This window comes from Dama dama, chromosome 15 (genome assembly GCF_033118175.1).
Source record: "Dama dama isolate Ldn47 chromosome 15, ASM3311817v1, whole genome shotgun sequence".
Lineage (NCBI taxonomy): Eukaryota > Metazoa > Chordata > Mammalia > Artiodactyla > Cervidae > Dama > Dama dama.
Genome location: NC_083695.1, coordinates 85,225,824 through 85,296,569, shown reverse-complemented (window position 1 = coordinate 85,296,569; position 70,746 = coordinate 85,225,824). Strand labels below are relative to the sequence as shown.

Here is a 70,746-nt window from a genome sequence, read left to right as displayed (position 1 = left end):
TGATTTGTGTATAAATGTGTAGATGATTTTTTATTTGTGTTTGCTCAAGTTTTTTTTTCTTTCTTTCTTTCTTCCAAGTCAATCACCTTCAGCTGCTTGGATGGGTGGATTTGGTGCTCAGCCTCCCCAAGGACAAGCCCCTCCCCCTGTAATACCTCCTCCCAACCAAGCTGGATATGGCATGGCCAGTTACCAAACACAGTGAGCGGGGACTCTAAACAAAATGTAATTCATGATAGCTTCAATTTCCTTGTGACACTCTGAAGACATGAAAGTAGACATCGGAAAATGAAAATATTTATTTTAAAAATTGAAATGTTTGGAACCTTTAGCACAGCTTTGCTTTGGTGAAGGACACATGTCTTCTAGTTCTGCCTTTTTAAGTTTTTGTTCATGATGGATATGAACATGATTTTTCTTTGTGTATAAAAACTAAAATAAAGTGAATAAAAAATTCTGACTACAAATTTTGATATAATAGGAGAAATGGGTAATACATTTTGATTCTTAGATACTATTCCATTTTTATCTTGCTGTTCAGTATTTTAACTCACTGTGTTTTTAAAAGAGCAAAAAAGGGAGGATCGTGAAAAACTGGGAATCATATATAAGTTCATCCTGAATTTTGATACTCCCCTCCCCTCCCCCGAGGTGGACCACATTCGAAGTCAGCAGGAAAAAACAGTGATATTGAGAAGAAATGCATGATTTTGGAGTCGCTTTGGAGGAAATACTTTCTCTGTGCCTAAAGAAACTGAAACCAGACTGATAAAAGAAATTTTGTAACCTAAATAAGGAACAGCATTGTCTGACTTACTTGAGCAAATGTTGGTGGTCCACATTAAGACATATTTTTAAAACTTTAAAAAGTGTTCATAATTAAAACTGTAGTAAACTACATTTCATTTTGGGGGGAAAATCCCAAATATGGTGTTTGTATTAAAGTCAGACAGTCATACCTATGCTTTTACATGAAGTTTAAATGATATACATTGTAAATATTGAATACAGTGTTTTAAAAGCATGCTTCAACATAGAAGTAGCAACAATGTAATTATTTGAAGTAACACTTAACACACTCCACTGCATTGAATGCAATGGATGAATAAGAATGTTTAAGACTGACATTTCCAAGGTTGGCTACTATGTAAGATTAAAATTCTACAAATGACAGAAAAAGCCTTAATTTTAATTTCATACAAATCTGATGCATTAGTACATTTTAAAATGTCATTGGAAATTAGATTTTTTTTTTCTTTTTTCTGTTTTTGCTTTACATCATCTGGTATGTAAATACCTTGATTAAAACCTTGTAAGCCTATTTCAAGGTTCCTATAAGTTGTATAGTACAAGCGTTTTTAAAAAATCTTGGGGTGTTTTTTAAAATTAGATATATTTTGCCCAAGAATTTTTTTAACAAGATTGTTAAAACATCTTATTTAGACAGTTTGATGTACCAATTTATAATTGGATATTCAGCTTAAATAGTACACAGAGTTGTGACTTTTATTTTTAATTAATTTTTTCCTTGTGGGTAGTGTGCATGGGATGACAAGTCTGAACAGCGGCTGAGCTGTATGAGTGCAGAGTTTGTAAATGATTCGATTGGGTAAGATTAACACTTGATTCTGAGGTATTTTTCAGGCCATGTGCATACAATCTGCCTCAAATTTCTATCATAACAGGAATGTAAAAGAGATAAAAATTCTATCTATTTGAATTTTGACAGCTAGGGGGTGCAAATGTTTAGGCAGTGTATTTGAAATGTTTTGAAGTCTGGAAACCAAAATGAAAAAAACTCTTTACAGTTACACTATAAGATACAGTTAGCACCCACAAATTACTGGTTCTTAAACTTTTGAAGTCTTACAATTAGCTTTAAAATAATGGTTTTGTAAATTGGTCTCCACAGTGATTTTGGTATTTTCCTTCTTCCCCCATTTAGAACTTTATTAAATATGAAAATTTGCAGAGTCCTAAGTTGTTCGTCTTCAGGCCAAATTTTTTATGGCACTTTAGTTTTAACCACAGTACTCATTTATTACATTCATCTATTATAAAATTTACCCTTATTTCTTTTGTTCATGGTTAGTATCTTTGGGGGATGTTTTGGAAATTTTACTTTATAAGGAGAACACTCAAATTATATCAATTATGCCTCCTAGTTAAAATTTTCTTAAATATATGTGAAACTTGAACTAAACTCTCAGTTTGCCTTTTTTGGTCTGCCAGTAAATTAAGTAGCTTGTTGCAACACCAGACTAGTTAATACTGCATAGGAAACGTATGACTGAAATCTTTTCATCTTAATCTGAAAGAACAAGATTACGTGCTCAGTTCAGTTAATGGAAATTATTAATATTTCTTATTAAATGGTTTTTAAAATATAAAGCTACTTATCCAAATGAAATGTACCATTTTAAAATACAACTATCAAGCTAACACAGACTCAAGAACTATTTTATAACCCAGAGTGAAGTCAGTGCTATCTTGATCCAATTTAAGCCTAAGAATCGTTGCCTTTTCCATGTTCATTAAAAACAGCAGCAGAGATTCTTTGGCAAGCAAGAAAATGTTTATTTCATAATCACTTTGAGATTTATTTTTGGTGATGTGTTTCTGCCTACCACCTTCTTTGCTCTGATCTCTCTACTAGTATTTCCCCTCATGCCATTCCCACTTGATTTTCATGTCTGCTGGCAGTGAGAGGCTGAAATGACTGGCCAACTTAAGCCAAAGCTGTAAACCACAGTTGAAGTAAGTCTTTCAATAAAGACTAGACTATATGATGAGTGACTTTTTCTTATTGTCGTTTATTACATAATTATCCTTCCAGGCTGCCATGATATAGGCAATTCCATTTTGTTTTACATTATTAGTGAAGGTATATGAAGTTTACATATATTTAGGACCTATTTCTGTGTTCTGTATAAGTGATAAACATCCATTTGCTTTGCTGGATTAAAATTTTATTTCTGGATATGGACGAGTAGAAATTTGCATCCTTCTAAAAACGTATGTTCTGTTGAATGTTCAGTTCAGTCGCTCAGTCGTGTCCAACTCTTTGTGACCCCATGGACTGCAGCACGCCAGGCTTCCCTATCCATCACCAACTCCTGGAGCTTGCTCAAACTCATTTCCATCGAGTTGGTGATGCCATCCAACCATCTCTGTTGGTTATTAATATAGTAAAATCTCATTATAGAGTCCACAAGTAATGGGGACCATAAGTTTACCATTTCTGGATTGATCTTTGGTAGTGTTATGAGTAAAGATTATGCTCAATAAACAGAAAAAGCAGAAAAAGAATTTAATAAATTGTCTAAACACCTTTGTAACAGGTGTGCCCAAATTATATCTTACCTATTCATTGAAAAATCAGCATTTGGGCTTCTACTGAATACATTATAAACATTGAATTTGCATTTTTAGTGTGTATTGAAAAGATACAGAAATGATTTAGACATTTACTATTTATATAAAGCCTTCAGAGGTTCAAATGAGTGGGTTTTGTTTAATAAGCATTCTGTGTATAGTAATAAATTGTCCTACTTAATATGTTCAGATAGATCACTACAGATTGTATTACCATCTTTTCCACTTTCAAATAAGGAAATTATGTGAATAATTATGACATTTTAAAAATGTGTCATTCCAAGTTGTGGTTAATTAGTGTGGTATTTAAATGCCATATGAAACCTAGGCCTGTGCCTACCTCATTTGGGTCTATTTTGGGAGGGGGGCTATTTTTAAATATCTGCAGATAAACTAGAAACTATAATTCACAAGGTACTTTGTATAAATATCTCTTTGAGGGGCACGAATAATTTAATTTTAGAATTGCCCAAATGTGAAGAAGATTCAGTTTATATCTAGAAAATAGAGGAAGGGGAATTATATGTATTTGTCTTAGAAAAAGGGGGTGTTAATAGTCACCCTTTTGTTAAATTAGACTTTTGTTTGAAGGAATAGATTAATTCACGTAACAAACATAAATTTGGCTTTTGAACAATGTCAATTAGGGTAACAGGTGATGAAAGGTACATGTGCAATAAATGAATCCCTTAGTGTTCCAACTCAGTTCTAATACATAATGCTGAATTTTCACTTTTCTAGATGGTTGCATTTTTCAAAATCCAGTAACCATTGTGTCTTTGAGATATTCCTCTGAGAAAGTGATTCACATCTAATATTTTGAAGTCAGCTTGAAAAGTTAACCAGACATGACTAAAACTGAACTGCAATTGGATAGCTGTCAGAAGAAAGCCAGGATGGTTTTACACTGAAAAGTAATCTCTTGGGGTCAAGCCGTCCAGTTGTTGATTTTGCAACTGGGCTTAGTTTGCCCGTGGACCTCCTGTTTTGACTCTGAGTCACCCTTGTGAACTGACACGAGTTTGCAAACAGCCTGTTATCAGGTGGTTCTGCAGAACTGTTTTTTTGAGGTAAACCAGGTTTTCCTATGTATAACTAGTATCCTAACTTTCCCGACCGTGATGTTTTTTTCCCTTTTGTTCCTGTATCTTTCTTCCTTGGGTTTCAATACACCAGTGCAGAGAAGTCCACAAAACCATCTGGACGAAATGGGCATGAAAGGTATAGCCATATGCAACTGTGCCTGTTCTGAAAATTGATACTAATACCATATAAATTTCAGATTTTCACAGTTCACTTTACTGGCTAAGAGTTGTGAGTTGAGTTGTTCCATACGTGGAGTATATGATTGCTTTTGCTCATGAAAAGAAAGCCAATTCACAGGTCGTAGCTAAACAAAACATTTAATAACTTTAGTCTTTTTTGAAGAGGACTAGGAAGAACATTCTTAACTAAATTGGATAGGTTATATTAATATTTTGGTATAGGGCCCCATTCATCCTTGGTTATCTGTTTAATGAGATTGGGAAAGGAATGGTGGCTAGAGTAATAAAGATGGGAGAGGCCCTTGATTCTGAAGAGTGTTAACGGGAATAAGACAGTCCTGGGCAGGTGTAGTAAGCCATGCATGATGTCAGCACTTGGGTGCTGACACTTAATATGGTAGCATACACTCTGCACATTTTGTCAAGAAGACTGAACCAGGTTATTGAAAATAAAATACTACCAACTTATTTGTCTTATTTACTGGCCTTGATCATTTCAGCTTCCCTTAATGTGTATTTTTATTTTTGTACCTGTGTGTGTATTAGAATGTTGGGCACTTGGTGCTGTTTTATTAATGTATTTTAAAAATAATTATTTATTTTTATTTGTTTGGCTGCACCAGGTCTTCTTTGCAGCATGTGGGACCTAGTTCCCCGACTGGGGATTGAACCCAGGTCCCCTGCATTGGGAGCTTGATGTCTTATCCACTGGACTACCAGGAAGTCCTGCTGCTGTTTTAAAATATTGCCTTTGAGCATTTTCAGTAAAATGGGATTAAGATATCCTTCAAAATCCATATTTAGTTTGTCATAACCAGAAATCTTTTGATGGATAACCTTGTTCCCAGGTTGCCTCACTATTTTTCTATCTTTGGATACTTCAGTTTCCCTCCATTAGAATGTAAGCTGCATGGGGGCAAGGACCTTCTGATAGCCACACAAATCCTAGGACTTAAATAACAATATTTGGCACATGGAGGATAGTCAGTAGATGTTCATTGCATGAATGTGATTGAGGAAGTAAAAGCAAATGAGTATTTTAGTCTCCCTCTTAGAACACTGTATAAGTAGACCTTGATCAGAATCAACCAAGTGCTTGATAAAATGCAGACTATTTTAGAGTGCATGATTACTATGATTGTTACCCAATATAGTGTTACGCATCTTTCAAAGGTGACTAGAATGTACACCTTATGGTAATGTTACCAGTAGGGACCATAACTACTCTTCAAGAATGTGAGTGATACCAGGCCATGGTATCAGGTTGGGGAACATTTTCTCAGAAGAGGGGCTACCAGCAAGGCAGAATTGGGTTCCTAGGCAGGCAGTATCTGAGTATAGTAGACTACTTGGAAATGACCATAGGAAGTGACACAGCTGAGATTCTTGAAGTAGCAATTATTTATATGTATATAATTGCTATATATATATCATAGACATCTAAAGTCTGTGTGCTTCAGCAATACTGATAAACAAGGACATTTCTTAAATTGCTTAAGTGAAAATTAGTTTGTAAAATATTTGTAGGAAAACGAGGTAATTTTAAAAGTTGATTTTTCATGGTATCACCTGTGCGTGTACATTTAAAATACTGTGTTGCTTTAAAATTTGATCTGCCCCCTATCACAAAGGGTAATGCCTTATAGTCTATATTTACAGTTTGATTAGGTATTGAAACTGAAACTGCTAGTCACTCAGTCTATAGTCCGCCAGGCTCCTCTGTCCATGGAATTCTCCAGGCAAGGCATTCCCTCCTCCAGGGGATCTTCCTGACCCAGGGATCAAACCCACGTCTCCTGCTCTTCAGGCGGATTCTTTACTATCTGAGCCACCAGGGAAGCCTCAAGCAAGCCCTTCAGTTGGTCGGGTCTTAAATGTGCCCTGACAAGGTATGGGACTATCTAGAAAATCTATAAAGCATAATATCATAATGGATAGAAGGTTTAAAATAAAAAAAGTGCCCTGAATCTAGTGCTGTCAAACACAAAGCTTTTAAATTCTAATATGTCTGGAAATTACTTGTGTTTACTCCCAGGAATTTACAGCTGTACTGAAATTTACTACCTCTTTCAAGCAAATCTGCCTGCAATGTGTCTGGGTTGGGAAGATCCCTTGGAGAAAGAAATGGCAATCCATACCAATATTCTTGCCTAGAGAATTCCATGGACAGAGGAACCTGGTGGGCTCCAGTCCACGGGGTTGCAAAGAGTCAGATACGACTGAGCAACTAAACTTTTCAAGCAAATACGTTGTCTTGACATTCAATTTACTGGTGCTTTTATTAGACCTACAGAGACGAGACAAAATGCAAAAGCAGAAAGAAAAAAAAATACATCTCAGTTTATAAATTTTGTCTTCACTTGCTCTCTATTCTTAAGCCAAGTTTGACCTACCATCTTTTTTCATCTGGAATACTACAGCTTCCTACCTGGAATATATCCTTTAAAAAGTTAGGACATAGAAAGGTACACATATATGCACAACTCTGAGTTTTGAGCATACACATTCATGTAGTGCCACTAAGATTGGGAAAGAGGCATTCACAGCACCCCAGAAGCCTTCATGCTTTTTTTATCTGGTCTCTAACCTCCACTTTTCCCCATAAGATAACCACTAGCCTAATTTGTATGATCTTAAATAGTTTGTTTTTACCCTCTATGACACCTGCTCCTTGGAAGAAAAGCTATCTACCTGCTGTCTTTCAAGCTAGACAGCATATTAAAAAGCAGAGACATTACTTTGCCAACAAAGGTCCGTCTAGTCAAAGCTGTGGTTTTTTCAGTGGTCATGTACGGATGTGAGAGTTGGACCATAAAGAAAGCTGAGCACCAAAGTATTCATGCTTTTGAACTGTGGTGTTGGAGAAGACTCTTGATAGTCTTGGACTGCAAGGAAATCGAACCAGTCAATCTGGAAAGAAATCAGTCTTGAATATTCATTAAAAGGACTGCTGCTGAAGCTGAAATTCCAATACTTTGGTCACCTGATTTGAAGAGCCAACTCAATGGAAAAGACCCTGATGCTGAGAAAGATTGAGGGCAGGAGGAGAAGGGGGTGACAGGATGAGATGATTGGATGGCATCACTGATTCAATGGACATGAATTTGAGCAAACTCCAGGAGATAGTGGAGAACAGAGGAGCCTGGCCTGCTGCAGTCCATGGGGTCGCAAAGAGTGGGACACAACTTAGCAGCTGAATAACAACAATGGCAGATAATGATGGTAAAGTAGGGACAGAAGAGAAATAGGGGCATGGTGTACAAAACTGGAGCAGCGGTCTGGTTAGATCTATTAATAAGGGAAATACATTGCTTTGGGAAGCAATATGGGTCATTCTTTTATTCAAGGCACAGTTGCTGACCTCTCACCTTGTCACTGCCAAAGTCAGGTGGGCCCTTGAGAGCTTCATCTGGGTGGTCTAGGTAGCTACTGCTGGTGGTGGGAGCCTCAGTTTTCAGCTGTTTGGGGAACAGGCAAGTCAGCTTCTTTTCAAGAGCTCCTGTTGGTGTTCATGAACATGCTTGTGGCAGTGATTGGAAAGGAAATCTTCAAGAGGGAAGCCAATCTACGTGCAAATCTAAATCTTCCCTTCTCCACTCCTGTCATGTCCCCCTCGTCCCTGTCTCACACTGGCAGCTGTTCCTATGTTCACAGTTGAATGAACCCTTAGTCATCTTTTCCTTGATCGATCAGAATAAGGACGGGGTGTTCAAAAGAAAAAGTAAATATCTAAATAATTTGGAGTTAAATTTTTAAGTTCTGGGAGCAATGATCTAGTTGACTATATACATTTAAAAATTTTGAAAAGTTTTAGACAATTATTTCCTTTTTTTTTACCCAACTTTTATTCTTACCTTAAGCTGAAAACTTCACTATAGATGTAAAACGTATATCTGCTTGCTGCTGCTGCTTCTAAGTCACTTCAGTCGTGTCCAACTCTGTGGGACCCCAAAGATGGCAGCCAACCAGGCTCCACCGTCCCTGGGATTCTCCAGGCAAGAACACTGGAGTGGGTTGCCATTTCCGTCTCCAATGCATGAAAGTGAAAAGTGAAAGTGAAGTCGCTCAGTCGGGTCTGACTCTTCGGGACCCCATGGACTGCAGCCTACCAGGCTCCTCCATTCATGGGATTTTCCAGGCAAGAGTACTGAGCACCAAAGTATTCATGCTTTGAGTGGGTTGCCATTGCCTTCTCCAGTATATGTGCTTAGTCGTGTCCAACTCTTTTCGACCTCATGGACTGTAGCTAGCCTGCCAGACTCCTCTGTCCATGGGAAGTCTCCAGGCAAGAATACTGGAGTGGGTTGCCGTACCCTCTAGGGGATCTTCCCGACCCAGGAATCGAGCCCAGGTCTCCTGCATCGCAGGCAGATTCTTTACTGTCTGAGCCACCAAGGAAACCCAAAAGCATATTTGGTTCTGTTTTTAAATCCAAAAGAAAAAAAGCAAACCAGAAAGTAACAAATATTGATAAGGATGTGGGGCAATTGAAACACTTGTACACTGTTGGTGGGAACATGAAATGGTGTGACCGCTATGAAAAGCAGTCTGGAGAGTCCTCAAAAAATTAAAAAATAGAATTTATCATATGACCTAGTAATCCCATTTCCAGATATATATCCAAAAAAATTGGAAACAGATTCTCAAATAGATATTTGTGCACCCATGTTTATAGCAGCATTATCCACAAAGCTAAGAGATGGAAGCAACTCAGGTGTCCATTGATGGATGAATGGATTATGCAAAATGTATATACATACCATGGAATATTACTCAGCCTTTTAAAAGGAGGGAAATTCTGAAGCACGCTACAACCTGGATAAAGCTTGAAGGTGTTGTGCTAAGTGAAATAAGCCAGTCACAAAAAGAAAAATACTGTGTAATTTTGTAATTCCTCTTATGTGAGACATCTAATGTAGTCAAATTGATGGAGACAGAAAGGAAAATGAAAGTTACCAGGAGCTGAAGGGAAGAGGGAAAGGGGAAATGTTTTATGGGGATAGTTTCGTATTTGCAGGATGAAAATGTTCTGGAGGTTTGTTTCTCAACAATGTGACCCTGCTGAACTGTACAGTTAAAACTGGCTAAGATGGAAAATTTTACGTTGTGTATTTTCAACACAATAAAGTATATAACTTTTGAATTTTATGGATCACACTAAAAAATAATGATAAACAAGAGAAAGATTATGGTTTGGGCCTAGCCACTATTTTCCTTTCAAATTTGTCAATGCTCTCCGACATATTCTCATTTTCTCTCTGACAGAATTAGATCCTCTGTGTAAATTTACTCTTTTCTTCCTGTTAGGTGACTGTCCTTAGATACTTCTCCTCCTGAGAAATAGTACTCTTCCATTGTTTTTGCTTGCTCAGGTCTATATTTGATGTAACTGAACTTAGTTATTTAAGACGTTAGGTGAGTTAAGATCTCAGCAAGTCGTCGGCTTATTGGTGAATTTCCTCTTGACTTAAACTACCTTAAGCTGATTTTAGTCTACTGGCATTTCTTAGCCAGTGGCATAAAAATATTAGACGTGAAGAAATTAAGTTAGGCCACCAACCTCAACAATACTAGGAGGACAATGTGTGCAAAATGTAGCAGATAGCAGTCTGATCCTCAGTTGCTGCATATCCATTTAGCCTATAAAGTCAAGAATGGTATGTTTGCCCTCGGAGAATTTACTGCTGTTTATGTTAAGGGTGAAAAAAACCTGGTGACCCTGACTTATAAAGGTTGAGGGTAGTGGTGGCTGAGAACAGACATGGTCTCAGCTGGCAAGATTGTTTGAGGTTGCAAATAGTGCCTGGCAACAAATTTCACCTGTATCTATAAAGCCCTTCAAAACATGGACCCCAATCCAAAGTGTCACTTGATAGCCCATTTTATAAATGTGTGGGATTAACAGTTTATTAAAGAAAGTATTTTGGTATTTATGACTGGAAGCATGTAAAAATAAGTACTGTTAGTAGATTCTCCTGTCTTTATCAGTAGAGATCACCTAACAAGACTGATAACCAGAAATTTGTGGTATTTGCCTCCCTATAAAAGTAACTCCTTTTTATAGGCTTAAAACTTTGGGTCTGTCTGACGATTGCCAGATATCTGTGTGGAACTACTGCCTACTCTTGAGAAGGGTAGTGCAGACTAAGGTGCATTTATCCAGCTGCTGGGCCAACAATCCTCACTGCTCTCAGCTTGCTTACAAACTCATTTAAGTGTGCATATGTAGATACAAGTTAATTTGTGTATGGTGGCAGTGGTTTAGTCTTTAAGTCGTGTCTGTCTCTTGTGACCCCATGGACTGTAGCCCGCCAGGTTCCTCTGTCCGTGGGTTTTCCCAGGCAAGAATACTGGAGTGAGTTGCCATTCACTTCTCCAGGGGATCTTCTGACGCAGGGATCGAACCTGGGTCTCCTGCATTGCAGGCAGATTCTTTACTGATTGAGCCACCAGGGAATCACCCTCATTTGTGTATACACACGTGTATTTTTCTACCCCAAGTATCTTCAAGATCTGAGTTTTGACTTTGTATATTACTTCAGCATTTTTTTTTTTTTTTGGTTTAGGGTACAAAAACAAACATGTAATGTTTAGTTTTTAATTTTTATTGGATTACAGGTGAGTTACAGTGTTGTGTTAGTTTCAGATGTACATCCAAGTGAATCAGTTATACATACATCCACTCTTTTTTAGATTCTATTCCCATATAGATCATTACAGAGTACTGAGTAGACCTCCCTGTGCTATATGGTAGGTTCTTATTAGTGCTTTTATATAGTAGTGTGTATATGTCCCTCCCAATCTCCCAATTTATCCCCCCCCCCCCACCTTGGTAACCATAAGTTTTTCTACATTTAATGTTCCTTCAATATCTGATAAAAATATGAAACTGGTGAGCCAAAGTACACTTTCTGAGAACTTGGTCAATGAATATCTAAGAAGCAGTGATTCAGAAAAGTTTCTGACTAAAATTTAAGCAAGAACAACATGATCTACAGTCCCTGTATTTTGTCAGATGAATTTCTTACGTGTTTACCACCATTTTTAAACATCTCAACAACATACAGAACAGCTATAAAATAACTTTTAGGTGAAACTTGATGGCTGATCAAATGGTACTTGGAAATGGTAAATGGGAACGTCTTGATAGATAATCTATCTTTTGAAGATTGCTAACTTTCTTGGTTGGGTTTCATAATTTTTAAAAGCATTCTGGAGATTAGTTTATATGTGTAGAGGAATAATCAGAAGGCGTTTAATTGAAATCATTAAAACTTTTGTATTTTTCAATATCAATTAGGCTTGGGTTAAAAAATGATTTTGTAAATGTTTTTCATTGAATTCTAAGTCGACTGAGTAGTTTACAAAATGTCCATTGTTTTTACTAAGTACCAAGGAACATTTGTATGTTATATGATGGCCATGAACTTCAGTAATGTAACTTTTTGCTTTCATAAAGTGAATTTCTTTTAATCGTGCCAGATTTTATATATCCAAAATGGGAAGAATATGCTCATCTTAAAAACTAGTCACCCATAATCCTCTTCCCAAATGTGGATTCTTATGAAGTCATTTTCAAGAGTAAATTGGCCCAGCTATTTTAGAGCTGTGTCTCACCACTAGCATTTCACTACTGTATCACCCTACTCATTCTTCCACTTTTCATCAAATAGCTTTTAGCGATTTTCTAAAACTAATTACGTCCACACTCTTTGCTGTTAGATATATCCAAGAAGAGGTTTCTCAAAAGGTCTGAGCAGTGGTGGCACGCAGTTGTCTCAGGAGAACGTCTGCAGGACCACACTGAAGGGACCACACTTAGTGGGGCATGGGTTGCGGTACAATTGTTCAAAAAACCCAGTATTATTCTGTTAGTAGCTCAGTCGTGTCTGACGTTTTGCAATCCCATGGACGGTAGTCCGCCCGGCTCATCTGTCCATGGGATTTCCCAGGCAAGAATACTGGAGTGGGTAGCCATTCCCTTCTCCAGGGGATCTTCCTCACCCAGGGATAGAACCCTTGTCTCCTGCATTTCAGGCAGATTCTTTACCGTGGTCATGCCTCATGTGAGCATGTGTGAGTTTGTGTGCACTAATGCACTTCCGTTCACCTTTTCTTTTCCTTTTTGGCCTTTCAGAGAGCATTTTTCGAGTGAATTTTAAGGGTTTAAAGGTTTACCCCTTAATTTTAAGGGTTTGGAAATGCCAAACCCTTTTTTAATATTTAAAAATAAGATGAAGACACAGTGTTACAAAGTAGACACTAGGGATAGCAATTTTAAAAATCATTTTTTCATAAGTTCATTTCAGTTCAGTTGCTCAGTCGTGTCCGACTCTGCAACCCCATGGACTGCTGCACACCAGGTCTCCCTGTCCATCACCAACTCCCAGAGCCTACTCAAACTCATGTCCATCACATCAGTGACGCCATTGAACCATCTCATCCTCTGTCTTCCTCTTCTCCTCCTGCCTTCAATCTTTCCTAGCATCAGGGTCTTTTCCAATGAGTCAGTTCTTCGAATCAGGTGGCCAAAGTATTGGAGTTTCAGCTTCAGCAGCAGTCCTTCCAAGGAATATTCAGGACTGATTTCCTTTAGGATAGACTGGTTGGATCTCCTTGCTATCCAATGGTTAAACTCTCACATCCATAAATGACTACTGGAAAAACCATATCTTTGACTAGACGGACTTTTGTTGGTAAAGTAATGTCTCTGCTTTTTAATATGCTAAGTTGGTCATAGCTTTTCTTCCAATGAGCAAACACCTTTTAATTTCATGGCTGCAGTCACCATCTGCAGTGATTTTGGAGCCCCCCAAAATAAAATCTTTCACGGTTTCTATTGTTTCCCCATCTATTTGCCATGAAGTGATGGGACCGGATGCCATGATTTTAATTTTCTGAATGTTGAGTTTTAAACCAGCTTTTTCACTCTCCTCTTTCACTTTCATCAAGAGGCTCTTTATTTCTTCTTTGCTTTCTGCCATAAGGGTGGTGTCATCTGCATATCTGAGGTTATTGATATTTCTCCTGGCAATCTTGATTCCAGCCCAGCATTTCTCATGATGTACTAATATGAGGCACATGTAGAAGAGCACCAGGAGCCTGAAGACCTTCATTCCAGTCCTATTTTTTCAGTTTTTTATTTACTTCCATATAACAAGAACGATATACAATCCTGTTGTCTCTTAAGGCAACCATATTAGAAAGCCTTACCACTCTGTCCAGCATCTCTACAGGCACTTTGCGTGTCTTCGGGGTTGGGTTCCCTGTTCCCAGAAGCCTGTGTTTTCCTTTCTTTTTGCATTTCCTCATATTATAGGGGCTTCCCGGGTGGCTCAGATGGTAAAGAATCTGCCTGCAATGCAGGAGACCTGAGTTCTATCCCTGGGTCAGGAAGATCCCCTGGAGAAGGGAATGGCAGCCCACTCCAGTATTCTTGCCTGGAGAATTTCATGGACAGAGAAGCCTGGCCAGCTACAGTCCATGGGCTCACAAAGAGTCAGACATGACTGAATGACTTTCACTTCACTTCATATTGTTGTAGAATATCCTCCAGTAGTTTTCCAAGAAGTTCAATGACAATTTGATTTCTTCTTCTTTTTTTTAACATTTATTTATTTGGCTTTGCTGGGTCTTCATTGTGCCTTGTGCAATCTTTAGTTGTGACCTGCAAACTCTTAGTTGCTGCATGGAGGATCCAGTTTCCTGACCAGGGATAAAACCCAGGCCCCCTGCATTGACAGCGTGGAGTCTTAGCCACTGGACCACCAGGGAAATCCCAACAATTTGATTTCTGAAAATTTGTATGTGAGCTGGTTTTGATCTTTTTTAAAAAATTATGTATTTGTTTATTTTTGGCTGCATCTGGTCTTAGTTGCGAAACACAGGATCTTTCACTGTGGCATGATGGCTCTTTCTTGCAATGTGGGGGCTCCGGAATCCGAGGGCTCAGTAGTTGCAGCTTGAGGGGTTAGTTACAGTGCAGCTTGTGGGATCTGAGTTCTTCAGCCAGGGATTGAACCTGTCTCCCCTGCATTGGAAGGTGGATTCTTAACCACTGAACTGCCAGGGAAGTCCCCTGATCTTTGCAATTAAAAAACCCAACAATTTTGTTGAGATAAAATGTAAACCATAGAGTTCACCTATTTAGAGCATAAAATTACATGACTTTTAGTATATTTACAGAGCTGTGCCGCCATCACCATAACCTAATTTTAGGACTTTTTCATCATCCACCAAAGAAAGTTTGTACCTATCAACAACAGTTAATTAACCCCATCTACTCTCTGGGGCTTCCTTGGTGACTCGAGTAAAAAATCCACTTGCCAATACGGGAGATGTGGGTTTGATCTCAGGGTTGGGAAGATCCCCTGGAGAAGGAAATGGCAACCCAATCCATTATTCATGCCTGGGACATCCCATGGACCGAGGAACCTGGTGGGCTACAGTCCATGGGGTTTCGAGGAATTGGCACAACTTAGTGACTCAGCAATAACAATAATCTACTTTCCATCTCTACAGGTTTGTCTATTTTGAAATTTATCTAAATGTGATCATACAACATGTGGTTTTCTGTGATGATTCTTTCACCTAGTGTAATATTTTTTTAGGTTCCTGCATGTAGTATATGTCAAGGCTTTACTCCTTTTTATTGTTGAATAATAGTCTATTGCATGGTTATCTGTGTATCCACTCAACAGCTGATAGACACTTGGGTGGTTTCCAGTTTCAGGATATTACAAAGCTGCTGTGACTATTCATGTATAAGTCTGTTATAGTCTGTTATAAGTCTTTTATTTTTCTTGATTTAATGCTGAGAAGTGGAATATTTGAATTATACGGCCTATATATGTTTGACTTTTTAAAAAATTTGCATATTCTCACCAGCAGTACACTTTTCATAAGCTTTTTGGAAAGAGCTGTTTTGAAATTTCATGCTGGTGTACTTTGTTGTAGGTATATCATTATGCCCACTTTGTGGGCTCTTTCAGTTTGGCGATGAGTTTTCTTCCGTCTAGACAATTTTGTGGAATTCTATCTTTCATTTCCTCTCTATTTTCTCTGCAACGTCTTTCTAGAACTCCTATTGCTTGGGCTGATTCCTCACTAGTTTTCTTTCCTGTTACACATTGTTTCATTTGTTCTGATATTTAGGAGATTTCTTTGACCTTTTCCTCCACCCTCCTTTAAAAAATAATTGTTTTTATATTTATATTCTAAGCTCTGTTTCTTTTATGGATGCAATAGCTTCTCTCTCTCTCAGGTAATTACAGTTTTTAAAAAAGATTTATTCTACTGTCTTTATTGTCTTTCCTCTGAATTCTTCTGTTTGTTCTGGTTTCTCTCTCAGGCTGGAGGCATTCTTTGAATGTCTGTGATCCTCGCATACCCCTCATATTTGAGAGGGAGATGTCAAAAGCTCTCAGAAGCTGCATGTGGATGGTGTTATTTCTCTATGATTGGTTAGATGTGATATCTTTGGGAAATCCCTAAATATTAATATCTATTGTGCTTTGTTTGATATTTATTTGGAGGGAGATATTAAATGTATCCAGGGCTCCCAACTGCTGGCTTTCTGGGTGCAGCGAGGGGAAGGGGCCACCCAATTTAGGATGCAGAACTTCACTTCACCCTCAAAGAGCCCAGAATCCCACTTGCACATCAGCTCGGCCCCTGGTCCCTAAGTCCACAGCCTCCATGCCTCCATGTTTCCCACAGTCATTTCTGGTTTCCTGGGCTGGAGTAGGAGGGAGCCTGAGGCCTCCTTGGAGATTGATCCAAAACCCATTTCCAGCCCTTGCATGTCCTGTAGTTGGTGGCCCTGTGCCTTTTGGTTCACAGCTCATGGGTGGCTCTGCAGGGTCACTGGCCTTCTGCCAACACCCAGCTGCCCGCACTGGGTGGAAACTCCTTTTCTCTTGTTGAAGCAGTTTCTGCTGCTCCATCGGCTTTCAGATTGGCCGGCATTTTATAATATTGTAAATCAACTACACTTTAATTTAAAAAAAAAAAGAAGCAGAAATCTCTCTTCCATCATTGCCTCCTTTCTTGTACACCTCGTCTAGGCAGGTTTGTACTTAAAAAACTTTTTTTGAATTATTTGGCTGTACTGGATCTTCGTTGGAGTGTGCAGGCTTTCTCTAGGTGTGGAGAGCGGAGGCTTCTCTCTAGTCGCGTTGTGATGGCCTCTCGCTGCGGTGGCTTCTCTTGTTGCGGAGCTTGGGCTCCAGGGTGTGCGGGCTCAGTAGTTAAAGCTCCCGGGCTCCAGAGCACAGGCTCAGTGGTGGTGCCTGGGCTTAGTCGCTCCATGGAGTGTGGGACCTTACTGGACCAGGGATGGAACCCGTATTCCCTGCATTAGCAGGTGGATTCTTAACCACTAGACTACCAGGGAAGCCCAGGTGTGTACCTTATTATCGAATACACCTTATTTTAATGTCTTTTCTGTCAGCTTAGTGGAGTTTGGGGAGAGAGGGGATCAGTACTTCTCCTCTGGATTCGTCAGCGCATTGGTGGTCCCTGTGTGACAGGCACTCCGCCGGGTGTTGGGACGGCAGCTGACATTCTAGGGAGAATGGAGACTAGGGTGTGTGTAAGGACTCCATGGAGAGCAGACATACACAGTCAGTAGGTAAGTTCCAGTGTGTTAGAAGGTGTACGTGCTACAGACAGGGCAGGGATGGAGGAAAACGGAGTGTGGACGTTCAGGGGTGAGGTTGCCATTTGAAACAATGAGGAGGTAACATTTGGATAAAGACCCGAAGAAATTGTGGGCATGCACCACGTATACCCTGGGCAGACTGCTCAGGACAGAGGGAAGCGCCCCAGCAAAGGTCATGAGGTGGGATTGTTGGGGTGGCAGGGTGAGGGGTAAGGAGGATTTGCTGGAGCAGACGAGTGAGGGGAAAGAACAGGAAAGGGGAAAGAACAAGAGCGGGGCAGAGGTCCCAGTCACGTGGGGCCTTGTCAGTCTCTATAAGGTCTTGGGCTTTCTCTGGGGGCCACATGGGGAGCCACTGTCGTTTTGAGAACGTTGCTATGGTGACACGTCCCTTATTTTGAAAGGCTCACTCTGGTTGCTGGGTTCAGAACAGACCAGGGCAATTGGAAGCAGGGTGACCTGTCAGGAGGCTGCTGCAGTGAACCAGAGCAGTGGATGGTGGCTTGGATGGGAGTGATGTGGAGATTGAGATGGAGAATGGGCTTCTGGATTTATTTTGAAAGTAGAACCTGCAGAGTTCCTTGGACTCTGATGTGAGGTGTGAGAAAAAGGATGATCAGAAATGATTCCAAGATAATTGGCCTGAGCAAGGGTGGAGCTGTCTTTAGTCGCGATGAGACGGCTGCGGGTGGGTGGAGCGGGTGTGGATGGGAAGAGGAGGTTCCGTTCCAGACACACTTGGTTTGCGATGTCTTGGCTTCCAAGAGGAGATGTCAAACAGGCAAGACCAGGCTGGAGATGGAAACATGGGAGTCCCGTGGTCTAAGAACGGCATTGCACGTGGGCTTAGGTGAAACTGATGTGTCGATGCAGGTTCGATTGCTTTTAACAAATGAACCACCCTGAGGGAGAAGACTGATGGTGGGGGAGGTTGTAGGGGTGGGTGAAGAGTAGCTGGGAACTCTGAACTTTCTGTTTAGTTGTGCCGTGGGACCAAAATTCTTCTGAAAAACAAAGTCTATTTGTTTATGAGACTTAATGGGATGGACAAGGGAGTAAGCGTGCAAGACAAGAGATCCAAAAAACTTGCAGTGCCCTCCTACAGGAGGAAGGAGAGGTGGCGGTAGGGACAGCAAATGTGGCAGAAAGAAAGAAGAGTAGGAAAGCATAGTGTCTTGGAAGTCAAAGGAAGAAAGTGGTTTGGGGTTGGCGGGGGGCAGGATCCACAGGGTCAGATGCTGACAGTGGGTCAAGTAAGACAGAGATGGAGCTGACTGTTAGAATTCCCAAGGGGGATGCCAGTGTGACTTTGCAAGAGCAGTTGCGTGGGATTGTGGAGATGCAAGCAGACTGGAGAGGCTTGCAGGAGGGTGAGAGGAGACAGTGAGTACAGGCAACTCGTTGAGGCACTTTGCTGAGAAGTGCTGCGGTGAAATAGAGCAACAGAGGAAAAAAAATTTTTTTTTTTTGCTTTGAGTTTGGAGAAATACAAGTATGACCGCATGGTGCTATAATTAACCTGCCTTTATTTAGCAGGAATCCCAACTTGAATTTTAGACATATAGAAAGCCCTTCCTTTTTTTAGGTACATCTTCATGGATGCAGCATGGTACCAGACAGAGAATGCTGAACCAGGAAGACCACCTTCCAGTGACTCAGGAAAGCAAGCATCACTCCTTGGTAAAGTCATCTGGGTCTCAGTTTCCTGATCTGCAGCATAAGATGCTGATCTCCAAGGATCCAGCTATGATATGGCATGAATGGGTAACTTGAAAAGCAAGGGAGATCAAAGCTGGGACAGGCAGTCAATGTCTGCTTGCTTCTTCCATGGGAAATTAAGAGTTCAAAGAAAGCACAACTAATGTAAAGTTGTGGGCTTAAGTATTCGTAGATTAATGCTAGTAGAGATTTTGATCAGTTTCCAACTACTGAACCCATCCCCTCATTGAAAAGCATATTCACCGCAGAAATTTTATACAATATGAAAATAAAATAATGAACGTTAAAATCACCCATTATCCCAACATCTAGAGATAAATGATAGTAACACTGTGGAATCATTTCCTTCAAGCTTTCTATCCATAAACATAATACCATATTTCCTCTCTTCCCCCAATGAAAAATGCCTCTATAATTGTATCCTGTTTTTTTCAATGACAGCTTCACAAGCATGTTCCCTGCATCACCACATATTCTTCACTAGTTCTTACAGCTGTCCAATACTCCATCCTAGGAATACACTGTAACTTAGCCGTTCTACGAATGGGCATTTATAGCTACCATAAATAGCGCTGATGAAAGAAGTGTTAGGATGTTCAACTTTGCCCGTAAATCTTTGCCGGTTCAAGTCCATGGTCCAGGAAGACCTCACATGCCTGGGGGCAACTAAGCCCCTGTGCCACAACTGCTGAGCCCGTGCTCCAGAGTCCCATGCTCCACGAGAGAAGCTGTGGCGATGGGAAGCCCACTCACCGCAACTGGAGGGCAGCCCCCACTGGCCACAACTAGAGAAGGGCAGCGCACAGCAACGAAGACCCAGCACAGCCAGGAAGGTTTAAAAATGAATAAATAAATCAATCTTTGCATATCTTATTCTTTCTTTGGCATAAGCAACCAGTTGTAGGATTATTCACTGATTCGATGGATGAAAACATCCCCAAGGCTCTTAGGCATATTGCCAAAAACCACCTTAACACATCTGCCTCTCCTACCTTCCAGAGAGGTTGTAACAATTTACTTCCCTGCCTTCACCCTGTGTGTTGGTTGTATCATGCTGTTACAAACCCTGCCTACTTCCTATGATTTCTTTTTAAAAGTCCCCTTTCACTGCATATAAGCCAAAGTTTATTACTTATTAAAACAGCATTGTAGGGGAAGTGATTCAGATACCAGTATATTTTTGTGTGCCTACATGCTCTGGGCACTGTGCCGGATGCTTTCTTGTTTATTCTTGTTTACTGTGAACACCACACCCTTAGAATGTAGGTGGCATCCTTTCCTTGTCCAATCCTAGGAGTCTGTGTTGAAAGACACACAGCTGGGGAATTCCCTGGCAGTCCAGTCATTAGGATTCTGCACGCCTACTGCCAAGGACACAGGTTTGATCTTTGCTAAGGGAAATAAGTTCCTGAAAACTGTGAGATGCCACCAAAAAAACCCAAAAGACACACAGTTGGTCTGCTGTATGGTCATGATCGGTACCCAGGGCTCTTGACTCCAAGCTGGCCACTTTGGTATTTACTTATTTTACTATACCTCACCTGCTTCAAATGGCTGAGAATAATCTTTATGACTCTAAGCTATATTCCATTTTATTGTGCATGCTCAGGCCCTCAGTCCGACTCTCTGTGACCCCATGGACTGTAGCCCAGCCAGGCTCCTCCGTCCACGGAATTTTCCAGGCAAGAATACTGGAGTGGGTTGTCATTTCCTCCTCCAGGGGATCTTCCCAACCCAGGGATTGAACCCACGTCTCCTGTGTCTTGTGTTGGCAGGCAGAGTCTTTACCACTGCACCACTTGGAATCAATTTTATTATAAAAGACTATAAGGTATTCACAGCTTACCAGTTTTTTTAAGGTTTTGGGAATAAAAAATATATCAAATTCTAGAGTCAATGATAATTCTGAAATTCTGCTTTACTAGGAGACATCCTAGTCCCCTGCTCCTTGCCTGGTCAGAGTGAAAGTGGTTCAACAAAAGCTGAGACCAACGGGCTAGGAAGGGGCCAAGCCGCTTGTCCTCTTCTTTCCTAGGTTGGTTACCAGTGTTTGTAGAGGTCTGAGATGAGCTACAGAAAGTGAGTGATGCCATTTGGATGGAGAGTATCTTCAGGTACTGCAAACCACAGGCAGAACTTGAATCATGTGGGAGGGGTATGAGTGCATGTATTCTTTTGGCAAGCCTTAGGAACCATGAGGCTATATACTTCTATACTTGGTCTTCTGCACAGCACACATTGAAAACTGGCCGTTGGATCTTCAGACACTTGAGACAAGTATTTATAGCAATTTCATGAGGACAAGTCTTTTCATGCCCCCAAACAAATTTTAAACTGTGAACGTTGACCCATGGGTCTTTGTTTCTGTACTCACTATCTGATGTGATAACAGGACAGTAAAAGTGAATTGAAGTGAATTGAAGCTGTTCTATTTTCCCTTCATTTCAAAAAGGCCTGGCCACAGTCTTTAGCTCAGAACAGCTTAATATGGATGTCCTAGGCCACGCCAGTTTTTTTTCCAGGACACAGCGAGGGTGGACTTGGAAACTGGCATAACATTGAGCTGTGCCTAACTTTCAACCATTGCCATTCTCCCTATTTCCTGTGTTAGGATGACTTGTAATCTCTTCTGAGGAGCTTTTGGGGGGAGGTTCTGCACAATTCCCTGGTTCTTGCTATGATAATACAGCATTATTTAAATGCTGGACTCTGCAGACTATAAAAGTCCTGCTCTTACAATGGCTGAACCTGCTGCCTATTTAGGCAGGATATTTAAGCACCATGGTTCAATCCTGTTACAACCGAGAGGAAAGAGGAGGCCCAGAGCAGGCTGACAGCAGGAGAGGGTTCAAAAAAACCAGGGCTTCTCAGATGGTTCTCACTCTGTTCCTGGTCATGGTGGTTAGAATGTCTCCTAGAATTGCAGCTGAAAACTCCTGTAACTTTCACGAGCTAGAAAAGCTTCTTTCCAACAGTAAAGGGGCAGGGTGATTAGAAATACTCTGAGGAAAATACTTTGAGAGGGGAAGGGATGGGAAGGACAGAAATGAGAAGCAGCCATAGAAGGCCAGAGACCGGGTGGGACTGGGACCAAAACGGTGGGTGGAGGGAGGGAGGAAAAATTAGCAGAATGGGAAGCTCAGAACAGAAGGTATAAAAGAAACTGCCAACTAGTGAAAATCTTGAGAAAGGATGGGTGGAGGGGGAACCGACGACTGGGGAGCAGTTGAGAAAAATAGCAATTAGTACAGCTAAAAATAAAGACCAATTTAGAGACAAAGCCAGATACACAGGAGGAAAATAGGACTCGCCAGAAAGACAATTCCTCGTAAACCAAATCCTCAAGGAAGTGGGGCTAATGACACCCCTTCTTGGGCTGTTTTGCAGAAGAAATGAGATAATAGGTTCGAGTGGAGCTGGCGGTGCGGGCTGGTGACCGGCGACGGGAAAGGAGGAATCAGAAGCGGAGCTCAGTGCGGCCTGAGTGATCTCCAGGGTTGATCGTCAAGGCCCTGCCGACAGGTGCACCACGTGAGTGGCGCCCAAAGTCAGGCTCTCCTGCCAGCCGGCGTGCCGGACAGAGGCATCTTTCCGCGCTGAAACTGGAGGGGGCCCTACGGAATTCCCCCGAGGTTGGCCCTTGGAGCCTCAAGACCAAGAGCAGGAGGCGCCCAAGTGTCGGTGCCCGCGCAGCGCGGCCCGGGAGAGGGCGCCCACCCGCGCGGGCTCGGCTCGCTCCGCCCGCGGACATCGCGGCCCGGGGCCAGGCGACGCCCCCGCTGGCTTTCGCGGCCGTAGGAAGGCCCAGCGCCAACGGCGTCGGGCCGGCCGGGGAGCGCAGCGATCCTGGAACCCGAGGGCAAGAGGGCGAAGGCCGTGGGCTGCACTTGGGCTTTGCAGAACCACGAGATCTCGGCTTTCCGGTCTCGGAACCAGGAGGTGACCCTCACCTGCCGCCCAGCCAAAGCGCTTGGAATCACGAAGCGCACTGCGCCGGAGGATCTGCGCCCGTTTCTCCGGGCTGCAGGGAGAGGCCGGGAGGCCGGGATGGGCGCTGGAGCTGGGAGCAGGGCAGGGCTGGGCGGGGCTCGGGCGGCATCTCTGGAGAACCCCGCCAGGCGGCTAGGGATCCCCGGGACGCGCGAACAGCCAGGGCAAGGCTCCTAAGTCTCGGGCGGCGCGGGCCACTTCCGAGCGAGTGCGCGCCTTGTTGGGCTCTTAGCCGGGCTCTTGGACTCCCGGCGTTTGGGAGTCACCCGGGTGCGCCCTGCCCGCCCAGGCACCCCGGGGCGGGACCGCCGGGCCCCCACGGGGGCGGGCCGGTAGGGCGCACGGATCGCGCCACGCGGCGCTTGGCGGGGAAGAGGGCGGCAGGGTGGGGGCCGCGCGCTCCGGGGCGGTGCTGAGCCAGCTCCTCCTCCTCCTCTGGCCTCCTCCTCCTCGCCTTCCTCCGGCTCAGCCGCCGCGCAGCCCGGCTGCTCCTCCTTCCTCCCCGGGGTGCTCGCGGCGATGTTTAACCGCGCAGTGAGTCGACTGAGCAGGAAGCGGCCGCCGTCAGGTAAGCGGCTCCCAGGGCTCCGCGGGCTGGGGATTGGGGCGCCCCCAGGGGCCCCGATGAGCCGCCCGGGCCGGTGCTGCCCACCCCCCCGGGCATCCTTCCCTCCTGCCCGGGGTCGGGCGCGGCTCCGCGATGCCCCGGGCAGGACGCGCCACTTCTCCCTGCTCTGTCCGGCGTCCCCGCAGTCCCAGCCGCAGCGGGAGCGCTGAGTCCCGAGACGCGCGCTGGGGAGGAAGTTTGTCTGAAAGGAGGAACAACAGCCGTTTTCTTTTTAGTGATGGTCTGGGAGAAAAAGGAGATCCAAAACATCCAAACTTTGGAGGTAGTATGGGCTCTAGATTCCGAAAGCAGAACGGAGTTCTGGAGGTCTCCGCCTCCGCTGCGGGCGTTGGTGCGAAAGACGCCAGCGCGGAGCCCGCGGAAGGCACTCCGGGACCCGGGGCATCCGACTGGGCGGCCCGGCCTGGGCTGCTGGGCGTCTTCGGTTTTGCGCCGAGGAGCCGAAATGTAGGGCGGGGAAGGAGGGTGAATACCAGGTGAAGGGCGCATCTGCAGTTCGCGCCAGGAAACAACAGACCTTACAAAGGATTCAGCTTGGCTGTCACTCTGGACCAGCCTGTCACTCTGGACCAACCACAGTTCTTCGGAGCGATTCGATAGGACGAAGAGCTCCTGGTGAAGATGAAACCATGCCCCTGATTCCAACCATCTCACCCTTTTTGTTCCTTTCATCTTAGCCCCTGTGAGCGCTCCAAGTGGGACCCAGTACGTGTTCTGTGAATTCTCTCTTCACCCTTAGGGCAACCCATTGAAATAGGCATTGTCCTCGGCCCTTGCCACCAGGGAGCTGTTAGGTAACTTGCTCCGAGTCACACTTAGGTGATGGAGAATCTTTCAAACCCAGCTCAGCCTGACTCTGGGTTCAGAGGCTTTTCTGCCACTTCCCACTCCAAGAGTCGCTTCTGCTGGTACCAGGAGAGCCTGTACATGTTGGCCCCTATCTTTTTTTCACCTGTGTCTTATTTTATGTGGGACACTGTGGTTAAGAGGATGAGTTGAAAGTAGATTGACTGAGTCTAAGTCCCACCTCCACTACTAGGTGCACTGCTGCTGCTAAATCGCTTCAATCCGGGCCGACTCTGTGAGACCCCATCGACTGCAGCCCACCAGGCACCCCCGTCCCCGGGCAAGAATACTGGAGTGGGTTGCCATTTCCTTCTCCAATGCATGCATGCATGCTAAGTTGCTTCAGTCATGTCCGACTCTGTGCGACCCCATGGACAGCAGCCCACCAGGCTCCTCTGTCCACGGGATGCTCCAGGCAAGAATACTGGAGTGGTTCCCCATTTCCTTCTCTAACTAGGTGCGCTATCTCTGTGCAGACAAGGACCTGCAGGATGGCAATAAAATACCCCTCCTTAAATGCTGAATTGAAACTGCTTTCCCATCCATCATATTTTGCAAATTGTTCCCTCAAATATTGAGAGCAACTCAAAGTAGGACTCCATAGAGTTACTGTAAATTGCTTATATTAGTGTTAGTATTAGGGGTCATGTAAACCTTTCTGTGTTGCCTGTGAGTCAAAGGATTTCTCTGTTGTTGTTCACTTTGAAAGTGATAGTCACTCAGTTGTGTCTGACTCTTTGCGACCCCATGGACTGTAGCCCACCAGGCTTCTCTGTCCATGGAATTCTCCAGGCAAGAATGCTGGACTGGGTAGTCATTTCTTTCTCCAAGGGATCTTCCCGACCCAGGGATCAAACCCAGGTCTCCTGCATTGCAAGCAGATTTTTTACTGTCTGAGCCATTCGATTTAGCCATTCCCTATTGTTGGATGTTCACAGGCCAAAGGAGTGGTGGTCAGAGCCTGGACTCTGAAGTTACTTACATCCCTTGTTCCTACCCTGACTCTAGCATTCAGCTGCCTTGAGCAAGTTACTTGACCTCAGAGTCCATTGCTAAATGGGAAATTTGGGACCTGGTTGCTAAACCACAGGTAGCTTGAAATTGGCTATTAGTGGCCATTTCCGCCATGGAAATCAGCAGATGTTAAAAATCAAGTTGTTGTTGTTTTTTTTCCTAGGAGAGCTGGTTTACCAGCATACTTATGTGTCCATTTTCCCATCTGTACAGTGGATTTCATAGAGTTGTGGAACTAAATATACAAAAGCATATATATAAAATAAAATATTATATTATATATATATGTGTATAAATATATATAAAGTCCCCAGTACAGTGCCTGGCATAACTGAGTATAATGGTTAGCTGTTATCTTTTCCACCTTTTTCCTATTATAAATAGAGCTGCTTTGAACATCCCTACACAGGTCACTTTTGGGGTGAGGTCTTCCAAATAGAACAGATTATGGATCACACATGGTTTTAGGGTGCTGTTGCATATGTGCAGACTGTACCCCAGAAAGACTGGGATACCAGTTTTAGGGATACCGGTGGAGTGTACCTCTTTCAGAGTAACACACTTTAAGGCTGATGAAATGTGGTTAGGTCGCTGATAGAAAGATCAATAGCTAAAAATCATGGATTGGTGTTAAATGTCTGGCTTCCAGGAGCCTGATTTCTTTATGATTTTTAGGGTTAACGTCTGTCTCTGGATAGGAAAGGACAAATGAGCCTCTGCCAGTTTGGTCATCACCACCCAGCAGTGAGAAAAGGGGAATGTGGGCCCCGAGGCAAAGGCACTGGGAAGCCAGCCAAGTGATCCAGGGGACCCTGGACTGAACTTTTTTTTTTTCTTTTTTGGTGATTCTGAATTATTTTCCTAAAGTGGCTGTCCAAATTGTATAAGCATCTGGCCCCTCAAAAACTCGATCCATCCCTGCTGGACCGTGACTCGGACCTGGCTGCAGTCCTGCCTCCCAGCTCCTTTTACTCCAAACCTTTTCCATTTTTCCACAAAATCTCATTGGAGACCATGTCTTTAAACTGAGGTTTGGCACTCCCAACCCTTAATTCCAAGTTTCGAAGTGTGATTCAAAGTGTGAATGTTCTCCTTTCTGAGGTTTCTCAAAGTGTGTTCATGAACCACAAGGGGGTGGGGGTGGTCTGATAAAATGCAGCTTTCCAGGCCATGACCCAGACCCCTCCTCTCTCTGATTCTGTCTTGGGCACCCAAGGTGGGAGGGAGTGTTGGCTGCATTTTTGACAAGCGCTCAGTTGATTCTTAGGCTACTGAAGTGTGAGGAACCCTGGACGATTCCCTGCACCCACCCTGCCCCCCACAATGACTTGTGATGTTGATGGTACCTGGGATGCTCCTCACTTGAAAACAAAAGCCAAAGCCATAGCCTTCCACCGCCCCGTGTGACCAGACCAGGACTGAACGACCGGGGGAATTCCCCCACCCAGCCCGGAGCCTGTTATACATTATCCCATTAAACCTCTGGGACCAGCTGCAGATTTATTGCTGGGCTTAAGTTTTTATTTAAAGATGACAGTTGACATAACAATTTAATGTCTTTGTTATAACAACCCGACAGCAGGACTGGCTTGGCTGCTGGGGGAAATTTTCCCTGCAGAACATCACTGGGCTGGCCTGTGGGTTCAGAGAGAAGGAAGGAGGCAGAGAGGATGGGCTGGGAGAGCGGCATCGTTTATACACGCGTGTTCCATGCTGGCTGAGTCCTCCGTGCCAACTCTGAACACGGGCACGGGCAGCTTGCGGACTGGTGGGTGCCAGGTGCTCGGGGTGCTTTACTTGTCTTCACAGACTTTGTATTGGAACCGATGTGTTTTTTTTTCCCCTCACTGTTAGAAATTGTGGAAACTAGGCAGGTGCTGGGCAGGGCCATGTCCTCCGGTTTCCTGGGTGAACTGAGTCACTTCCCTCCCTGGGGTTGAGTAATCCCCTTGGGCTCCTGCTGCTGGGCTTTGGGAACTTGCTGTTTAAATTGCACTAAATTTACTCCCACCCATTTCTTCTGCTTCCCCCAGATAGCTCTCCAGGGCAGCAACCCCGGGGGTGGCAGCAGGGGGCAGAGGGGCCCGCGTGGGCGACAGCAGCGGCTCCCCGATAAGAGCTGTCAGGAGCGTCCACTGGGGCGAAACAGTGCCTTGCAGGCTTCCGGGGACTGGTTTCCCTCCCAAGCAAGTACCCTGCTCTCGAGGGCCCTGCCCAGGGCCTGTGCTTTGGTGCTGCTGCCCCTCATCGGGGGTGTGCTCAGGGACTGAGCCTACCTTCTGGCCTACCTTCTCTCCTGGCCCCCCCTCCTCTCTCCTGTGTCCTCCCAGAAGGCCAGGAGACCCGCTTTCCCAGACCTCCTGCCTCCCTCCGTCTCAGCACCGGAGACACACCCTCTTGTCTCTGCTTGGATCGTGCAGAGACTTCCAAGGGACAGGGACAGTCTGGAGCCGCCTATCTGAGAAGGACTCAGAGCTCTGACCCGAGCCCAGAGCTGCTGGTGTGACCTCACGCAGTATCCATTTTGTCCTCTTAGCTCACCTGTGTTAACATTGAGAGTGAGTGTGACGTGCTGGCTTTTCTTTTCCCTTCCCTGCCTCCCTGTTGCCTTGCTTCACCTCCTTCCTTCCTTTTTTCCTTCTTTCTCTCCCTCTCCAATCAGAACATTAAAAGCCAACAACACCATCGTCAACCATCTTTCAGTTTAGTTCAGTTGGTCAGTCGTGTCCAACTCTCTGCGACCCCATGAACCGCAGCACGCCAGGCCTCCCTGTCCATCACCAACTCCTGGAGTCTACCCAAACTCATGTCCATCACGTCGGTGATGCCATCTAACCATCTCATCCTCTGTCGTCCCCTTCTCCTCCCACCTTCAATCTTTCCCAGCATCAGGGTCTTTTCAAATGAGTCAGCTCTTTGCATCAGGTGGCCAAAATATTGGAGTTTCAGCTTCAACATCAGTCCTTCCAATGAACACCCAGGACTGATTTCCTTTAGGATGGACTGGTTTTATCATCCCACACGTCTTTATCATCCCACAAATGAAGGATGTTTCAACACCCCCCAGTAGTAGGAAAGATACAATCTCATGTAAAGAACTGTCCTGATAACAAGAATCTTCTAGAGGCTGTTGCTTCTAGTGAGAGGCTCTGGGTCGTTGAGGGACAGGAAGGATAGGAAGACCTGTCCCACTGTAGCTCTTGTCTTTTGTACCATGTAAATAAATGTATTTATTTACTTAAAGAAGACAACCCCAGGCTGCCTTTACTTGGTCAACACAGCTCACTTGGTAAATATTTCCTCCTGCTCATTCTCATTCCTTCATGGGCCAGTGAAGAAAACTTCATACAGTGCGTGGCAAGGCAGGCAGTGGCCATCAGGGAATGCCTGGCCTCATCTTCTCTGTCAATTTTAAGTTCCCTGAGAAAAAGGGCCTGCCTTTTTTTTTTTTTTGCATTACATTCATTTTATTTATTTATTTATCTATTTCATTTATTTTTATTAGTTGGAGGCTAATTACTTTACAATATTGTAGTGGTTTTTGTCATACATTGACATGAATTAGCCATGGATTTACATGTATTCCCCATCCTGATCCCCCATCCCACCTCCCTCTCTACCCGATCCCTCTGGGTCTTCCCAGTGCACCAGGCCTGAGCACTTGTCTCATGCATCCAACCTGGGCTGGTGATCTGTTTCACCATAGATAATATACATGTTTCAATGCTGTTCTCTCGAAACATCCCACCCTCGCCTTCTCCCACAGAGTCCAAAAGTCTGTTCCATACATCTGTGTCTCTTTTTCTGTTTTGCATATAGGGTTATCATTACCATCTTTCTAAATTCCATATATATGTGTTAGTATACTATAATGGTCTTTATCTTTCTGGCTTACTTCACTCTGTATAATGGGCTCCAGTTTCATCCATCTCATTAGAACTGATTCAAATGAATTCTTTTTAATGGCGACTAATATTCCATAGTGTATATGTACCATGGCTTCCTTATTCACTCGTCTGCTGATGGGCATCTAAGGGGCCTGCCTTTTGTTTCTTGCATCTTACTCTGCCCTTCTCTTTGAAGCCTCTGCAGCCAGACAGCCTAGGGTTGAGTCCTAGCTCATCTAGCTCCTGGCTTGTTCCTTTGCTTGCCTTGGTGTCCTCATCTGTAATGGGCCAGTGAGGGACCCAGCCTCCAAGGGTTGTGGTCAGGTTGAGACGGGAGGTAATCGGTGTTCAGTACATGCCAGATCTTTGTACAACCATCACCCTCCTTTCTGCCTTGCCCTCCGCCCCAACAATCTGTCGGAAAACTGTTATCACTGTAAATCTATACATGAATGCCAAGCACTGTGAGCCCTGAGGGAGACACAATTCTTACTCTCAAGAAATACACAGTCTTCCCTACAGACACTGGAGGGGAAAAGTTGCTCATTTGCCCCAGTGTAGGGGCCAGGGTTCGGGGTGGGCCTTTGCTGGTGGCTCAGTTGGTAAAGAATCTGCCTGTAATGCAGGAGACCAGAGTTAGATCCGTGAGTCAGGAAGATCCTCTGGAGAAGGAAATGGCAGCCCACTCCAGTATTCTTGCCTGGAGAGTCCCAGGGACAGAGGAGCCTGGAGGGCCATAGTATGTGGTCACAAGAGTCGGACTCCAGGGGAGAGTGAGGGTACATTTCTGCATACATGTCTGGTCCCTGACGCTGGGAAATATTGAAGGCAGGAAGAGAAGGGGGCGACAGAGAATGAGATGGTTGGACGGCATCACCGACTCAATGGACATGAGTTTGAGCCAACTTCGGGAGACAGTGATGGACAGGGAAGCCTGGCGTGCTGCAATCCACAGGGTCGCAAAGAGTCGAACACGACTGAGCGACTGAACAATAACTGGTTCCAGAGGAAGCACAGGGGCTTCTGGAAAGTGAGAAAAAAGTGCTGTCAGGGTCTTTACTTTCACCTCCAGAACTGGGCTCTTGGGGAGTTTTATTTTTTCTGGGCTTTTGCCTAGAAAGTGAGGACTCTAGGAGGCTACAAATAACAGTCTGGCGTTCTTATTTCCTTCCCTCTGGTAGAAACTGGAAACCAGTGGCCATCTGTTGTTTAGTCCACTCAAAAGAGGATGTTGAGGCTTGTTTTTCCTCCAGACCCAAGGGTGCTCAGGAGCCCCGTAGCCCCTGCCCGTCTTGTACAACGCGTCTCTGAGAAGACGGCGGAGTGTGGGGCTGCGTGGACGCGTCCCCAGGCGGACCCCCAGGGCATGGCACGTAAGCAGGGTCCCCATCCCTGGAGCTGATATGCCCTCCATTCAGCCATCGCTGGGTGCTGGTAGGCAAAGTAGGGTCGGGGGTGTGTGGTGCAGTCACAGGTACACAGGGGGCCTTTTTGGGGGTCGCTGAGCACTTGACTTTTTTTTTTGAGGCTTCAGACCTCGTGGGAAAACGCCAATGAGGCCTTTTCTGCGCTGACCTCTCCAGCCTGTGGGCTTGCTCTGGTCTTTGATGCTTTCTATTAGTATGATTATTTCAAAACGTTTTTATTTTTATTTTCTGCTAATGGCAGTTCTCGCAAACCTTCCCACCAAGGGAATTGCATGCCTGAAGGGTCGTTATTCTCAGAAGCTAGATACTGGAGCTGATAAACACTTAAGGAATATTTAGATAGAGGGTTTCCATGACCCAGTTTCTCTGGAGCCCTCCATGGATCACCAATTTTAAAAACAGATTCTCCGCTTCTAAGTTGGGATGACTTTTTTAAAAATGTAATGTTTGGCGTGATGTAGGTGATACAAGGTTTTGAATAAGTTTTGTGGGGTGTGTACTTTCCCTGCGTATTTTAAAGGAGTCTGGTGTGTGTGTGTCTGTGTGTCTGTGTGTATTACCAACCACTTTAGAATTTAGAGCTAACGTTTTTGCCTTTTCCTGGGCTTGAATGTTTATTTTTTTAAAAATAAGCCGTGCATTTGAGGGGGTGCCTTTGACAAACCCTTTGAGGATGTAAGTTGACTCTGCTGTTGAGGAAGCTGGATATTGAGATTTTACTAAAATCTTTGGCTTGGGGAAATTGTCTCAGGATCATTACTCAGACCTTCCTGTAGACGAATAGCAAGAATTTGTACTGTGAGCATTCAGTTGTGATGAATGTTAGAGATGCCTTTTGAATGTGGATTTCCAAGGAATTAATGTCTGGAGAAGGTCTCTGGCAGATATGACATCATAGCATCTACAAATAATGTATCACAGAATGTGCTACAGGCAACCCTCCTCAGGCCTCTGCACCTGGATGCGGCACTGGTTTTGCAATAACAGCTTTTACTGAAGTCAGAGACTGCACAGAACAGCGCCAACGTAAATGAAAGCATATGCCCATTGTATTTATGTGCTGGATGATTCTGGCCCAGTCGTGTGTGGGATTTTGTCTGCGAGGAGTTAGACCCTTAGTTTCACCGTCTTCTCCCACATAATTGTTACCACTCTTTTCAAGGCTGGCATGTTCTGGCCTCTGTGAGGGTGAAGATCAGCAGATATAAAAAATAAAGATGGCAGTCAAGCCAGTGGCAAATGGTGTGTTGTGCTTTGGAGCCAAGGCTGCCTAGGCTTGGACCATGAGTCCCCATTTCCAAAGCTGGGTGACCCTTGCAAATTAGTGTGCCTCAGTTTCCTCATCTGTGAAGTGGGAACAATCTTAATCACATCAGAGGGTCATTGTGAGAACAAGATGATTTAACCTACAGAAAAAGCTCGGAATAGCTAGTGTCCAGCATGCTGTGAATAATTTATAAGTGCAATGGTTACTACTAGCCTGTGATAAACTCATCTGAAGATGAATTTCTTGAAAAGTAAGTATTGTGCCTGCAAAAATCTGAAAATCTAAAATACTTTGAAGGGCCCAGGAGGTAAAAAAAAAAAAAAAAACCTACTTTTTTTTCATTGCAAAAATGCTTTGCAGCTGATCTAAATGACAACAAGTGTGCAGAGCTGAACAAAATTGAAACAAACAAATGTTATCACCAACGGCTCTTTACTAACTTGAGTGGTCCTAAAGCTGCTAGATAGATAGGTTTAACTTTTTTCCTCCTGTACTTTCTTTTTTTTTTTTTTTGACTGTGCCCTGTGGCATCTTAGTTCTCAGACAGTGATGGAACCCATGCCTCCTGCTGTGGAGGCACTGGACCACCAGGGAAGTCCCCCTGCCTGTAATTTCCAAACCTACCTTCTTGTGTAACCTATCTAAAGCGGAAACTTTTGTCAATGAAAAAGGAAAGGAGAGTGTTGGACCTTTGTGTTTCCAAGTGCTAGGGACTGGGGAGGAACTGGGAAGCTGGGTACCCTTGTTATAGTTGCTCAGTCGTGTCTGACTCTGGGCAGCCCTGTGGACCATAGTCCACTAGGCTCCTCTGTCCATGGGATTCTACAGGCAAGAATACTGGAGTGGGTTGCCATGTCCTCCTCTAGGGGATCTGCCCAAGGGGGACTGAACCCTCTGCTCTGGCCACATCTCCTGCATTCCAGGTGGATTCTTTACCTCTGGGTTTTGCTTTATTCTTAAGCTCAGAAGTATATCTGATTGCTATGAAGAAAGGTTATTTCTTTCTCCTGGACATCGCCGGACTGATTGTAATATTTAAAGTGAACCAAGTTGTCTTAGGAAATCCTTACTTGTATGCATTGGAAAATAGTGGAAGTCTCCTTGTGCAGAGGCTCCCGAGGAACGGAAATGCCTCAGGTGATGAGGCAGTCTCTAGGGCAGTGCCAAATGGAGTGGACCTCTGCCAGGCTCATTGGAAGCTGGGGATAATGACTTGGAAAAGAGAGACACCATTAAGTGAATGGAGTTTGCAAATGTTGCTCTAACTAGAGCTATCTATGTATATTGATACAATCAAGAAGGATTTTTTGTTTTTTAAGGCAGAGGCAGAGGCCTTAATCAAAATTGAAAGACAATCGGGAAGTCTTTGCAAAATTCGAACCAATATTTCTGGAGAAGTGAAAACACATGACAGAAGAGTGTGACTAGAAGATTCTTATAGTAAGAACTGTTAGGGCAGAAGGTGAGCAAAAAAGCAAAGAAGGAATTTCTCTTTATCCAGAGCACCAAAGCCAGAAGTCAATAGCCATGGTTATGGGGATGCCTACTGTATCTTGGTATGCTTTCTGGGCTAGCCCTAAAAATTCTATGCCTTCTGTAACAGTGTCGGCCATAGATGTATTTCACAATATTGATGGAAGGGAAACGGTAGCCCAGGAGGGAACTGAAAGGAAGGGTCACCCGTTTGCAACCTCCTGTGTTCCGAGGAACCCTGGGGTTCCAAGGAGGTGGTCCTGGTGGGGACAATTGCCTGTACATTTAAGTCCCAATACTGGTCCATCCAGCAGTTCCTTAGCTGCGTCACCTTACCTCTGAACCTTTATGTCTCAGTCTATTAAATAAGGAGACTAGATCAGATGAGTGGGTTTTGAGTTGTAAAACTTTTTGTCAAGTGGCACAGAAAGCTGGCACAGACACCTAATATGCAAAATGAGTAGAGAATGAAATGAAAAGGGGAGGGAGGAAGCGATTGGCTCCTGGTGTCTCATAAGACAGCTATCTTGTCTCTCACTTAACCAGAAGACCTAGTTAACCAGAGCACTCTGTTGGCTAAATGGGAATCCACCAACTATATTTACTTGCAAGACCATGAAACTGTGAAAACCCAATTGTGGTTTCATTTATTATTGAAAAGAATGTCAGAGAGTTTTGGAATCACCACAGGCCAAGGTTGAAAACTTATAGAGAAAGGAGTTGTTCTGCCATGGCAAGAGAAAGTTCTGGCTGCCTAAGGTTTTATTCCTGGAACAGCAAATTGTGTCTCTAATTTATTTACTTAAGAGAAGACCTGCTGGGGAAGTGGAGAAAACCGTCAAACTGTATTCTTCGGGCAGAGAACAGAGAGTAAATTTGTGAAATGCTTGGCAGAATGAACCCTGCTGCAGAAATTCCTTATGATAATGATCTTTTAATTTGATTTATACTTCGTTGGGAAGAAACACAGTGTTCAGAAGCTTACCATTTTAGCATTTGCAAAGAGAGCAGAGAACTAATTTAATATCCACGAACTGGAGATTCACTTTAGAGAAGCATCAGGTCCATTTGTGATGTTTGAGTCAGTTTGCCTCTCAAAGGAGTGGCTTTGTCCCAAACAATTCTCTTACTCCATCACCAAAGTGTATTGCTTCTGGTTTATTTAGCCTAGTGGCAAGATGCTGGGAGAATGCAATCTCTGCTGTTCACAGAAATGAACCTGTGTTGACCCCCAGTAGTACATGAGAGATCACGGAAGCGACGGTACTTCGAAGTTCATCATATTCTGGTACAACGTTCCTCTAAAAGCATTTGAAACCATATGGCCCCCTAGCTACCTGCAGCAATTAATATTCATAAGACTTTTAAGATTTATCCTTTTAAAATGATTTGTTTTGCCGATTTCTTGCAGCAGTCCCCAACCTTTTTGGCACCAGGGACTGATTTTATGGAAGACAATTTTCCCATGAACCGGAGCGGTGAGGGGATGGTTTCCGGATGATTCAAGCACATTACATTTATGGTGCACTCTATTTTTATTACATCAGCTCCACCTCAGATCATCAGGCATTAGATCCCAGAGGTTGGGGAGCCCTGATTTAAAGTTTATTTTCTCCCAGATTCAAACTTTTCTTTAGAGAGACATAACTATACTTTGAAAAAAAGCAATGGAAAAAGAAGTATTAGTTATAAAAATATTCACTTGATAGATTATACTTTTAAGGAAGCAGAGAGAAGAACTAGTATTTCTTGAGGGTCCACTGTGAACATCTAGGTGCCTAATGTGTTTCCTTCTTTAATCCTTCTGATAACCCCAAGAGATGCAGAGATTATCTTCATCTTGCAGAGAGTTTTGCCCATGTTCACATATTAATAGTTCAAGGGCTTCCCTGGTGGCTCAGTGGCAAAGAATCTGCCTGCAATGTAGGAGATGCAGGTTCGATCCCTGGGTTGGGAAGATTCCCTGGAGGAGAAAATGGCAACCCACTCCAGTTTTCTTGCTGAGTCAATCCCATGGACAGAGGAGCCTGGCTGGCTACGGTCCTTGGGGTCGCAAAGAGTTGGACACAAGTGAGTGGCTGAGCAGAACACCCAGGCACGTAGTTCAAATTGGCCAAGATGGCTTTGGAACCTGGGCCCATCTGAAGTGACATTCCATGGTGTTTCCCTTGACTCCAGGGAGGGGCCAAGTGAGATGAGATGTGTTTGTGCTATTGCTTCCTCCTTTAGGCAAGTAGCCAGAGTGTGTGAGTTGGCGGTTCCAGTCCCCTTTCCTTTAATCAAGAGGCTCTTTTTGGAGGCAAGAGTAAGAGAGTGCATGAGATGGGCGTGTGCAGTCATTAACTCATTCAGTCTTTGTCCATCGTATCGGTGTGATGCCGAGCCAGAATGGAGTCTGAGGGGCACAGGAAAACTCAGTTATAACGACTCTGTCTTTAGTATTTTGCTCATTATGGAATTTTTTGCATTAATTTTGGTTTTTCAATATATTGCATGAAAATCCCTTTCATCTGATGCCTGAATTTTTTGGCGTCCCTTTAAAATTGGCACCTATGTCCATTGCCTCCCTTTCCCAGCTCTGGTACTTACTTTATGTGCCAGGCAATGACCAACCTCCTGAGATACAAGATCAAGACACAGAGGAGCTTTCAGACTAGTGAGAGCCGACTGTGCAAATAGTCACAACACAGCAGGGTAATTATAAGACTGCGCACAGAAAGTAATGGGAAGGAGTTGCCGTTGAGTCAAGGTCCCTTGAAGGAGGGCTTGAGGGAGACCTGAAGGCTGCCTGTGGCTCGGCCAGTGGCTATGTGGGTGGAGGAAGGATATATGGGGAGTGTTGGAAAATGACAAGTCCCTTCTTGACTCTGAGCCTCAGTTTTCTGCATCTGTAAAATGGAATGGTAGCACCTACTTCATAAGGTTGTTGTCAGGAATGAATGAATGAATGAATTCCCTGTGTTAGCCCAGAGATTAGATTCTGGTGTGTAACCTGATACTGTGTCTTAGTCATAGTGGTGGTGATGATGATGAAAATAATGCTCCTTATAAGATGACAGTATCTTTAGACCACATACACAGTCTCTGAACTTTGCTTTGCAGACATCCACGACAGTGATGGGAGCTCCAGCAGCAGTCACCAGACCCCCAAGAGCACAGCCAAATGGGCGTCTTCCCTGGAGAATCTGCTTGAAGACCCAGAAGGCGTGAAAAGATTTAGGGTGTGCCTTTTTCCTTGTTGACCAGAATTGACACGCCACACAAAGTTTAGAAGCCTGTGGGGGAAACACAGGCCAGTTTTTGATACTGTCCATCCCAACTTGAGAGAAAACTTCTCACCTGTCATGACCAATGTGGGCACGCTTTCCCGGGTGGTTATGGACCAGCACTGAGGGGCTTGCCCCGACTATGTCTGGTTTTATATAACTGGGAGGGGTGGGGGATGGGGAAGAGGTACTGTGCCCACTGGCAGAATCTGCAAAGAATTTCCAGCTCTGTGACACGTAGGAGGGGGTGGTCAGGGTCTCCCTGATGTGAAGACTTGTTCTCTCGTGTGCTGGGGCTTCTCAGGATATACTGCTCATAGAGTGAAAGAGGCTGGACAACAGCTGGTAACGTGAAGCGGAATTCAAAGGAGGACAGGCGGATGGGGAAATGTCAGGACTACCTAGAAATGGCCTCCAGAAATCCCAGGTGTCTGAAGAACCTGTAAATTTCAAGAATGCCTGTATCTGCCTGAGTCCCACTGACTTCTGTCTTTAGTCCTGGGTCAGGTCATCAAAAGCCATCCTACTGTTGGTTCCCTTTGCAGACTCCAGGGAGCAGGTGGCAGCCATTCCTGGACATGGGGCCTCCGTAAGCACCATCTAGATCTCGGGGAGAAAACTTTTCCATGCACATTGGGATAGCTGGCTGTGCCACTGACCCCCAACATCTGCCAAAAAAAAGCACATCTCCAACTTAAAATAGTTTTCATTGTGGCATTTTTGGACGTGCTTAATATGTTTTCTTTTCTTTTGTTTAAAAAAAAAAAATGAGCCTGATTTTAGAGGAATGTACTTTGTTTAAACACTGTCTGGAAGGAACTAATATATCTTCCACTTTAATTTACTTTTTGGTAATTTATTGTTAGTTAAGAATTGTTGAGTAGATTCCTGCTTCATTTTTACACTTCTTCACAATGTTAAAACCATTAAGTTCAAATGCATATGAAATTCTAGCTTTAACATTAAGCATAACACTGTTTTGGGGGTGGAGCTTTTACAGAGTGAGTGAACATGCTCATTTGTCGAATTTTGACTTATCACTTCTTGAAAGGAAATGCATTATTTGTTTCTTTGTTTTTTAAGTAGAATACTGTTTGATATTTTTTTCTTCTCTTCATCCATAGGAATTTTTAAAAAAGGAATTCAGTGAAGAAAATGTTTTATTTTGGCTAGCATGTGAAGATTTTAAGAAAACACAAGATAAAAAGCAGGTACTTCTTTCACTCTGTGACCGTGTTCTTGCTAACTTTTTTTCTTTCCTTAAAAAGTTACAATTACCTTTCCAATAAATTTTGAAATTGCCAACAGAAATCCGAATCATATTGGATTTGGGGTAGGATTTAAGATACAGAATAGCCTATCTTGTGTTGATCAAATATTAACAATTTTTAAAAGAGTGTGTTAATCTGTTTTCAAATGGAGCTGTTCAAATGAACAAATATTTAAAGTAGAAATAACGATTTAAGTCACTGAGAGTCTGTCATCGAGTATGATTTTTTTTTCATGAATAATTTATGTGAATGCTCCCTCCAGGGCTTGACATGTTGGCGTTTTGTACGGACGTCGTAAAGCAGATGCGTGGTGATAAAAGCATAAGGCGCATCAGATGGATTGTCAATTATTCAATATATCTTTACAAAACATCTTGTAGTTGGCAGGGATCCCACATAGAAAGTTTCTGACTGTTCTCCCGGGTGAATATGTGCTCTTTGCAGGAGGCAGTCTTTAATTCCAATGTCAGCTGGATTTTCTGCCACTGAAGGTTGGGTGTCAGGGGAGGTGGAGGAGATTCTGGGCAAGGATGCTTGTGGATTGGGTGTGTTTACAAGGCTCGTGCTGGTGTCTTTCTAAGAGGCTCATGGCTAAATGCCTACATGCGTGTGTGCTACGTGGCTTCAGTTGTGCCTGACTCTTTGCAATCCTATGGACCTATGGCCCACCAGGCTCCTCTATCCATGGGATTTTCCAGACAAGAATACTGGAGTGGGATGCTATTTTCTTCTCTAGGGGATCTTCCGGTAATAATGTGCATGAAGGAGATTTTTGGTGTGAGGCTGTAGGGAGTGGTGGGGATTGGGGCATTAGAGGGTGGCCTGTCCTGCCTCCAGTGGCTGGTTGTTTAGCTGACTTCAGCAGCAAATGCCCTGGGGTCTGTGGCTGCCTGAGCTTTCCCTGCCTTGGGTTCTACCCACCTAGGTCTTTGCTGAGGGACCTTGCTTCTTAGGGCATCTTCTCCCATCTTTAGTCCAACCGCTGCCTGTTTTTCCAGAGAAGCTGGACGTTTGGATTCTTATGTGAAATCATCCAATCTTATAAATGATGGAACTGATTTTTTTTTTCATTTTTTCCCCCTTTATTTATTTATTTATTTTCAGTGGGTTTTGTCATACACTGATATGAATCAGCCATAGATTTACACGTATTCTCCATCCCGATCCCCACTCCCACCTCCCTCTCCACCCGATTCCTCTGGGTCGGAACTGATTTTTTTAAATGTAAAACGTTTCCTGCCAAACAAAACATAGCCATGGGCAGATGTGGCTTGTGGGCTGCCAGTTTTTAAGCCTCTGGCTCCAAAAAGCTGGAATCCATGAAGCCAGAAGCCATTACGTGTTTGCAGAAAATATCTGTCATTGGTTTATTCAAAGGCTTTTCTGCCTCAGACACTCTTTCCCCAAGATGGAGTGGTGTGGCCTTTGTTCTATGCCTTCCCTTCTGCAGGGGCAAGGATAGATGGATTCTGAGATTCCTGGAGCTGGATTTCCCAGGTCAGCCCAGAAAGCCATCCTGGGCATGATCCTTGACATTGGCTTCCTTCTTGCTTCTCCCCACTGGATGACTTTGCCTGGGCCCTTTGGGCTTCGCTGGTGGCTCAGACAGTAAAGAATCTGCCTGCAATGCAGGAGACCCAGGTTGCATTCCTGGGTCAGGAAGATCCCCTGGAGAAGGGAATGGCAGCCACTCCAGTATTCTTGCCTGGAGAATCCCCGCAGATGGAGGAGCCTGGTGAGCTACAGTCCTGGGGTGGCAAAGAGTCAGACACGACTGAGTGACTAACACTTGGGTGATGTCTCACCCATTGCTCTCCTTGGCCGCCAGCACCCAGCCCAGAGCCCAGGGGCCACTGTCGATGAATGCTGACCTGGGCAATGGATTCATCTGGCCTCACCCTAAAGCCCTAGGTCAGAGTCAAGCGGGACAGATGGACAGATGGCCACTCTTCTGCCTCAGTTTGCGTGATGGAGGTGCGAGGGGCTGACCAGCCAGCCGCTCCTCTGCATGCAAACGGGGCAGCGGAGGTCCCTGCACGGCTGAGCTGGGACTTGAACCTGCCTCCTGAGCTTCCCAGGTGTCCCTGCCCGTGACGCTGACATGCCCTTCCTTTCGGTCCAGTTTGCCAGACCTTTGTGGCGCACCTGCTCAGGGCCAGGCCTTGTGCAAAGCATGGGTGCCACGCGGGGACGAGACAGCCGAGCCTCTTTAGGGAACAGGCCCCAAGAGCGGAAGCTCCCTGTTCGCCAAGCCTTTGCAAGTGCGACGAACCCAGAAATGGGAAGTGCAGGTTCCGTGGGAGCACAGGCAGTCGGTGTGGGGCAGGCCTCTGGGGAAGTGACTCTTCAGCTGACATCTCAGTAGAGTTTGGGGATGGGGGTGAGGTCGGGGGTGGGCGGAGTGTTCCCAGAAGAGGGCACAGCCTGTGGGGAGGACGGCCTGGAGAGAAGAGCTGAAGGCAGACCGGGGGGTGGGCAGGAGGCTCGTGTTCGGGGGCGGGCTGGCTTCGTTGTGCCTGTTTGCACGTTGTGCTGGGAGGGAGGTGGGGTCGCGGCCGGAGAACCCCGGGTGCCAAGGTAAAGATTGGAAAGCCACGGGGTTGGAGTGCACGGGCCCATCCAGCTCCGACAGCCAGAGCTTCCAGAATCCAGCAGCCCCTCTCCGCACCCCCAGCCCTGACACCCAGGGTTTGTGTCCTGAGGCCTGGACATTGCTTCAGGGCAGTGAACGCTGCCTCGCCCATCAGCTGCCTGAAGATGTGGATGGCTCTGGGACAGACGGAGCGTCCCATCCGGGAGGCCCATGGAGTCCACACCTCCTTCCCGGTCATCACACTCAGCGTCCTGACCGTTCCTCCCACCTTCCCAGACACGGGGGCTGCGGTCTGAGAGGTTAGGCTGTGGCTCGCCCACGGCCCCACGGGCTCAGTGCAGACAGAGCCGGGAATGCAGCCTGGCTCTCTGCTCCAGACGGTCTTGCGGGTCCGGCAGCAGGGAAGTAAAACCAGAACTAAGTTCTGCTTCACTAATTTTAAGATGCGGAGGAGGACATGGCCTAGGGAGAAGTCAGCCCAACTGCATTTCACAATCGGACTCATCACGTCTGAGCCGGCAGGGAGTTTGTCGACTGTCTGTCTCTACCGTGAACTAAGGCAGGTGCAAGATGGAGGCTGGTCTCACCTTGGCCTCGGTTTAAATTGGACCTGTGCTGGGTGCTGGTTTGGTTCTTTTACTATCATGATCCAGCCAAATGGCTCCATAAGCTCTAACCAACTTACCTGGTACCTTATATTTATTTATCTCCTGTTCAGTTTGCCTTTCCCTCTATCATGAGGGCTCTCTAGGGTTGGCGAGCTTTGTCTGTCTTCGGTGCCAAGCCTAGGACGGTGCCTGGCTCACTGGGTCCTCCCTGATCGCCACTCAGGTCAGCTGACCCCTGAGGACCCGCGGTGGGCAGGATCGTGGCCTCCCTGCTCACCTTGAGCTGCAGTCACAGTCTTAGGGGTAGACTTGAGAAAGGGGCGTGCTGTCTGTTCTGCTGGGGTTTGAACTCTCAGAAACTCCAGACAGTGGACCCATACTGTGCCTTCACTGCCTTCCCTGGTCTGTGCTTCCCTGGCCGGCGGGAAAGCAACCCTTTAGTTTGGGAGGGTCTCAGAGCTCTGTATTTATGATGGGGGCTGCTGGGACTTTAGGACGTTGGGAGGTGATGCTTGCCCCGCTCCCGTCTCGGGGTTCCTGGGGGTTGTAACTGCCAGGTGTTCCTATTCCGCAGACAGCTTTCAGAGCCGTTCTTTCCGTTGGCGATTTCCTTATGGTTTGACATTTTTCTATAAAGGGCTTCTTCCCCGCGAGTTAGCATGGGAGATACATCTACCTTCTAACACAGAGCAACATTCATGCCTTATAAAACCTCTGAAAAAGCTCCAAGAAGGTGTTTATTCTTTGGCTCTCCCTCATTCATTCATTCATTTTTACTCATTCATGCATAAAGGGCCTATTTACTATGTGACAATGATTGAAATGGATACAGCAGCTCCTACAGATTTGTAAAAACCAAACTGAGTGGGGGTGGGGAAGTGGGGTGGTGCAAGATTTCTAATAATCAAAGCTCTGAGAGCAACTTGCACTGGTATTTAAATGTAACAAACAGTACCTTGCCTTTTTATAGTGGTTCAGAGTTAACCAGTACAGAGGGAGGGGTCTGTAAAAGAAAGGTGAAGTCGCTCAGTTGTCTCTGACCCTTCGTGACCCCATGGACTGTAGCCCACCAGATTCCTCTGTCCATGGAATTTTCTAGGCAAGAATACTGGAGTGGGTTGCTATTTCCTTTTGCCAGGGGATCTTCATGTTTATTAATTTTATTATATTTAACACTAAAACTTGATCCAGGATTTTAGCGTTTGGTGTTCTTATTTAATCGTAAAGGTCTTCCTAAAAAGACTAACACATCATCTTCTTTATTAAAAAAAAAATATATATATATATATATACATATATATATATATAATTTAAAGATCCAAAAGTGCTCCTTATGTGAAGCTCATTCACTTCACAAGTGGATGGAGTGTGAAGGTCTCGTTCCCGTCAGCCCTCAGGAGCCTCCAGCTTTCCCTCTTTCTCTGGTTTGGGCTGTGTCTTTCTGACCTTTGATATGGACTTGACCGGGTCCAGGCAGGAGCGGATAGGAACTCAGCGGCTCATAGTGTGGTCTGGGGCCTGGTGCAGGCCTGCCCTGCATCTCCACCCCATCCTGGCTCACTTCATCATTCTCCGATATCCTCTACTGATGTCTTTTCACCATTACTATGAGTTTCTACTTACTTTATATCCCTGTCTATGGCATTTTCATTATTAAAACTTTATTGTTTATTGTTTGCTGCTGAGCCCAAGAGGATGCTACGATTACATTTTTTTTTTTTCTTCTTGGATCATTTTTTCAAAAAAAATTATTTATTTATTATTTATGGCTGCGCTGGGTCTTCCTTGCTACTCGCAGGCTTTCTCTAGTTGCCGCAAGTGGGGGCTGCTCTCTTCTTGTGGAGTGTGGGTCCAGCAGTTGTGGAGCTCGGACTTAGTTTCCCCGAGGCATGTGGGGTCTTTCCGGACCAGGGATGGAACCTGTGTTCCCTGCATTGGCAGGCGGATTCTTAACCACTGGACCACCAGGGAAGTCCCTGGACCATTTTTTGCTTTTCTTCTTTTTATACTTTCTAGTAGCCTGTGAAATGCTTCTTGTTATGATGTGGCTTAGGCCTCTCATCTCTGCAGTCTGGGTTCCCCTGGGGGCCCCTCCTGGGGCCCTCTGGCCACAGCTCCCACCCGGACATCCCCAGGTCTTTCTTTGCTGTCAGTGGCCACTCCCTTTGCCCCTCTCCTGCCATCTGGACCCAGGCCCTCACTTGTCCTGAGTCACTTCCTCATCTTAATGGAGCAAGCCCAGTCATAACTTCTTGAGAAAGGGCACACGGCAGGTAGACCTTTGAAGATCTTATCGAGTGAAAATGTTAATTGTTTTCCCATTCTCCTGCTTCATGGATAATCCGACAGGGCATAAAATTGAATTCCAGGTTAAAACTCATTCAGAACTTTGAAGCCATTGTCGCATTATCTTCCATTTTTGTTACGAATCAGTACGTTACATGTAAGCTGTTTCATTTTCTTTGCTTTTTCTCTCCAGAATAACATAATACCCTCTTTTCATCACCAGTATTCTAAAGCTGTACAGTCAGAGGCTTTGGAGGTGGGTGAGGCTCATTCACTGTGTGGGACATTTTCTGGAGCCTTTTCATCTGGAAATTTGTAGTTCTGGGAAATGTTCTCGTATTTTTATTATCATTATTTTTTTTTGAAACTTCTTTCCTTCCGTTTTCTCTGGTTTCTTTCCCAATGATGGCCCTCCTCCCCTGGACTGAGTCTTTAATTTTCTCTTCCTTCCTTCCTAGTTTTTCATCTTTGTGCCTTTCAGTTCCTACATTTTCTTTTGGAGATTTCAACTTTATCTTTAAATCTTTCTATGGAATTTTTTCTGCTTCTGTTTTCTATAGACTGGAGCCCTCATCCTGGTGGTGTCAAGCCTGATAGGCTTATAAACTAAACATATTTCCAATGAGCTGGGTGGGGAGAAGTTTGCTGCCTGTCTGTGTGCGGATTTTCAGTTAACCCTTGTGTTCAGTTTGGTATCTCTTCCTTTCCCTCCTACCTTTGTCTTCAAGAGAAGAAAACTCCAGGCTGTGGGTGGGGGTGGTAGGTGGGTGGGGAGGGAGGAGATGACTGCCCAGGGCTGGTGATCAGACCCTGGGGATCTAACGGCTTTTTCCTGCTGCCCCCTTCATCCCTCCCACCTGAGTTCCCAAATACCCTTGAGTTCCTGCCATTTCGGGATGCTACTTTGCACGCCCCCACCCCCCACAAGCTTGCAGGGCCTAGGTTTCTTTCTGCTGCTGTCTGCAGTGTCATTCACTGTTCCTCCAACTGCTTTCCATTTCCTGAACCCCTTCTCAGAAGTAATCTCAAATCGTTCACTTGACCTTTTCCTTGCCTCATTCTCTTTCTGAAGCTGATAGTAACATAGGCAGTGTGTGGCTTGATCCTTGCCTTTCCTTATGTGTCCTGCCCCTTTGTCCGTCTCTGGCAGTGATGGGAACAGCAGGGGAGGGGCTGACGCAGGCCAGGTGAGCAGGACTCAGGGACAGGCAGGGTGCAGGGGTGAGTGGGGTGTTAGGGGATCACCACCCCCAGGTTCCTGGAGTGGATACAGGGGGACCCCCCCAGGCCAGAAGGGGACCGCTCCTTTTCTCGGTGTTAGGTGTGAGATGTCTGTGGGATATCTAAGCCCACAATTCTAGACACTGAGTTATCTGCATGGTAAGTTGCTTGGGGCAGAGGAATGGGCTGGAATCTTGGGAGACCATGTGGTTAGGAAAGTGGTCAGCCTAGGGCCAAACTCAGGAAACCCCAGAATTTGCAGGGGTGGGGGGGACAGAGGGACAGGAGCTGGCAAAGGAGACAGAAGCAGCGAGGTGTTGGAGAATCCCGAGAGGGCAATGGGGGTGAGCAGGGTGGGGGCCTGGAGAGAGGTCCAGAAGAAGGGTGTTGGTGGGAGGGCAGGAGCCAGGGACGGGGGAGCAGGTGGAAGGGAGAAAGTGGAGACAGAAAATGCATTTCTTTCTTTTGAGATGTTTCAGTGAGAAATCATTAACTACAGGGGCACGTGGAGTAAAAGCTTTTATCTCTCCCAGTGGATAAAGTTAAAGCACATTTACTAATGAGAGAAGCCAGAACATAGAGAGCAGCGCTCGTCCGCACTCTGGCCTGCGGATGCCTTTGCCTTTGTTCTGGGTCGATTTCTCTTTCTGGGGCTGATGAGACTCAAGTGAGTTTGCTTCTCCTAAACGTGCACTTGCTGGGAGCCGGGTTTGAGTGCTGACTGCTGCCGGGTGTTGCTCTTGGCTGACGCGCTGCCGGGCTGGGAGGAAGGCTCCGGGCAGAGAGGCTGGGGTCTGTGTCTGGAGGCAAACCTGGCTACACACGGCTTCTAACAGGGGGTCCTCAGGTTGATGCCGGGAGTCATCGCCTGCACCCAGGGGCAATCCTTTTCCAGCACTTTCTGGGGCAGGGTTGGGAGCCGCGCGTGGCTGCTGTCCACAGTGGCGCGGGTGCTCTGGTGGAGGCTGGAACAGCTGGAGGAGAGAGGCCAGACATCCTTCCACATCACACCCAGAGCCCTAAACCCTGGGGGCCCCCACCAGTGGGGGATATTCTCACCCTGTCCCGACAGGAACTAGAATAGGGTTAACCACACTCTGGAAAATATCCCCAAATAACTTAAGAGACCTGCTTCTTCTTTTTTGTTACGCATCCTCAGCGTGGACACCAGGCCTTCCTGTGACCAGCTTGTGGTTGGCAGTCTCAGGGTTTCCCTTCTCAGTCATGCTTCCTACCCCGGCCAGATAAGCTCTGCCCACGAAGCCGTCACCCTGAGCCATCAGCCAGAGATGAGGGTGGTCCATGTCCGGGCACCTTGGGGACCCTGCACTCTTCTCCGACAGATGCTCGGGGTGGTTGTGGACACCGAGCTGAGAGGGGCTGAGAGGGGCTGAGAGTCCCGAGGCCTGTACACCTACAGGCGTCCCCCCAAAACCTGCTTCCTGTCCTCCCCCACCCCCTCTCACCCCCACCTCTAAGCCTCAAGCTACTCATTACACTTCTTCTTTTTAGAACCACCCAAGACAGCCTGGATCCATCTGGAAAATGTGTGTGCGTGTGTTTGAATGAATGTTCAAGGGGGAAGGGAGGCCTAAAGCTATTTCTTCTTCTCGGGCCCTCCATGGAGTTTGCTAATCTGACTGGTTAAAAGTCTGCTTTTATGAATTATCGTTAAAACAGGAAGTGGTTTTCCAAAAACGTTCCTTTCTGACAGAATGGGGGTGGTGGGAGGGAGGCTCAGAGCTTCCTGAAATAAGTGGGTTTTGGAGGGGTGGGCGGCCCGATGTACTGGCCCCCTGGGTCTCCTCGATGGTTTCCCGGCCTGTGCCCTGCAACAGCCACATTTCCTTAAGGCTCCCACCTGGGTGGTCTTCCCCCACTTCTCCCCAAGGTTTTCTTTCTCGGTGACGGGAGATGGGTCAGACCTCCATCTCGTAGGATCTTTTGTCTACTAGTCCCTGGAACCAAAAGAAGTAAAAGGATTGCTTTTCTCCTCCTTTCAGCACTAAGTATTGAAGCCTTCCGGTGGTCTCTATGAGCCCAAAGGGTTTTCAGAGCCTGGGGTTTTCTAAGCCAAGCCCTGCAGCATGCAGGACCCCAGGTGGGCTATCTAGAGAGGGTGGAGTTTTCTACGTAGACCCTGAGAAGCTCCTGGCTTCCTTTGCAAATCATAGTTCTGCAGCTCCATCTCAGAGGTTTTTATTGTCTGGTTTCCTCTGTAGCGTGGGCTCTAATGTTTGGAGAAACAGCTTTGTGAGGGGTGAACACAGGATGTCAGAGAGCAGAGAGCCCTCAGGGGATGTCCTGCAGGACCCTCGCCTGGAGGCCTGCTGTTTGTAAGACAAAGTGTTTGCCATCATTGGAAAAGACCCTGAGGCTGGGAAGGATTGAAGGTGGGAGAAGAAGGGGACGACAGAGGATGAGATGGTTGGATGGCATCACCCACTCGATGGACATGAGTTTGAGCAAGCTCCGGGAGTTGGTGACGGACAAGGAAGTCTGGCGTGCTGCAGTCCATGGGGTTGCAAAGAGTCAGACATGACTGAGCGACTGAACAACACATTCCTGCAGCAGTCACTGTTGGGTTTTGGTGATGCCTAAGTGCAGGTGTGCATACCTTTCCCAACCCTGCTGACAAGCCCTCCCAGGGCAGCGTCTTTTAGGGCTGATGCCTTCTGGCCAACTGCACTTGGGGTTCAGGGCAGGCGGTAGTGTTCTATCTCTTGCTAATGCTCATCTCTAGTTCTGTGAAAACAACCCCCAGTCCTGCAGGGCTGACAGTGCATTACCAGGGGCAGGGAGAGGGTGGATAATGTATGTCACAGGTGTGAAACTGAGCAGAAATGCAAGGCTTGGGAGTCAGATGGTCCTGTCTCCCTGCAGGCTCCCTGGATAAGCCACATCACCCCTCCTGGCCTCTGTGTCCTCATCAGGGACGTGGCAGTAACAGGAAGATGGAGCTTTGCTGGACTCCTAAGGGATTAAGGAAATTGGACCATAGTCATAAAATGCCTAGCATGTGTTTGGCACTTAGTAGGGGCTTGATCACTGGCTGGGATATGTGTTCATTGTTTAATTTGATTATTTTGGTATTGTGGTAAAATAAAAAGGGCTTCCCTGGTGGCTCAGTGGTAAAGAATCTGCCTGCCAATGGCTGTAAAGAATCTGTGGCTTCTTGGGTGGTTCTTCCCATTTCCCCCTTCTCGAGCCGACCACTTATCTCTCTGTCTCTGTGGAGTTGCCTATTCTAAATATTTCATATGAATAGAAAAGAATCATGTAACATGTAGCCTTTCATGTCTGATTTCCTTCACTGAGCATAATGCTTTCAGGGCTCATCAATGTTGCTGCAGAATGTGTCAGTCCGTCATTCTTTTTCTATGGCTGAATAATGTTCTCATGGGGCTTCCCCGGTGGCTCAGTGGTAAACAATCCGCCTGCCAATGCAGGAGATGCAGATTCAATCTCTGGGTCGGGGAGATCCCCTGGAGAAGGAAACGGCAACCCACCCCAGTATTCTTGCCAGGATAATCCCGTGGACAGAGGAGCCTGGTGGGATACAGTCTATAAGGCTGCAAATAGCTGGACACGACTGATGACTGAGCACACCCATGGTAAAATAGACACACTTTTTACCACACTAACCATTTTTAGGGCTCTCATGTTCACCATCTTAACCATTTTAAAGTTCAGTGGCAATGGATACATTTATGGTATTATACAACTGTCACCACTGTCTAGTTCTGGAACTTGTTTATCACTGCAAACAAAGCCCTTACTCGTTAAGCAGTCACTCCCTGTTCCCCCCTCCCCGAGCCAACCACTTATCTCTCTGTCTCTGTGGAGTTGCCTATTCTAAATATTTCATATGAGTAGAATCATGTAACATGTAGCCTTTCACGTCTGGCTTCCTTCACTGAGCATAATGCTTTCAGGGCTCATTGATGCTGCAGAATGTGTCAGTCCTTCATTCCTTTTTATGGCTGAGTAATGTTCTCATGGGGCTTCCCTGGTGGCTCAGTGGTAAAGAATCCGCCTGCTAATGCAGGAGATGCAGATTCAATCCTTGGGTTGGGAAGATGCCCTGGAGAAGGAAACGGCAACCCCCTCCAGTATTCTTGCCTGGGAAGTCCCATGGACAGAGGAGCCTGGCTGGCTACAGTCCATGGGGTCACAAAGAATTGGACACGACTGAGTGACTAAGCAACAACAAAATTTTCTCCTGAGGCCTTAATTTGGAGAATTCACAGGATGGTCGTGAATGCTACTCAATGTCCCACACTCTGGGCTGGGATTCCTTCTGTCCTCATTTCGGAATGAATAGTGTAGATTTTGAAGCAGGAGATGTGGCCACAGATGCATTGAAGGGAAGGGGAAGGGGCAGGGTGACCATGAGCCCCCCCACCCCCCTGATCCCCCCATTCAGCTTAGCTCTGGAGCCACAGCCAGATGCCCCAGGGCTCTCCCAGCAGTGGTTCCTTCTGGGCTCCGGCTGGCAAGGGCTGTGCTCACAGGTAACAGACAGGCTCCCCGTGTCTCCCCGCAGATGCAGGAAAAGGCAAAGGAGATCTACATGACCTTTCTGTCCAGCAAGGCCTCGTCCCAAGTCAACGTCGAGGGCCAGTCCCGCCTCAATGAGAAGATCCTGGAGGAACCGCATCCACTGATGTTCCAGAAGCTCCAGGACCAGGTAACCTGACTTCCCCAGCTGCACCTTGATGGCAAAACTGACATTTCTGCCCCCCTCCTCAGTTTGGAAGAATTCGGTTAAAACTAAATACTGAACACCTTAGAAGTAGTCCCATCCATCTGGGTGGCCTGAGGCACGTGGAGGGGGCGTGGTTGGTGAAAGAGACAGGCTGGCCTGCCAGGCCCAGGATTTGACCCATCGGATCCGCCCTCAGGCCTCTTTACTCTTGGTCTACTCACAGTTTGACCAAGCAGGGTTATCAGTCTTCTCAACCAGATTAGAAGGGAGGCTGGAGCTGTTTGAGGTACCCACACTGAGGAAGCAACATGTGATAACTGCTAAAGGTGGGAGCAACCAGATAAGTCTAGAAAAGCAAGGACAAGACCCGAAGTGGCAGGGAACCTGAGGCTTTTGTAACAATATCCAAACTTCACCACCTGCTTCAGTTGGCCTGTGGTCCACTTTGTCAATGTAGTCCACTTAATGCAGGAGAAGTCAGGTTTAAAAAATGGACCTCTGAGGGATAAACTTTAGTTTTCTGGCGAATTGTCGTATAAGGAATGCCAGCAATAAAATAGGCAACAGGCTGAAACTGTACTTGCAGAGGTTTTTTTCGGATATGTGTTTGCAGATGTGACTATTCATAGCAGGTTCTGTTCTTGTGAAACCTTATATACACACCCGTGGACCATGGAACACTGACAAATTGCTAACTTCTGCTGGCCCTGTTCTTATTGGGGAAGCATAGGCCTTCTTTGGCACACAGGTGGAGACTAGCTCTTAGCTTAATTTAGCAATCCTCCAACATGAGCAAGTGCAGAGCCACCTGGAGGGCTCCATAAAAGAGAAACTGGGCTCCACCCCCAGAGTTAACGAGCAGACTTGATGGTTTCCAGGTGGGTTGAGACCTTGCTCTCCTTGCAAACCCCCAGGTGATGTTGATGCTTCAGGTTCTGAGACTACACTTTGGAAACCACTGGTCCACAGCATCAGTTGGCCTTTTTTTTTTTTGATCAGCTGGAGTGTGCACAGAGCTCAGAGCATGTCCCAGCATCCAGAAGGCTTCATCTGCTCAACATCAGATAGAAAACAAATAGACAGGTAGAAATTATAAATATGAGAATTAACTTGAGAATGTTTTCCAGTTGATACAGTAGCAAATGCAAATTCCACATGAGTTCAACCTCAAATTTGGGTGTCAAAGGGATTCTATAGTTAGCATGGGAAACTTTTTGAGGGCCTCCTGGAGGTGGTGATGTTGAGCAGATGGGAGGGATGCCGTGGACATGGGCTTGTGGAGGGAAAGGAAGGCAGGGTTAAAGGCAGCGCTTGTGGCTGTAGCCACACAGAGGTCTCCGCTTCACCCAGATTCACCCAGAATCATTTACAAGCTTCCTAGGGTACTGTGAAGGGAAGCCAGGGTGAGACCCTGCACTGACACCCCTGTGTTCTACGTTCTCCATAAGAACAATATCCACGCTTCAGGGGTGCCCTTCTGTGCCCCCTTGGCACGTATTTAGTCTCCAGTGAGGAGTTGTACTCCCATTTTGATGATGAGGAAAGCAAGGTTCAGGAGGACTACGTGGTTTGTTACACAGAGTGCCACAGGTCTAGGACATGCTGGAGGCCGATGCACCTGCCTTCAAAGACGGTACTCTGGGGGCTTCCCTGGCAGCGCAATGGTTAAGACTCAGCACTTGCACTGCATGGGGCTCAGGTTCGATCCCTGGTCGGGAAAGTCCCACATGGCATGAGGTGTGGCCAAAGCGAAAAAAATAAGACTGTACTCTGGACTCTTACGGCCCCTCACAGCTCCTCAAAGCCCCAGGAGTTGGAGCAGAGGGATTACATGTGAATACAGCCCTTTTCCGGGGCTGCAGCAGCGAGGAATGAGGAGGGCTGCTGTCACCTCCGTCTCCCAAAGACCCTGCTCTCCTGTGAGAGTTAGGCCTGCGACACGTCTCAAAAAGGAGCTGGACTGCTGTGACCAGAGCACCCCCACTGGATTCAGATCTCGGGAGGTTTAGCTGGTGCAGGAGGGAGGAAATACAAGGGACCAAGGATGATGTTTTTAAGTGACAAAAATATTTTAATTTAATCTTGTTTTTTGGCTTCACCATGCAGCATGTGGGGTCTTAGTTCCCTGCCCAGGGATTGAACCCATGCCCACCTCCAGTGGAAACCTGGAGTCTTAGTCCCTGGACCAGTAGACAAGTCCCAAAAACATTTAAAAAATAATTTTTGTTAAAAAAATCTTTCATCTGCCTAACTAGAAAAATTATATGTACTCAACCAAAGAAACTTGGGAAACCAAAACATAAAAATCAAAAAAATTTGTAATTTTATACTTGGAGCAAATCACTAAGTAACAGCTGATGTCTAGACTTCCCATCATTTTTTTCTATAAATATGTATGTGTACACACATCTAACAAACGTGGCACAATGCAGTTCAAACTATTTCCTGTAAAGAAAGTACTTTTATATCCTGTTGTTGAAAGTCATTTACTTGAGGGGGAAATAGAGGTGCTAACTGTCTTCCTTGGGCATAACTGGATGGAAACAAGATACTTGGAGGGGCTTCCCCAGTGGCTCAACGGTAAGGAATCCAGAGCTGCAGGAGACGCAGGTTCAATCCCTGGGTTGAGAAGACCCCCTGGAGGAGAATATGGCCACCCGCTCCAGTATTGTTGCCTGGGAAATCCCATGGAGAGAGGAGCTTGGTGGGCTACAGCCCAAAGGGTCACAAAGAGTGGGACATGGCTGAGCAACTGAGCATAGCACAGGGTACTTGGAATCTGAGTTGATTCCGTACTGAGTCCCTGTGAAGGCCTCTGGGTTCTGTTTCGCTTCAGAAAACTGTCTCAGGGGCCTTGCTGGTAACCATCGAAGTGCATGCTCAGCACAGTTTGTGGTTCTTTGCCCCCCAAAGGCCCCCACGAGAGCCCTGTTTTCCTAAGGAGAGTGAAGCAGAGGAGAGCATGTTTGGAACCACAAGACTTTAGATAACTTAAAAACCCTTCTCAGTGGCTCTGACTTCATTCAGCCAGGCTCCTCTGTCCATGGAATTCACCAGCTCACCAGGAAAGCTTTAGGGAGCCTTAACCCCTACCTGTGCTGGACAATGCTCCAAGCCCTGGAGGCTGCTATTAGGGCAGCGTGGACTTGGGGGCACAGCTGAAACCTAGAAGGACGGGAAAAATCTTCCCTGAGCATCAGATGAGATAACCTGATGTCCATGAATCTCATTTAAATGAGAGCTTCTTGGGTCTTTGCTCAGGTCCTATTGATTCTTGGTTTACACACAGTTCTAACACATTTTGGTTTTTTTCAGTTCATAGCCTATTTGAAGTGCTGGTAGAGGCTGTGGAGTGAGGAGCTGCAAGAAGCAATGGCTAACAGCCAAGGAGGAGGCAGAAACATGATACTAAAAACAGAAAACGATAGCACAGTGATTGGGAACCACCAAGCGTGAGGGATCACAGTCCCACACACCACACTGGGGGCATCCCAGTACTGTAGGATAGTGGTGCAGTTAGTGATCCTAATGACCCTAAAATGTCAGGCAAAACTTACATTGTGGTCAGCATAGTCACTGTAGAGTGTGTTAGTTGTTTTAATAAGAATTGCATACTTATTAAAATGATATCTTAAGATTGGAGGCTTAAAACTTTGTTCTCTAGAAAATTCGTCATTGGAGAGATTGTCCTCTGATTTAATTTTGCTCTGCTGATGGGGCCCAGTTGTGTTGCCGAGCACGTGCTGGTAAGGCCAGTAGAGGCAAGAGTAGTACTAGGAGCATCCTTGGAACTTCAGCCTATGGTCAAAGGCTGTTGTTGGACAAAGTTAAGTTTCAGGAAACTGGAAGCGGGAGGAGGTGATCTTACACAGAGTTGATTTCTTCAATGAATCGCAACTCACTGCAGCCACTTTTTAATCTTCAAAATTCCCCTGGGGGACTTCCCTGGTGGTGCAGTGGTTAAGACTTCACCTTCCAAAGCAAGGGGTGCAGGTTTGATCCCTGGTCAGGGAGCTAAGATCTCACATGCCTAGGGACCAAAAAACCAAACTATTAAAACAACAACAACAACAAAAAACCCAGAAGCAATATTGTAACAAGTGCAATAAAGACTTTAAAAATGGTTCACGTTAAAAAAAAAAAATTTCCCCTGGGAGGCCTGTTTCGGTTCTAGTTGGTTTGCTGATGTGTGAAGTTGGTTTTTCTTTCATTCCTTTATGCTATTAATATTGGTGGAGAGGGCCTACTGTGTACCTGGGACTGTGCTTGGAACTGTGAGTGCAGTGAGGAAATCGGCATCTGACTAACCATGAGGATAGGAAATACAACAGGCAATGGGCTAAGAGTGACCGAGAGGGGTCGAGTGATCAGGAAGTACTCCCTGAAGATCCGAGTGGCAGAAGGGGGAGCCAGGTGAGAAGACGGGGGCAGGACCTTCCAGCAAGAGCCAGTGGCACATGCAAAGGCCCTGGGGCAGGAAGCCAGTGGGTATGTTGGGAGAGGTCAGTGTGGCTGGAGGGGAAGGAGGGAGATAGAAGAAGCCAAGTTGGGAGGGGCTGGCTGGGTTTAGGCCCTGAGGGAACCAGTTTAATTTCAAACTGGTGACTATTTATGTGCCAGCTGGGCTTATAAGGTTTGGTTCCCTTGAAAGCCAGGCCCCTTGGCTCTGACCCCTAATGCCAGCTGCTTCCTTCCTTCATTGGGATGGGGGGCGGGTGGGTGGCAAGGGAATGCAGATGACTCAGTGCAGAGCCATCTCTGCTGCTAGAAAGTCAGTTGCACACCCACAGTCTCCTGACCATGGTTCATCTCTGTACCCAATGGCCTGACTCCCTGCCCCCTCGCTCCCCCTCCCTGCCCATCACTTCCTGGACGCTGAGTTCACACTCATGTCATCATCACTGTATGTTAGGTTAGGCAGGAGGGGAACTGGGGGCTTATGATCCAGGATGGCCTCCATCCTCCCCCCGCCAACTGGGTCCTGCTTCCTGGCGTGACTTCTGTGGCCTCATCGGTAACACGGAGCTCTCGGCAAACATGGCTGCCTCTCCAGGCTCCTCTGCAAGGCAGTCCACAAGCCTTCAAGGACCAGGTGTTAAAAAGTCGCTCCCTAATGGCCACAACCTTGTACCCTTAGACCCAACGTGTCTCTCTTTTCTTTGACATGAGCATTTAGCAGCTGTGAAACTTTGGGCAAGATGCCACCCTTCTCTGAGCTTCAGTTTCCTCGTTTGTGAAATGCGGGTTATGATAAGGCAGTTCTGAGGATGAAATGCACTCGTGTCTGTGACGTGCTGACCTAGTGCAGAGGCTGGCGTGCAGTCCATAAGTGTTAGCTGTGCGTGTGTCCTTTAAATTGCTTTCATGCAGTTCTCAACCGGGGGCGGTTTGGCCCCTCTGGGGAATGGGCAGTGTCTGGAGACAGTTTTGGTTGTCGCAAGCGGAGTGGGCGTGCTCCTAACGGTGCCAGGATGCACCCCCCACCCCCGATGCAGATGTATCCGGTCCAAAATGTCAATGGTGCTGAGGTGGAGAAAAGTATTGAAAGTAATAGTCACACCGTCATGACCGACTCTGTGCGACCACATGGACTGTAGCCTGCCAGGCTCCTCTGTCCATGGTATTCTCCAGACAAGAATACTGGAGTGGGTAGCCATTTCCTTCTCCAGAGGATCTTCCCAACCAAGGGATCGAACCTGCATCTCCTGCATTGCAGGGGGATTCTTTACCATCTGAGCCACCAGGGAAGCAGAAATCCTGGCTTAATGCGGCTTTCAGAAATGTAGCAGAATTCATGTGGCTTACCCTCACTGAGCCTCAGGGCCCCACCTTTTTTTAAAAAAAGCAGCAAATAATGTATATGGCTCTCTACACTTTAGTGAGTCCTGGGAAAACATTCAGGCTGCACTTCTTCAGTTTACACAGTGCCTCTGTGTGTGTGTCTCATTTGACTCTCAAGCGGTCTTGGGGAAGGTGGGACCTGGCACCTCAGTTTACGGGAGAAAGTTCCCTAGAGGGGGAGGTGACCTGGCTAGCCCGAGCTCCCAGAGCTGGAAGAGGGGGAAAGGGGCAAGTACCGAGCACTTCTGGTTCAGCTGGACTCTGCCTGCCACACGGCTGTCCTGTGAGGCCCAAGCTCCATGGGAAGCCATGGTGTTTGTTCTCACTGTTCTCTTTCTGGTTTCTGCCGCCTTCTTCCCTTCCTGGGGGCTCGTACGGCGGCATGGTCTTTGGCATTCAAAGACCAATCAATGCGCTTACCTTCTTCTCTTTTCTCCCCCTTGGCCTTCCTTGCTCAGTTGTCCTCTCCTGTACCTCCAGCCCTGGCTAATTCTAGAACATTCCCAGCAGTCACTGAGGCACTGAGAATCACCTACAACCTAAAGAGACCAAATTGGTCACAGCAGCCTAAAGTGCTTTTCTTTGTACGAGAAGTGATGGCTCCTGTCTGTGCTGGCCCTGACAGCCAGGCGTCCTGCTCACCCACTTGGCCGGAGCTCCAGCGGGGCAGGCCAGCAGAGGAACCCGCGAAGCCACCGCTAGCCACGAGCACATCCTGTTACTGGACCGCCCAGGATTCTGGACAAGTCAATTTTGTTTTTGGCTGCACCCCACACAGCATCTGGAATCTGAGTTCCCCAACCAGGGATCAAACCCATGCCCCCTGTAGTGGAAGCTTGGAGTCTTAACCACTGGAACACCAGGGAAGTCCCCTGGACAAGTTAATTTTTTAAGTTATTTTTCATTGCAAAAAAAAAAAAATGCAAGAGCTGACTCATTGGAAAAGACCCTGATGCTGGGAAAGGTTAGGGTTAGGGTTAGAAGAGGGCGACAGAGGATGAGATGGTCGAATGGTATCATTGACTCAATGGATATGAGTGGGCAAATTCAGAGAGATAGTAAAGGACAGGGAAGCCTGGCGTGCTGCAGTCCATGAGGTTGCAAAGAGCTGGACACGACTGAGCGACTGAACAACAATTGTAAAATTACTACATGCATTGTTAAGATTAAGAGGAGAAAATGACACCATCCAGAAGATGACGTGAAAGGCTAAAATCCCCCAGTTGCTGCCTCTTCACTCTCACTTTCTGCCTCATGCTGTGTATCCCTCCAGACCCTGAACGTTTGAAAATGGAGTGCTTTGAAATCTGCTCAGTGACTTGAGGTTGTGGCAGATGAAAGATTTAGAACAGGATTCTGCTCCCCAAGTTTCTGGGCACCCGTTTACACGCTGGTCTTGCTCTGAAGCTTCTGGGTTGAATTCCACAGTGTAGAATGATGGGTTCCCTGGAACAGCAAGGAGATTGGAGAAGAGGGAAGGTCCTTGCTCATGGGACCATGAAAGAGAGGGCTGCAGGTTCGAGGAGGCAGGGGTGCTCTTTCTCCTTCCACAAATCGTAGGAACCCCAATGCCTACACTTACTGCAGATTTTGAGGCTTTACAGGAGGCCCTCATCCAGGCTTCAGGGTTGAGGCATGCTAAGTCTGGTCTGGGGAGGACAGAGCGGAGGCAGGTTTTTTCCACTGAAAAGGAAGTCCTCAACCTCTGATGTTTAAAAAAAAAGAAAAATTGAAAGACTTCAGTGAGATGTCGACGCTCCCAGCCACATCCTTGACAGAGAAAGGAACCAAGCAGCAGACCTGTTCTTTTTTTCAGCAGTGTCGTTTCTGTGAACTTTCCCAGACCCCAAGAAGTAAGATTCGCTTCCTTCGTCGACCTCAGTAAGAAGGGCTGGAGCAGCTGGTGAGGACCCAGAGGAGGCGGAGGGGCTGCCTCGCCTCTCGGGGTCCACTCCCTCTCCCAGTCCCTCATCTCTGCAAGGCTGCGATGGTGGCTGAAGCAGGGATTCCTGGGTGCCTCAGTCTTGGCGCCAGCTGACCTTTGCTCCCGAAGATTGAGCCCAGTCCAGAAAATGGCATGTTCCAACGGGCACAGCCAGAAAGAGCAGTTTGTGGGTTTCCACTCAAATGCAAGGAGCGTTGGATCCTGGCGTTTGCCACAGCCCTTTGGCTTCTGAGGGTGGGGCAGGAAGGACAGTATTTGAAATACTTTTTTTTTTACAACTTAAAAATAGTGTTTAAGGGAAGAAGGCGGGGGAGAGGTACCAGTATAGCCCTGAACTCTCTCCCGTGATGGCAAAAGGCAAGGATAAAATACCTCCACCCCACCCAGAAAGTGTGTCATTCAGCTTTGGATTTGAGGATTAGGGACTTCAGAAACAAGTGGATGGCCACCTCCTCCATCCCCCAGCCCCTGACAGTGTGATAGCACCAGACCCATGGGCTTGCGAGGGGATTCCACTTGCAGGGGCCACTGCCTCCATCCGTGTTCGGCCTCTCTCTGGAGTTCTGACCTCACCCTGGCACGTGGTCCACCTCTAGGGGGGCCCGTTCCAGAAGCAGGAGCAACACCCAGGTGACGGAACCTTCTCTGTGGCCTTCCCTGGAGCTCTGGGACCAGGGCCGACCCAGCTTTGTCATCTCTCCCGCTCTCTGCCAGCTGCCCTCGGGCCTTCTCTCCCATACCCCCATCACAGAGGGGAAGGTGGTCTTTGACCCAGGGGTGGGGGTGTCCCCATCAGTGCCCCTGCGCCAGGAGCCTCTACAGCACCCAGCTGATCCTTGCATGGGGACTGGCTCTCTTCATGCTTTGCATCTGCTTGCGTGGTGTGAAAGTGTGTCTGCAGTCTGCATGTGCAATTACATTCTAGAACTGCAGTTTGTGGACACTTGTATACCTTTTCAGTCATTTTCACATCAAAACTAAATCAAGTGCTTGAAGCAAATATGAAATCCCATTAATAAAATTTCTGTTGCAGGAAAGGTTTCATGTTTTTTCCTCTTGGTATCCAGTTGAAATTACATTTGTGGAAGGCTTTGCAGTGTATATGTTTAGTTTAGGTCTTTAATGTCCTTGTGTTTTTTGTTGTTTTTTGGGGGGGACCATGTCACATGGCATGCGGGATCTCAGCTCCCCACCAGATCAGGGATGGAACTCATGCCCCTTGCAGTGGAAATGCAGAGTGCAAACCACTGGACTGCCGTCTTGTCTTCTAAGATGGGTTAGAAGATTTATTAGGCTTGCAATGTACTTGATTGAGACAGGGATGAAGCTTCCACGGAGGGGCCCTCAAAACTGGTTAAGCATCTCATTCTCTACACGATTGAGTATGTGTCTGTGAGGGAATCCTTTCCGGAGCAGCAGACAAAACAGTCTCAAATCAGAGCCCCTCGTGGATATTTTCCATCACAGAAAGGCAAATCCTAATTAGTTGCGCTGTCTGGGGCCTGGGGAGGGTGGGGTGCCTTGCTGTGTATCAACCTTGAGTTGGGGGACCTCGTGGCAGGAAGCCTCCCTTCTTGGTTTTCACTGTGAGTCCCACCTCTGGCATACTAAGGGTTGGATCCCAAGGCCAAGACACTAAGTGATTTACAGTCCTGGCATGTAGCTCCCAGATGTGGGGCTGCTGAAATCTGAAACCTGCACGGACACAGCTGTGTTGGCAAAAAAAAAGGTAGAAATACAACTTTGCTGCCAACTTGGGTTTTCTGCTCCATCGGCTGCCTGTCTCCCCGAAGGGCTGTCTGTGTGCGTTAGAGCTCTGCTCCCTTGGTCTATGGTCCGCTGCCCACCGTCCCAGCCCACCTGGGTCTCCATTTTCTTCTTTCGCTTCCCTGCAGACAACTTGAGGTGCGTGGTCGGGCTGATGACCGCAGTCCAGCCCTGGTGAGTCTAGTCCTCCCATCAGAGAGTCCTGGTCTTGTGGAGCCTTCTGGAACCCCTAAGGGCTGTCTCATTTTCTGCGCTCAAGCAGAAGTGAGGTGACGTCAATAATTTACCTGTGTTCATTTCCAAGAGCTGTCATAACAGATGATTGCAAACTAAGTGGCTTAAGAAAACAGGTGGTGTTTTTTTTTTTTCTCTCATAGCTCAGGAGGCCAGAAGTCTAAAACCTGAGTATCAGGCAGGGCCGTGTTGTCTCTGAAAGTTGGAGGGGAGATCCTATCCTTCTCTCTTCCAGCTCCCGACAATCCTCAGTGTCCCTGGCTTATAGTTGCATCCCTCCAGCCTCTGTCTTTACTTGGGCTTCTTCTGATTGTATGTCTCACTGTGTGCTTTTTCTTTTAAGGACATCACTCCTTGGATTTAGTGAAATGAAAAGTTGCTCAATTGTGTCTGACTCTTTGCGACCCTATGGACTACAGCCCGCCAGGCTCCTCTGTCCGTGGGATTCTCCAGGCCAAGGATACTGGAGTGGGTTGCCCTGCCCTCCTCCCGGGGATCTTCCTGATCCAGGGACTGAACCCGGGTCTCTTGCACTGGAGGCAAATGCTTTACTGTCTGAGCCACAAAGAAAGCCCCCTTGGATTTAGGGCCTACCCTAAGCCAGGATGACGTCATCCTGAAAGCCTCAGCTAACCCTATTCCTAAATAAAGTCACATACTGAGGTTCCGGGTGGATGTCAATTTGGGGGACACACTGTTCAACCTCCTACACTGACCTTTGGGGATGTTTATTTCCCACTTAAATACATAAGCTAACACATTAGAGAATGTATTTGGGGTCATTGTTTTCAGTTTTAGTGAACTTTAAACATTCGGTGTTTAGTCACTTGACACTCATGTTCATTTTTCCACGTTAAACTCTTTTCACAATATCCGTTTTTAGTGACCACCTCTCACTCTGCCATAGGAGTGGTGGGATTGCCTGGAGGTAGGCGTGTGGGCTCGAGAGCTGGACGGCCAGTGTCTGCATCCTGCCGGTCTCTTTTGCTCACTGTCACAGGCTGAATTGTGTCTCCCCTCAAATTCAGATGTCAGAGTCCCAAGCCGCAGGACCTCAGAGTGTGACTAGTTGGAGATGGGGATCTTCAAAGAGGTGATTAAATGAGGTCCTTGGGGTGGGTCCTAATTCAATCTGACCAGTGTCCCTATAAGGGGAGGTGATTAGGACATAGAAACACACAGAGGAGAGACCAGATGAAGACCCTGGGGAAGACGGCCACCTACAAGCCAAGGACAGAGTCCTCGGGAGAAACCAGCCCTGCTGTCACCTTGATCTTGGACTTCCAGCCTTCAGAGTCCCGAGAAAGGAAATTCCTGCTTTTCATGTCACCCATTCGTTGGTACTTGACATAGCAGCCGAACTGACAATATACCAGCCACGGGCGCAAAGCAACAAACCTTGGCCCGGTTCTTTCCCTTGTGTATTCGGGGTCCTCAGGGGTTCAGTGAAGATTAGAGAGGATGCTCCATGCATTGCCTGGCATGTGGTTTGAAGGCATTCTTACTGGGATTGGTACACCTTGAATTGTTTCACCAGCCCTTCTGTCGTTGCTCAGTGGATGGGCCCCATTCATTCACTGGGTGAACCTCCGACATGACCATTTGCCCTGTGATGAAGGCTGCTGTGGTCAGCAGCAAGGTAACTGGTCTTTGGCCACTTTCTTGCAAGAGATTTTTAGGACATTCTCAAAGTCATCATTGCTGAGTACCCACGAGGGGCCCTGGGTTGGAGCTGCCTATTGCCATGAGCCCCAAGGCCAGTGCCCAGGAGACCTTTTGCTGGTGGCAGTGAAGACCCCGTCAGAGGTGCCAGGCAGCTCCTAGCCCCAGAAAACGAGGCTCTTGGTAACCACATCCCTTTCCTTCTTCAGATCTGTCCCGGTCTGATGCCTCCAGCTGCTACCCGGTGACTCGGTGGCGCCAGGAGACAGGCGAGGACTCCTGAAGAGGGAAACCCCAGCTCGAGGGCCTCCATGGGTATCTCACATCCGCCCACGGCAGGGAGTGGTCCGTGTGCTCTTGTTAAATAGCTTATAGCCCTGTCCTCCTGAGCTTGCTGGCTCCAGGTGTGCCGAAGGGGGAGCTGAGCATCTCCGGGAGGCTGAGCCCTCCTGCTGGAACCACCTCCCCCCCCCACTCCCCCACCACCTCGGGCCGGGCGCCTCCAGCCCCGGCCTTTCTTCTTCTTTTCTCGAAGAGCCGCAGCAGGCAAACAGGATGCACCACTCCCACACGCGGAGACTCAGACGAGACACTTGGGTCGAACCGCATCCTGCTGGTGGTGCTGGGTCCCATCTGCTGCGGGCCTGGTTGGGAGGAGGGGGTGGGGGCTTGGTTCCCCAGGTCGGGGGCACTCAAGAGCCTGGTTTCATTAGTCACACTTCGAGCATCATTTCAAACGGTGAACTGGATGAGCGTCTCAAAGTCCCCTTCGGAGGTTCTTGTGCCTGGAAGGGCTGAATAATGCAGGTCGTGATGAGGGATGGTAACACACCTACACGACATGATACTGGCATTTCTCCTCTCCTGTCTCACCCCCGCCTATGACTTTTGTATTTTCTGGGAGGTTTTTGGCTTTAATGAATACTTTCTCCAAACCTTATCAAAGCACTCTAAGATGACAAGATTGCTACAGAATTGCCCACTCTGGAGAGGCGCAAGGCAGGGGCCTTTGGAGCGTGCTGTCTCTGAGCAGTTTGACCGAACTGGAAGGGCACTCCCAGAAGGGCAAGCAGCAGCTCAAGAGTTTTAGGAAAACCCGAAGTCCAAACTCCGCTGAGAGCAAAACGATGTAGGCAGTTCTCCCGTGTTTGGAGCCGTCTTGGGAAAACGAAGGTGTCAAGGCCAAGTTCCAGCTCTCCCAGCCCCCAGCCAGATGTTCCGAGTCCGTGGACACCATCAGGCGTTTCATTTGCAACATAGTTTATGTGCCTGTGGTGAGAGGGTGGGTTTAAAAGATGTTTTACCATCCACTTGGTGACCCTGCCTGGCAACGAGCGTCTTTCTAGACGCCCCTGGAACTTTCTGTTTGTCGAGGCCATGGTGGTGCAGTCAGTGAAGGTGCCAGGTTGCGTGGTGTGAATTCTCAGTCTGCACAATGTCCTGAAAGTCCAGTGGGAAGGTCTGAGATGGAGAGAAACTTCTCAAAATAAGAGACTGTCCCTCGATAGCCTGAAGGTGCTTCCCTTTTGTTTCCCCCTGTTCCCACCCCTTGGCAGGGCAAGGGAGGACTGTAGCAAAGCATGAGGAGGCATTGGGGGAGGAGGATGTTGGAAACAGGGACTCTGGCTGAGAAGGGGGGAAACTCTTTGCGAACTTGGGATGCAGCAGGTGGCACTCCTCTAATCCATCAGGGGTCCTCCCCTCGCACCTGGCAAGTATGTATTAGAATGACTTCTTTCCCAGAGATGCTCTCCTGGGCCTGTGTGAGCGAGCAGGTGTCTGCATCCCGCAGCTGACTGCTATTTTCTTTAATTAGAGCCTGTTCCCAAAGCCCCTCCTCCCTGAGCTTGTCATTCCACTTCTCTGCCCTGCACTGAATAAGCCCCATTTTGTTTCTTGGCGTAATAATAGGTTTGTGTAAGACCTTGGTTGCCAGACTTCTGGGGGCCTAAATATTAGCATCGTCTTATATGATAGTGGCCTTTACTTCATCGTCTCTACAGATATGGCTTCTCTTCTGCTACCTCAAGTTCCCGGAGACCCACATCCCTGTATTATCTAACCTGAATACAGTGGTGATTCTATTTTTTTTTTTTTTAAAGTGGTGATTCTTAAAGTACCTCTTGATCCAAGGGTATGCATCAATGCTGTGTGAATCTAGACTTCTGTGAAAAATATAGATTTGCTCGTGTGACTCTTTAAGCTCTTATATTCCATTGAGATAATTTCATAATGACCCCAAACATCCAGGAAATCTGCCTGGTCTACCGCAAGACTTACTTCAGCTTTCCTTGGGTGTTTGGCATGCATGTGCCTTCCTTGGCACATGATCGTGCTCCTGCTCAGTCGCTCATTCGTGTCCAACTCTTTGTCGCCCCATGGACTGTAGCCCACCAGGCTCCTCTGTCCATAGAATTTTCCAGGCAAGAATACTGGAGTGGATTGCCATTTCCTCCTCTAGGGGATCTTCCCGACCCAGAGACTGAACCCGCGCCTCCTGTGTCTCCTGCATTGGCAGGAGGGTTCTTTGCCACTGTACCACCTGCAAAGCCCCAGCACATGATAGATATTTAATAAATATTCAATGATTTATAATTTTCCTTTTCCCCTTAGATCTTCAACCTCATGAAGTATGACAGTTACAGCCGCTTCTTAAAGTCTGACTTGTTCTTAAAACACAAGCGGACCGAGGAAGAGGATGAAGAATCACCAGATGCCCAGACTGCAGCTAAAAGAGCTTCGAGAATTTATAACACATGAGCCCTCCAGGAGCTAGCAGGACTGGCAGCTTTCAGAACCGAAGGAACTCACTCTCAGGACCATGCAGGGTGCATAATGGCTTTGTTATCTGCAAGGACTGAAATGTACAAAACCCTTCCATGGGATCTGTGTATTTTATTATCTGCTTGACCAGTAAGTTTTGCATGATGGCTAATCTTAGATAAAAAGACAAATAGCTTTGAAGTTTTAGTTCTGTCTCACACACAAAAGTGAAATAGTCCTTACACACTGGACATCTTGAGTATTTTACGGCTTGATTAAACTTCATGTGAGGCCTCCAGGTGAAACTTAACAGCCACATCTTCTCTTTGACGTCTTCACCCTCCCTCCGTGGGTTGGTCACTCGGGTCCACGGCTTCACTTGGTGAATCAGCTCAAGAATGAGTTGATCTGGCATGCTCAAGCCACTGGGGGCTTGTCTGTCAGATGCCTCTTGGGTTAAATATTTCTAGAGAATAAGTTCAGTGCTGGGAAAAGAAAATTCATCGCAGCCTCTAAAGATTCGGGGAGTTGCGTGTGAGTATCATCAGAGGGCTCTTATTTCTGAGGTTTGGGTTTGTCCTGGTTTTGCCCACAATCTGTGACATTTCATGCAACACAGATAAGCAGTTCATTTTGACAGAAACAAGATCTCAACCAGGAAGAAAGAAAACCGGGAGACTGTTCAGGGTCCCCATGGCGATGCAAGGTGGTGCTGAACGGGAAGGTGGCACCCGGCCCCTGCTGATGATGGAGGGTGGGGGATGTTCGCTCCTCTCACAGCCCATTGGGTGAAACCCTTTCTTCTTAGTGCCTACCCCTTGCTAGACTTCTTAACTCTGGGCTTGAGACTTCAACCAGAGGATGGAATGGAAATGCTGTCTTTGGAAGCTCCCTCTTGGGCTAGAGTCTGTGAGCAAAGTCCAACGGTCCCAGGCGGTCCTAGCCAGCCCAAGTTCCCCCCACCCCTGCCCCCAGCAAAGCCCAAGGTCAAGCATGGTTCCCTTCTGCTCACTGTTCCTGCCATCTGCTGCTGCCAGACCTTCTCCAGCATATTTGCCAAACCTTAAACTTCTGTTTATACAAACAAAGCAACTAGACTCTTACTTGAGAGCCTTCCAACTCAGACACTCCATTTGCAAAACTCCTTGCTGTTGACTATGACTCTATGATTTATCAATCAAACCAGGACACTTGAGAGAGAAAGGCAGTGAGTTGAATCATTGCGCTGGGATAACAGGACATCAACCAGTTCTGATCTGGGTGAAACCCATTCACATAGTCGCCTTGCTGACTCCCCTCTCCTGGCATGACCACTTGGGCAGTCCTCCAGATTCTCACTGTCCCTTTACTGTGGTTGAATGCCCCCGTCTTTCCTTTCTGGGTCTTAGGGTGCAATTGGCTGCTTCCAACCGAAGCACACAGCTGAACCTCATCAGAAACAGTAAATACTTGATCTCCCCCGCTCCCAACAGGTGATCTGCCTCCCCAGGTCATCCCAGACAGGTTTTCTCTCTGCCTGGAATGAGATGGTCGTCCTGAGAATGACACCCAAGGGCCCTGTCATCTGGGAAATTCAGTCCATCTTCAAGCAGAACAGATTGATGTGCGTTTAGGAGTAAGGAACAAAAAAAAAAAAGAAAGAAAGAAATAGGTTCTCTAGCTGAACTTACAGTTTACTAGCCAGAGAAGTGCAGAGATGCAGACCGCCCCGCCCACCAATCCCAGTCCTGCACTGTCCCAGACTCAGGATAATTTCAAGGCCCCATGGAGCTGAGCGAGTGGCTTGTGTGATATTGCCTAGTTGTGTCCGTCTCTTTGTGACCCCATGGACTGTAGCCCACCAGGCTTCTCTATCCATGGAGTTTCCCTGGCAAGAATACTGAAGTGGGTTGCCATTTCCTCTTCCAAGGGATTTTCCCCACCCAGGGATCAAACCCGTGTCTCCTGCATTGCAGGTGAATTCTTTACCCACCGAGCCACCTGGGAAACCCTGGTCGTCCTATTTGAGAGCTTGTTCCGGGCGGGTCCCAGAGACTGCAGATGGCTGGGAACCCTCTTTCCGGCTTTCACATTTTTACCCCTGGGTTCAGAGACCCTTTGAGGTGGTGATCTCTTCAGAAACACATAAAGGAAACAGCTAGTTAGCCAGAAGCCTGTCTGCCTAGAGAAGAGCCTCTTGCTTAAGAGCTGCCTGAAAAACTCCCCAGTGGGAGGGGGAGCCGCTTACGTTTAACCACAGCTTACTCCCACCAGCATATACTCACATCACCTCCCCCAGCTTGCTCCGGCCTGGCTGCCTACAGCCCTTCCAAGTGCAGAACCAGGCAGGTACAGAATGCAGCTTCCTAAAGCCATTGCAACAGTGAGATGGAAGTGTAGGGCATCTGTGTCCCCAGATGATGCTTCCACACTCAGCTTTTCACTTTCCCCCATCCATTTATTGATTAGTACCTTAATTGCATCTGGGGCCTCCCTGGTGGCACAATGGTAAAAAAAAAAAAAAAAAAAAAAAAATCCGCCCACTGAGGCAGGAGACACAGGTTCAATCTCTAATCTAGGAAGATCCTACACGCTGTGGAGCAACTAAGCCCATGAGCCACAACTACTGAAGCCTATGCACCCTAGAGCCCGTGCTCCACAAGAGAAGCCACTGCAATGAGAAATCTGTGCATCACCACTAGAGAGTAGCCCCCACTTGTCACAACTAGAGAAAACCCAGTGCAGCGATGAAGACCCAGCACAGCCAAAAATAAATAAGTAAATAAAATTATTTTAAAAGAATAAATAATAGTGTCTTCTATGGGCTAGGGACTGTGTCTGGTTGTTGTTGTTGAGCTGCTAAGTCATGTCTGACTCTTTGCGACCCCATGGACTGCAGCACGCCAGGCTTCCCTGTCTTTCACTATCTCTCGGAGTTTGCTCAGACTCATGTTCAACTCTTGTCCATTGTGTTGGATGCTCAGATTCAATGGGGACCGGGTAGCTGCCAGGATGATTCAAGCTTCAGTGGGATTCACAGGTGTGTTAAAATGTAGGTGTTATTATTATTCAGGTATGGTTAGCCCAGGATATCAGGAGATGCTTATCATTGACAGGAGAGTCTGTTACAGTTTCTAAGTAAGAGGAGGGAGCAGGTCCCGCCATGCAGAGCTGATGGGAAATCACCAGGGTCGGTCAGGAGGTGGAGAGAGTGAAGGGGAAATGTTGGCAAAAACCTTTATTGTGGTTTCCTTGGAAAGGGTGGGACAAAAAGTAGGACTGGCCAGCTTGGATCATTTCCATGGGCTCTGGGGCTTAGGCGGTGTCCCTAACGGCCTGGTATCTGGGTTGAATGATTAGGGCAGGTGGCCCAGAGTGGAAGCACCCCATAAAGAAGGGTCTAGGGGTGCCAGCTCTGGGTTGCTCAGTTGTTTTCTATCTCTAGGAATTACCTGGTGCTGTGAGGAGCAGTGCCTCCAGGGCCAGCCAGGACCCAGAGGTCAAAGTTTAGTCACTCAGTCGTGTCTGACTCTTTGCAACCCCATGGACTGCAGTATGCCAGGCCTCCCTGTCCATCACCAACTCCCAGAGTTTACTCAAACTCATGTCCATTGAGTAGGTGATGCCATCCAACCATTTCATCCTCTGTCGTCCCCTTCTCCTCCTGCCTTCAATCTTCCCCAGCATCAGGGTCTTTTCAAATAAGTCAGTTCTTCACATCAGGTGGGCAAAGTATTGGAGTTTCAGCTTTAGTATCAGTCCTCCCAATGAATATTCAGGACTGATTTCCTTTAGGATGTACTGGTTGGATCTCTTTGCTCTACAAGGAACTCTCAAAGAGGTCAAAGCATCAGAGTAAAACATACATTTAAATCAACAGGCTGCAGGGTCTCAAAACATAGATGCTAAAAAAACAAAATGAAACATAGATGCTGTGTTTGACCGGGCCTATGTTTTAAAGCTGTCCAAGCAATTGCCTTGGGCAGAGCACCAGTGGGATCTCCGATTGGCCGAAGAGTCGTTCACGTCCTATTGCCTTAAGGCTGGTCACGTTCTATGTTATCTGCTAGCTCCAGAGTCTGTGCCCTGATTGCCATCTCCTGTGAGCAGATCAGTACAGCCTTGGTGACATTTTCCTCTGTGACTGTGGTCATTAACGCTACTTCCGGATCCACCCTGCTGACTGGCCCAGAATCTGCCGTGGTCCATGCTCCGGCAGCATCTTGCCTTCTGATGCACAGAACTCCCCTCCAAAGCATGGCAGGGGTCACCTCACACTGAAAGAACACCTTTCCAAGTGTTTCCACCGCTTCATCTGCAAAACCTTAAAAAGGAGAACAGCTATTTCTCCCATTGTAGAGACGAGGAAATGAAGACAAAGGACATGACTCACACAGGTTCAGGAGTGCTAGGGTCTGTGTTGGAACCAAACACAGATCTGTCTCCTGATCCTAGCTCCCTTTTTGGGTCCATCCTCTGCCTGGACAGGACCCTAGGGGAGCCCAGGGCTGGGGTGAATACTGGCAGTTAGTAAAAATGGTCACTTACACAGTAGATACTTAAAGAGCAACTACTACCTTCTCCTGGGCTTCCCTGATAGCTCAGTTGGTAAACAATCTGCCTTCAATGCAGGAAACCCCGTTTGATTCCTGGGTAAGGAAGATGTGTTAGAGAAGGGATAGGCTACCCACTCCAGTATTCTTGGGTTTCCCTTGTGGCTCAGCTGGTAAAGAATCCACCTGCGATGCGGGAGACCTGGGTTCGATCCCTGGGTTGGGAAGATCTCCTGAAGAAGGGAAAGGCTGCCCTCTCTGGTATTCTGGCCTGGAGAATTGCATGGACTGTATAGTCCATGGGGTCACAAAGAGTCGGACATGACTGAGAGACTTTCACTTGCTGCCTTCTCCTAACTATAGGAATGGAGGAGGTTTCAAGGATAAGGCATCAACCCTGCCTCTAAGGGAGCAGCTTATCAAGAGATGAGAAGGGGTCACTACCAAACACTCTGCTATAAGAAAGTAAGTGACCAGCCCCTGGGAGAGAGACTGATGGGGCAAGACTGGCTGGTTGTGTTCATCTCTTAGGTTTACACGCTCAGTTGTTTTGTTTTTTCCCTCCCTAAATATCAGAGTGTTAATTAAGCTTCATGTCAACATTGGTGGTGAAGTGATTTCATTCGAGAAACATGAGAATGAGTACTCTGTTTTTATCGGGATAAGCTTTTTATTTTTTTAAAAATTTTAAAATATGGGCCATTTTTTTTTTTTTAGACAACCAGGTACTGTTTTTATGTGCTTTTACATTTTAATTTCAAGTTCTAATTTAATTTAATTCTAACTTCAAGTTCTTCCAAAAACAAGGCCCCAGGAAACCCTAGGTTCAACATGCTCCTGGGCTTGGTCCACTGCTGTCTTGTATTCATAGGTAAGTGTCCATTCACCAACAGTAAAGCCCAGGATAGACGTGATAAAAGAGGACTTCCTCCTTCATGGCATTAGTCCTTTGCTGGTTTCAGAGGTGGACGGTGGTCATCATAGAAAACACACAGGAACTTTTCCTTCGAGCTGAGGTGAGATGCAGTTCCTGCTGTGAACATCACCATGTTTCCCCTGACCCTTTCCTCCAGCTTCTGAAGATATATTCTAGCAGAAAACAATCTTCCTTGAAGATACTGAGTGACAATTCCATAAAACAAAAACACATGCTTCCAGTGCGCTGTTTTCAGGTACGCTGGGTTCAGTTCAGCTGCCGGATGAGCTGATTGATGCGTTCCCCTCGATAGCCCGGCGAGCCCACTTCCTTGAGGAAGCCCACTCTGTTCTTCGTAGCGTGACGGGCCCCTGAGAGTTGGAAAGGGCGCAGGAACCTTGAGATTGCCTGGAAATTCTTCCCCGGGAAGGCAATTTCGTGAATGAGGTCTTCCAAGCAAATGACATCAAACTTCCCCAGGTGCTCCTCAATAACTGTGTTGTCTGTCAGAGGGATGACTTTGTTCTTGACCTTCGCTTGTCCACGTTTCAAGATGAGTTCCCGAACAGACTTCAGATTTGGAAATCCCCAGGTCACATAAGGTTCCACGATACGAAGAGTCTTTATGGTTTTAGGGGTCACTTTCACAAAGACACCACTGAAAATCTTATTCAGGCGAAGTCTGGCAATGGTCCTTTGCACCACTGAACTCACCCCATTAATCCTTTCAATGTGTACAACAAAGGCCAAGGAATGTTTGTCTGGCACTTCCAAGGCATGAGGTTTCACTTTTAGCCATCTGAGTCGCACTCTGTCCCGAAGTTGCCGCCAGGAATCATGTACAAACCATTCTAGTCGCTTAAACTTGGCTTGTTTTCCTTTCCTCTACTCCTTCCTTTGCAAAAGCGCCTGTTTTGCCTGGGTGGCTCTGAGGGCCTGATAAGCCTTCCTCTTTTTCAGGAGATTCTCTGGAACCAAAGGGATCTTTCTTCTTGGTTCTTCCTTCGCCATCTTTCCAACGCGGCAGCTACTACTCACGCGCAGTTCCACCCCGTAGTGAAGAGAGAGGCTTCTCTATGTTTACTTGATCATAGAGACGTCTACTCTAGCTCAAGGCGGGGCGGGCAGGGTGGCCCGGGCCATTTTAGCAGTAGTAAACCGCTGAGGTTTTGCTAGCCTTGATTCCCGCCAAAAGTTACACAAAGCTTCCTTCGCACTTCTTGGAAGCTTTTCGGAGCCGTGTCATCTTCAGAATCCCAAAAATATGGGCCATTTTAAAAAGGTCTTTATGGAACTAGCCACAACATTGCCCCTGCTCCATACTTTGGGCTTTCGGCTTCAAGGCATATGGGATTCCACACCAGGGATCGAACCCACACCCCCCACATTGGAAGGCAAAGTCCCAACCACTAGAGTGCCAGGGAAGTTCTGGGGATAAGAGTTTTTAAAATGAATATGTATTTTTAAAATTTTTTATTTATTTTTAATTGAAGGATAATTATAGTATTGCGTTGGTTTCTGCCGTACATTTACATGAATCAGCCATCGGTATACATATGCCCCCTGCCTCTGGAGCCTCTC

The 70,746-nt window shown here is 46.6% G+C and overlaps 2 protein-coding genes and 1 pseudogene across 10 annotated transcripts in view; 2 read left to right on the top strand and 1 right to left on the bottom strand.

The window, feature by feature from the left end:
• The window catches only part of TIAL1 (TIA1 cytotoxic granule associated RNA binding protein like 1), a 22,017-nt gene extending 19,224 nt beyond the window's left edge, over positions 1 to 2,793 (top strand). For all 7 annotated transcript variants that reach the window (XM_061162769.1, XM_061162768.1, XM_061162771.1 and 4 more), the window contains one exon: positions 79 to 2,793. In XM_061162769.1, coding sequence (XP_061018752.1) covers positions 79 to 205 — 127 coding nt within the window. In that variant the 3' untranslated portion in view covers positions 206 to 2,793. The remainder of the gene's footprint in view (positions 1 to 78) is intronic.
• Positions 2,794 to 22,777: 19,984 nt separating this feature from the next.
• On the top strand, positions 22,778 to 64,027 carry RGS10 (regulator of G protein signaling 10). Of its 3 annotated transcripts, XM_061162765.1 has the most exons (6): positions 22,778 to 22,959; positions 23,480 to 23,578; positions 36,655 to 36,773; positions 37,943 to 38,029; positions 49,344 to 49,487; positions 63,568 to 64,027. In XM_061162765.1, exons 2-6 carry the CDS (start codon positions 23,530 to 23,532, stop codon positions 63,712 to 63,714), a joined length of 546 nt encoding a protein of 181 aa, XP_061018748.1. In that variant the 5' UTR covers positions 22,778 to 22,959; positions 23,480 to 23,529; the 3' UTR covers positions 63,715 to 64,027. The 3 variants fall into 3 exon arrangements, with proteins under 3 accessions (XP_061018748.1, XP_061018747.1, XP_061018749.1); XM_061162764.1 differs by lacking the exons at positions 22,778 to 22,959; positions 23,480 to 23,578 and adding an exon at positions 30,627 to 30,758; XM_061162766.1 differs by lacking the exons at positions 22,778 to 22,959; positions 23,480 to 23,578 and adding an exon at positions 30,774 to 30,819.
• A 5,405-nt stretch (positions 64,028 to 69,432) lies between these two features.
• Positions 69,433 to 70,260, bottom strand: LOC133070779 (large ribosomal subunit protein uL30-like; annotated as a pseudogene).
• Between the last annotated feature and the right edge of the window lie 486 nt (positions 70,261 to 70,746).

Coding starts and splice junctions, on each gene's coding strand:
- RGS10 (XM_061162765.1), top strand. CDS start 23,530: ATGTTTAACCGCGCAGTGAGTCGACTGAGCAGGAAGCGGCCGCCGTCA. Junction 38,030..49,343: donor AAACACAAGATAAAAAGCAG/GTACTTCTTTCA, acceptor GTCTCCCCGCAG/ATGCAGGAAAAGGCAAAGGA. Junction 49,488..63,567: donor TCCAGAAGCTCCAGGACCAG/GTAACCTGACTT, acceptor TTTTCCCCTTAG/ATCTTCAACCTCATGAAGTA.